At 41.8% G+C, this 60,948-nt stretch overlaps 1 protein-coding gene across 3 annotated transcripts; it reads right to left on the bottom strand.

Moving 5' to 3' along the window:
* Window positions 1-237: 237 nt before the first annotated feature.
* Window positions 238-33,943, bottom strand: TARS1 (threonyl-tRNA synthetase 1). 3 transcript variants are annotated; one of them, XM_054398068.1, is made up of 20 exons: window positions 26,579-26,618; window positions 25,867-25,893; window positions 19,149-19,213; window positions 18,141-18,331; window positions 17,343-17,466; window positions 16,135-16,256; window positions 15,810-15,927; window positions 14,917-14,981; window positions 14,755-14,833; window positions 14,058-14,204; window positions 13,075-13,173; window positions 12,206-12,372; window positions 7,932-8,094; window positions 7,705-7,842; window positions 6,632-6,709; window positions 3,377-3,477; window positions 3,169-3,273; window positions 2,503-2,575; window positions 1,666-1,780; window positions 238-386 (listed from the first exon to the last, which is right to left on the bottom strand). In XM_054398068.1, exons 1-20 carry the CDS (start codon window positions 26,616-26,618, stop codon window positions 238-240), a joined length of 2,166 nt encoding a protein of 721 aa, XP_054254043.1. The 3 variants fall into 3 exon arrangements, with proteins under 3 accessions (XP_054254043.1, XP_054254041.1, XP_054254042.1); XM_054398066.1 differs by lacking the exons at window positions 25,867-25,893; window positions 26,579-26,618 and adding an exon at window positions 33,488-33,943 and having other exon boundaries at window positions 19,149-19,229; XM_054398067.1 differs by lacking the exons at window positions 25,867-25,893; window positions 26,579-26,618 and adding an exon at window positions 19,647-19,677 and having other exon boundaries at window positions 19,149-19,229.
* Window positions 33,944-60,948: the final 27,005 nt, after the last annotated feature.

Below are 60,948 nucleotides of genomic sequence, written 5' to 3'. Positions count from 1 at the left end.
AGAAAGTCACTTCTTGCTTCATCTGTCAATGGTCAGAGGCCAGGGAATTTAAAGTTTGGGAAAAACTGATTTAAAAAAAAAAAATTGTTTTGACTAAACAAAAATTTCTGCTAAAATGAGTATGAGGACCAACATATTTCAAATCTGGGTCAGCACAAAAACCTCTGTGGTTAATTGAATTAGAAAAAAATACAATTAAATTTTTTTTTTTTTTGATGCCAAGTAGAGCAGATGGTGTTAAAATTCCTCTTCAGCTTGTCTGGAGCGAGAGTGCTTCAGTTCCAGCAGTCTCTCCACAGTGTCTGCAATTGTACGCTCACCATGCACCTTGTTGTCTCTGGTGCGGATGTTAACCGTTCCACTTGCCTTCTCCTTTTCACCAACAACTAGAAACAACCAAGATGCAAAGGAATGAACTGAACATTCAGCAAGATCTTTTTCTCCCTTCAAAACTAAACAAAAAATTCTAAAGTTTACCAACCAACGCATCTAATCTTTCTTTGCCCTTCTCCTAGCTCTCCCCACTTAAATTTGTAATAGCCGATAGCCTTATATAATCTCCTCTAAAACCATTTAATAGGTTTTAGTATGTTATGAACAGCAACTCACCAAAATATGAATAAGGAGAAAAATAAATATATTAAGCCCAGCTAGTCTTACTTCTCTTTAGAGAGAACCACAAAGTCAAAAGGAGAAACAAACATGGAGTACGACACAGGCAAATATGAGAAAGACAACTTGCTTATAAATAACAACTATTTGTTTTCTTTATAGAAGCAGCAAGACAGTTTAAGCAAAATAACTTTGGAATTTTCGAATAAACATTAAGATACAGATATCAAGATAGCGTATGTATGTCTCATGACTAATATAAATTTATATCTACATGGCAATTGCTACAAGAGATTGCATTTCTCTGGTTCCCAATCTACATTAAGTGGGACAACTCTCTATAAAACCTCTGAGCATGAATAAGGTAAGGCTTTTTTTTTCCCTGCTAGGCTGCTCATTTGTTTGGTCTTAAAGGCAAACTGCAGTTGTGTCTTACCTCTATCATACGTTTTAAGTTTTTAATGATTCTACCAATTGCTCTGAGGGTAAGAGTTTCTAAGCCAAAGGCTCCTTCTACTCTAATGGATGCCAGATAGTTTTAATGTCAATGCTAGAGCCTCAGTTTACGTGACATATCCAACATGGTCCCTCTAAGTAACAAACTTAAGGATCTGTTTGTAATTGTCCCTGCACCACCTTCTATGGGAAGGGTCTCCTATGCATGCATGTATTGCTCAGAAATGCACCACAAGTGAAATTCAGTACTACTTTTGCTACATGTGAAACAAGTGCACAAATTATTGGAGGAAGGCAGAAAAAATTAATTAAGAATAACTGACAACAGGCAAGAGATTTTATGTATGTCTCCATACTGCTCATCAGAAGACAGAAAAGACCTTTTTCTAAAGCAAAAGTAATGCCTTGGGCCACAGTGAAGCTGTACCAGCCAGGAACGTCTATCAGGTAGGTAGAAGAGATTCTCTGGGAAACTCTTAGGAAGAAGGTGACCTAAACCACTGAGTACTACTCTCTGCCTTGTTCACATAAGAGAGATTAAATCCTACAGCCTATGCAAGAAAGTCAAGATAATGTAACCAATGCACTACACATTACCTAGAATAAAGTTATACTGTGCAAGCTGAGCATTTCTGATCTTCTTGTTCAGTGTGCACCCTGGATCTACATCAACATCTGCCATTAATCCAGCGTTGTGGAAGTGCTGCCTGACCTAGGAGAAAAAGTATTTGCAAGGTCACTATAGGATATTCACGACAATGACTTGTAGGCTTAAGTCAGTCTAGCTTATTTGACCTGTAAAAGGAAAGCCCTGTCATAGGCTCAGACACAGGAATTGAGCCTCGTTCAAGAAAGCAGGCCAGCTATCATGCAAGTACATACACAATAAGTAACTAAGCACTGATGTGAGTATCTAACGTTTTGGGCTGGACAGTGATTTGAGATTAGTCTTGAGGAAGGCAGCAAGATGGTGGAAATTTCTGATTAGAAGAATCTTTATTTTATTTTGTAGACTATCTCATTTATAAGGTGCTTGAAAGAAATACAAGAGGTAGTCTGCTGGTTGTTAAATATGCAAAGACCCATCTTGTTCTTTTTTATTGCTTTTGTGAGATGGGTGTGGCCATGGGAGACCACAACCAGAAGGGTAAAGAGTTTTTGAGCTAGAAAGAAGAAATAAACTTTCCAAACAGAAAAACCTCACAACCTTGCATTTGTTATTTAAATACTCCAAATCTATTTCAGATTTTAAGATACTTCTACAACTTCAGCAGCTAATTGTCATGCCAGTATATAAATCATGCAATGTAACATGCAAAGACAGTAACATTTATTTGGGATAAATACTATTAATCATTAATAAACAATTACCTCAAGTAAATACAATACACTGAGGGGGGAAAAAAAAAAAGCACCCAAACCCATATACATCACCTTTTGAGCATAATCATCACATGTTGGTCCCACTGGTACCACCATTACCTGCTGTGGGGACAGCCAGAGCGGCCTTCAATAAACAAACACAAGTTTACATTTAGTATTTCTTTAGTATAAAAAAATACTCTTTTAACAGATGGGACTAATATAGACACAAAAGAATGACACAGCCAGCTGCTTAGATTGGGTTCAGAGGTGAGAACAGTCCTATACTCATTACATCTCCCAGAAAGAGCTGTCTAAAAGAACTGTGGTGTGGACAGAAGTAATTTTTAACCTGAAGATTCAAGTTCTCTTACAATAGGTAAGTGATAATTGAATTGTTGAGCTTATTACCAACTAGTTATGGGAAAACACTTACTTTTGAGTCTTGTTATCATCAGAGGGTATTATACCTCCCCAGGTATTATACTTGAGGAGGTAAAGGAGATGACATACATAACTTGTTGCATGACAGCCCAGCTGCAAACACAAAGTTGAGATACACACCTTTGGCAGAAAAGCTGTATGCTGCACCTGCATGAGTGGTGTCAGGTAGAGGCTACCATATCTAGAATTATCTAAGGAAGATTATCCAAGATTCTTGCATGCTTGGGGCTAGTTTGTCTTCTACACAAAGCGTTTGTTCAAACTGGAATAACAGATAGTTTTTTTCAGTGTTACCATTTGCCTCCATAGTTTTCAGTTAGAATGGCGATCATTCTCTCCACAGATCCCAGGATAGCCCGGTGAATGATAACTGGTCTCGTCTTGTCATTACCATCATGGCTGTGAAGAAAGGTGTGGGTTTTTTAAATGTAAAGTTTTTTTTTCCTTACGTGACAGGAAAGTTAGATTACATAGCAATTAAAACACCAGCCTCTGTGCTTACCTAACAAAAGTGAGGTTAAATCTGACTGGCAGCTGGAAGTCAAGCTGGATTGTAGCACACTGGTGATAGCGTCCAATGGCATCTTTAATTTGAATGTCAATCTTAGAAAACAAAAAGAGGCATATTTTACTACAGTTAAGGATACAAGCATGCCCCTCTGAAAGTAAACTGTTTTAAATGGAAGGCTTCAATCAGTACAGAGGAACTGTATGTGGTTCTAGACAAAACACTTTTTCTTTAATCTACATTAGGACTTAAATGATTTTCAGGTTCTAATGAAAAGACGTTAGAGCTAAAAACAGTGAGCAAGTAAACAGACATTACTTCATAGTGGAACTACATGTAACTCCTCAGACTATTTTTGTGAGTTTCAATCTGGAACTTCCACAGGCCTTTTTACTGAGAGAATTTGGCAGTGTAAGTGCAAGTGCAACATCAGAAGTGAACATGGGTCACCAAAGATGAGAGTTCTCCAACCTGAAACTGGCAAACTTACACTCCTTCATTATGCAGGACTTGAATCCTTTGTAGTGTTACAAATTTAGGACATGAACCTGGGATGATAATCCTACTATTAAATAGTCCTCTAACCAGTAGGGATAGTGTTAATCAATGACACTTGTTCCAATTACCACTCTCTACAGTCAAGCCTATTCTTTCTGTTGCAACTTACACTTTAATCCAGAGTACACTTATGATAAAATTTGGACAGCAAGATGGATATAAACCAGTAGATTTATAGTGGCATGACCTTATTGATTTACCATATTGCTCTCAAATTTATTCATTATTTTACCAGTATGGATGTATGTTGGGGCTGTGTGCCATAATTTAATTTAGGTATCAAACAAACAGATCAGTGTTTTAGTAACTGAACTTCTAAATGTCTTTCGGTTTTGCATTTAGAAGCCAGTTCAGCTACTCCCCAAAGAGCTTCTGACAAAACTTGTTTATGACCTTATTTCATTTCAAATAACCGTAGAAAAAAAGAAAAAGACCAAGTAGTTTAAAAGTACCTTAAATATAGAACTTAACTTAAAAATGTAATTTCAACTAGTTTCCATTAAACCAAATATCCTGCAGGACATTTGTCTTCCTTCATATCAACTGAGGAAATTCATAATGCGGAATGCAAACAAGATTTAGTAAAGATTAGCTATTCTAACACATTTCACCTACAACTCATAAAATTAAATTGATTCACTTAGCATACAAAGAGAAATCAGAACCAGTTTACTAGATGACTAAATATAAGCATAAATGTAATGTAACTTTATTACAGAAAGATTTACAAGTAATTTTGTAAACCTTTCTGTCCTTATGCTCAAAGATAACACAAAATTTCCAGAAAGCCCTACTTAGTCTGTGCAAACTAAAGAGCTTAAAAAAAAAAAAAACCACCAACCAAAACCACACCACAAAAATAAAAAAACGACACAAGTCTGCTTTTGTTTTTCTTGTGACAGGATTCACTTATCCCTAAAAGGATGATTTCTATTGCAGCAATTGCTGTGCTAGCACAGATCTTACAGCGCCACCTTTTGTTCATGTCTCCTACTACACCAAACAGCTTTATTTAAGCAGTAGACAAATAGTTCATGCATGTAAACTGGGTTTAACTAACGTAATGAGTATTAAAGCTATATAAAACCCAGGACTGCAGAGAGTGCTATTTCTTGCTCAGGTATTTCAGGGATTTTTTATCTGGGAAACCACAAAATTTCATCTGCATGGCATCTTAAAATGCTATCAGATAACCAATAAAAAGAAAGTAAACTATGTCCTCTTCCAAGCTTCTCTTCCTAATCCAAATTGCATTTCATAACAAGTTGTCCGTTTAAGAATCAGTTCTGTTCTGTATACTCCAGGCAAACTTAAACAGCACCAATGCTTCAGAAAACACATAGTGACATTGAAAAATTTAGTTGTGACATTACACTGTAAGGGAATGTGCATGAAAATAATTGGGAAAAAATAAATTGTTTTTACCAAGATCATAAACAAAACCCAAGAGCATCGCCATAAAATTTTCTCCCCCTTATTCATAACATGGTGTGAAAAACATTCTTTATGAATTAGCAACATTTACTGCCCATCTGTATTTGCTTAATTAAATTACAATACAATGTTAACTAGGATACTTTGTCTTGGTCAGGTATCTATTTGAAGGCTTTTAGCAAACATTCTGCATAAACCAATGCCCAATGTTTATGTGGAAGGTGACATCATAAATTTTCCACAGAATCACAGAAACATTCAGGTTGGAAAAGACCCTCTGGATACCAAGTCCAACCAATAACCCTGCTCTACAAAGTTCATCCCTAAACCATATCCCCAAGCACCACATCCAAACAACCTTTAAACATATCCAGGGTTGGTCCTTCAAACATATCCAGGTCTACTTCCCTGGGCAGCCCATTCTGATGCCTGACCATTCTTTCTGTGAAAAAAATTTTTCCTAATGTCCAGTCTAAACCTACCCAGTTGTAGCTTGAGGCCATTCCCTCTTGTTCTATTGCTAATTACCAACCAGCACCAACCTCTCTACAACATCCTTTCAGGTAGTTGTAGACAGCCTCCTCTTCAAATTGAACAGCCCCAGCTCCTTCGGTCACTCTTCATAGGATTTATTCTCCAGGCGCTTCACCAGCTTTGCTGCCCTCCTCTGCACTCACTCCAGTACCTCAACATCTCTCTTGTATTGAGGTGCCCAACACTGGACACAATACACAAGGTGTGGCCTCACCAGTGCTGAGTACAAGGGGACAATCACCTCCCTGCACCTGCTGGACACAGCATTCCTAATACAGGTCAGGATGCCATTGGCTTTCTTGGCCACCTGGGCACACTACTTGCTCATATTCAGTTGCTTGTCAATTAGAACCCCTAGGTCCCTTTCTGCCAGACAGCTTTCCAGCCACACTTCCCCAAGCCTGTAGTGTTGCCTGGGCTAGTTGGGACCCAAGTGCAGGAGCTGGCATTTAGCCTTGTTGAAGCTCATCCCATTAACATTGGCCCATTGAGCCAGTCTATCCAAGTCCCTCTGTAGAGCCTCCCTACCCTCTTTTGTAAACACATGAAGAGTTTGGGGCTTTTCTGCTCATCTATTATATAATGAAGAACAGTATTTGCACACTATTGCACATTGCTGCCTAGATTATGGTAGCATCAACAGAAGCAAGGAATTGTATTTTGCCTGACTCATCCAAACAGAATTAAAAGCCTAACCCAGAGAGGGATTAACAACATACTAACCTTAGGGCCATAGAAAGCTCCATCACCAGGGTTTAACTCCCACTTCTCTCCAAAATCATTGAGGCTGTTTTCGAGTTGCTAAAGATAAAGGAAACATACACTCAGTGTTTCTCAATCGTTGCTGTATTTCCACATTACAGCATCAGGTCAGTCTGCTGCTACATGTAAGACACTGTCAATTCTCACTACTTCTCAGTTACTGCTGAAAGTAACTTATTTTCCAAAAAAGGAAAAACAGTCCAGATTTAAACAAAGTTAATATACTGATTTTGGAAGAGGCCAAACAAGCATTAGCTAAGATACAAGAAATTTTTATCACCGAACGCACTGGGTTGGAGTTGACCTTTAAAGGTCATCTGGCCCAGCTTCCCTGCAGTAAGCAGGGGCATCCCCAACTAGACCAGGTTGCTCAGAGCTCCATCAAACCTGACATCGAATGTCTCCAGAGGTGAGGCCTCCACCACTCCTGCAGGCAACCTGTTCCAGTGTTCCAACCACCCTCACAGTAAAGAGCTTCCTCCTAATGTTCAATCTAAATCTGCCCTGATCTAAATTTAAAACCACTGACCCATGTCCTGGTGCTACATGCATTTGTAAATAGTCCTTCCCCAGCTTTCTTGTAGGCCCCCTTCAGATATCGATTTCTAGACTCAAAGTTTGTAGACAATCTTGAAGCGATTCACCTTGATACACCTAAGGTCTATTCCTGCCCTGTCTTCTCCCCAGCCCTGCACTGGCAGGGGCTAACTTCATCCCTTTAATAACAAAAGCAACTTGAGTTTTGGAAGCTGGCTCTGAAGTCTTACTTAAAGGGCTACCAAAATTGGTTCTCTTCCTCTCTTTTTTCCTAATTACCAAATACAAAAAGTAAGGTAATTTGATTCTGACATGCAGATTACTTCTGTATGGAAAGTAAGCTATTTACAGCAGCCAGACTGAAATGAAGACAGTTAACTGAAGTTATATTGCTCATGGCCAGCTGTCACTGTACTTCACAGAAGGCAAAATGTTCTTACAGAACCTCCACCTGCTGCCTTGCTTTCATCTAAAAGGTTATTAAAACTACTGTTTACCTTCTCAGCTTGATTCCACACTTCAACATCTCCCAGGAACTTTTCAGGACGAGTGGACAGATTGAGTTTAAAGGAAAATCCAAAGACATCATACACAGTACGCAAGAACTGCAGACAACTCTTTATCTCCTCTTCAATCTTTATAAGATTAGAAATAAAGCATCAAATATGGGAAAATGAATTTAATCCGATTTGAATACCTGACTCCATTAAAGAGTGGTCCATACCTGCTCCATGGCACAGAATATATGAGCATCATCCTGCTGGAACCGACGTACTCGAGTGAGTCCTGTAAGAGCTCCTGACAGTTCATTTCGATGCAGAACACCAAAATCAGCCAGTCGTAATGGCAGCTCACGCCATGATCTTGGACGATGATCAAACATAAGGCTAAAGGAAACATTTATTACTTGAAGCTCATTCAGAATCAAAATTCTGCAAAGAACAGACAGTGAGAAGCAGGCAGCAGCTAAGTAGTGACTTGGAACTTTCTCCTGTACTCAGCACTGGTGAGGCCACAGCTTGAGTACTGTGTTCAGTTTTGGGACTCTCATTAGAGAAAAGAGATTGACTTGTGTTCTCCTCCATCCCTCTGACATCAGCAATGGATGAGGGAACATTTAGGAAGAGCCAACAGGTCAATTCATGGCTCCAGGACTGGTGTCACCGACAGGGGTTTGGATTTTATGATCACAGCACAGTTTACAGGGCACCAGACTGCAAGCAACCAATGGGATGAACCTGTCCCAGAGGGGGACAAGGATTCTAGGCCAGAAGTTAGCAGGGCTCATTGATAGGGCTTTAAACCAAATTTGAAGGGGGAAGGGGCTGTTAATCTCATGCTTGCCTGTGACAAACTTTGGGGCAGCTCACCAGAGGCAGAGGGATGGAGTGCTAGCAAGGGCTCTCAACCTGTTGCCCTGAGGCAAGCCAAGGATGAAGCACTGGGACACCCCAAGGGAATCAAGGGGGATTTGTCTAAGAGGGTGCCACGGCCAGCCCAGCTGAAGTGCCTCTAGGCAAATGCACACAGCTTGGGCAAGAAACAGGACGAGGTAAGGGCCACTGTGCTGCTAGGATGCCATGACATAGTGGCTGTTACTGAAACTTGGTGGGATGATTCCCATGACTGGAATGCAGGGATAGATGGGTACAAGCTCTTTAGGAAGGACAGGCAGGGGAGGAGGGGAGGAGGTGTTGCTCTTTATATCAGTGAGCAGCTGGAACCAGTGGAACTCCACCTGGGGAAGGATGATGAGCTGGTTGAGAGCATATGGGTGAAGATTAAAGGGAAGACAGGGGAAGGGGATGCTACTGTAGGGGTCTGCTACAGGCCACCTGGCCAGCAGAACCAAGCAGATAAAGCCCTCCACAGACAACTAGAAGTGGCTTCACAGGCACAAGCCCTTGTGGGGGATTTCAACCACCCTGACATCTGCAGGAGGGACAACACAGCTAGGTACCAGCATTCCAGGATGTTCTGGGAATGCATAGATGACAACTTCCTCCTCCAAATGGTAGAGGAACCAACGGGAAAATGTGTTATGCTGGACCTTGTTCTCACCAACAGAGGAGGGCTGGTGACCAATGTGAGGCTCAGGGATAACCTTGGCTACTGTGACCATGATGCAATAGAATTTAAGACCCTCAGGGCAACTAGGAAGGCACATCCCAGGATTACAAGCCTGGACTTCAGGCATGCATAATTTGATCACTTCAGGGATCTGCTGGCCAAAGTACCATGGGACAAAGCCCTAGAGTGAAGAAGGGCCCAGGACAGCTGCTCAGTATTCAAGGATCACCTTATCTGTGCCCAGGAGTAAAGTATCCCCACAAAGAGGAAAGCAGGAAAGAATGCTAGAAGACCTGCCTGGCTGAGCAAGGAGCTCCTGGACACACTGTCACACAAAAAGAAACTCTACAGGGAGTGGAAGAAAGGACAGCTAGAATGGGAGGCATATAAGGAAGCTGCCCAGTCAGCAAGAAACCTGGTTAGGAAAGATAAAGCTCAGTTAGAATTAATCTAGCCAGGGAAATCCAGGGGAACAGTACAAATTTCTACGGGTATATTAATGGCAAAAAGAAGACTAGGGAAGGTGTGGGCCCCCTCAGAAAGTGACATGGAGAAGGCTGAGGTTCTCAATGACTTCTTTACCTCAGCCTTCACTGGCAAGGGCTCCAACCACACTCCTGGGATCACGGAAAGGGCAGGGGCTGGAAGAAAGAACTGCCCATGGTGAGTGAAGATCAGGTTGGTGACCATCTGAAGAACCTGAAAGTGTTCAAGTCCATGGGACCCGATGAGATACACCCACAGGTGCTGAGGGAACTGGCAGATGAGGTTGCTAAACCACTCTCTATTATATTCCAAAAGTCATGGCAGTCTGGGGAGGTCCCCACTGACTGGAAAAGGGGAAACATAACTCCCATTTTCAAAAAGGGAAAGAAGGATAACCCAGGGAACTATAGAACAGTCAGTCTCACCTCTGTGCCTGGCAAGATCATGGAGCACTGCTGAGACAGAAGAATAGTGAAGAGGTGATTGGGTACAACCAGCATGGCTTCACCAAGGGCAAATCCTGCCTGACAAACCTGGTGGCCTTCTATGACAAGGTCACAACATTCATAGATGAGGGGCGAGCAACTGATGTCATTTACCTGGACCTGAGCAAAGCCTTCGACACTGTCCCGTACCACATCCTGGTCTCCAAGTTGGTGCAGTCTGGGTTTGATGGGTGGACCATTCAGTGGATAAAGAACTGGCTGGATGGCTTCACCCAAAGAGTGGCTGTCAATGGGTCCATGTCCCAGTGGAGGCCAGTGACAAGTGGAGTCCCTCAGGGATCAGTCCTGGGACCAGTCTTGTTCAACATCTTTTTTGGTGCCATGGACAGTGGCATTGAGTGCACCCTCAGCAAGTTTGCTGATGACACCAAGCTGTGTGATGCAGCAGACACGCTGGAGGGAAGGGATGGCATCCAGAGGGACCTTGACAGGCTGGAGAGGTGGGCCCATGACAACCTCATGAGGTTCAACAAGACCAAACCCAAGGTCCTACATCTGGGTCAGGGCAATCCCAGGCACTGATAGAAGGCTGGGCAGTGACTGGCTTGAGAGCAGCCCTGAGGAAAGGGACTTGGGGGATGCTGGTGGATGAGAAGCTCAACATGAGCTGTCAATGTGCACTTGCAGCCCAGAAAGCCAATCACATCCTGGGCTGCATCAAGAGAAGTGTGGCCAGCAGGTCAAGGGAGGTGATTCTCCCCCTCTACTCTGCTCTGGTGAGACCCCACCTGGAGTACTGCATCCAGTTCTGGAGCCCCTATTACAAGAAGGATCTGGAGGTGCTGGAACATGTCCAGAAAAGGTCCATGAGCATGATCAGAGGGCGGGAGCACCTCTCCTATGAGGACAGACTGAAAGAGTTGGGGGCTATACAGTCTGGAGAAGAGAAGGCTCCAAGGAGACCTTATTGCAGCCTTGCAGTATCTCAAGGGGTTCTACAAGAAAGCTGGGGAGGGACTTTTTAGGATGTCAGGTAGTGATAGGACTAGGGGTAATGGAACAAAGCTGGAAGTGGGTAGATTGAGATTGGATGTTAGGAAGAAGTTTTACACCCTGAGGTTGGTGAGACACTGGAACAGGTTGTCCCCAGAGATGGTAAAAGCCCCATCCCTGGAGGTTTTTAAGGCCAGGCTGGATGTCACTCTGAGCAACCTGATCTAGTGTGAGGTGTCCCTGCCCATGGCAGGGGGGTTGGAACTAGATGATCCTTGAGGTCCCTTCCAACCCTAACAATTCTATTATTCTATGACTTGCTGGAGCAGCTCCGGAGAAGGGCAATGAAACTGGTCAAGAGTCTGTAGAACAGGTCTTCTCAGGAGCAGCTGAGGGAATTGGGGTTATTTAGTCTAGAGAAGAGAAGGCTGAGGGGAGACCCTATCACTCTACAACTACCTGAAAAGGTAGTTGGAGCAAGCCAAGTGCCAATCCCTTCTCCCTAGTAACAAGAGAAAATGGCCTCAAGTTGCACCAGGGGAGATTTAGGTTGGATATTAGAAGGAACTTCTTCACTGAAATGGTTATAAAACACTGGAACTGGCTCCCCAGGGAGGTGGTTGAAAGGCAGGCAGATGTGGTGCTAAGGGACATGGTTTAGCACCAGATTTGGTAGTTAGGTAATGGAAATGACCTATAAGGTCAGTGAATCCAGCCAAGACCTTTGGTATCCTTTCTATTATAGATGCAAATCACAATCTGAATACAACCTTCATTCAGATCTAGCTTTGTCAAGAAAAGAAACAAACAAATACCCTTTTATAGCTGGTAGGCTTCCCTCATCTCACAGAGAAAAGATAACAGTTCATAAAACCTGAATGCCTAAATAGTCTTAAAATGTCAATGACAATGACCCAACAAGCAGGCAAAAGAAACAGCATTTTTTAAAACATTTTTTTGAACCAGCAGCATCTTCGGTAAATGGGATTTACTATGTATTTACCAGTGTCCTGGACAGTTCATAGGCTTGAGAGCAAAGATTTCTTTCTCTACTTCAAAGGAGAACATGTTGTCACTGTAATGCTGCCAGTGTCCTGAAGTCATCCACAGTTTGCTATTGAAAACATTTGGAGTCACCACCTCCTGGAATCCGCGTTTCCGATACTCGCTCTGAAACAACAGACCCAGTACAAAAACATAACTGAGAAAACAAAAGTAATGGTTCTCAGCCTTCCATCTGTAAATGCTGCCCTACAAAAGTCTGTGACTCAAGAATAGGAGAGAAAAATTCAAGTCAGACATGCCAAGATACATCCCATCCACCAGTGCCACCCTTTGCCCAAAGAATTTCTCTAGTAAGCAAGAACAAGCTTCCCCTCTTCAAGCAAAGCAGCAGTCTCTAATTACTCCATGACACTTGGCAGTACGTTGCAGCCCAAATAAGCAGTAATAAGATAGACTTTAAATATTACAACAGGAAAATCAGGGTGTTTTTTTCTACATATAATTTTGTAACAAATAGTTCTACAAGGCCAAATCTAGTAAGTTTATTAAGACGAATGAATATGCACCAGGGGAACAGCTGTAGTGCGAGTTTAGCTATGCTGTTAGATGTCAAAGAACTCATACTAAAACACATCAGCATTGTCTTGGCTGCAAGTATTAAGTATTGGCAAAAACATGTCTTATCAGTGGTTGTGACAAGACTAAGTCAAAGAAATCAGGTTTCTTCCATTCTGTGGTTTACAGAACTAAGTCATTACCTTAACTTGAAAAGAAGGGTTGTTAATACTGTTATAGGTAGCATGCTGTTAAGTGTTTTTCTAAAATTAAACAATTTCTTTTATAAGATTTCCAAAAGACGTTTCTTACCCGGATGAATTCAATTAATGTGTTATAGATGTAAGCTCCTTTTGGCAAGAAAAAACAGCTACCAGGGCTGAGCTCATGAAAGAAAAACAGTTCTTGGTCCTGCAGAAAAATATTTGAAAACCTTAGCATTGGTACACCATTTTTTTCAATTCACAATCACAAATTAATTACTACTGACTGGGCATAACTAATCTATGTTGGGTTTTTTGAGTTTGTTTTTTTTGGGTTTTTTTTTTAAACAGAATTTAAAAAAATACCAATAGGCCAGATGCATTTACACTACTACTTACGCCTCCATCAGTACTTACAAGAGAGTGAAATTTTTAAATTTCTTGTTTCGTAACTGATTCTTCTAAACTTCACAATTATGTGTAACTTGTGTGCTCTAACAGGTCTGCCTCTGCAGCTCTCCAGATAATTTACATGTGAACTGGATGTATGGACTGCAATTGGCTAATGTTGTGACAAACCATGCATATGCTTGAGGACCGCGTATAGTGAATTCTTCTGTATATTATCCTGATGTCCTAGTAGCAGACCATTAACAGTGTTCATGATTATCAATATTAGGACAAGGGTTTAAATCTATAAAACCAACCCAAAAAACAACCAACTGAAAAAACATAGAAATGTATTATGGATTACAAAATCACATGCAAGAAAAGAACTGAAGAGTGAACACGTTACAACAAACTGCATAGGAAGGAGCATTGTTTGCAGAGTGAAGTGTTCATGTCCTTAATATGCAGAGTAAGAATGTAATCTTGTTTAAAATGGCAAAAGGTTTACATAGCAGTCATTTTCTTTAGGACTTCAGACACTCTTCAAGAGCAAAGTACCTGACTTTGCAACTTGGCTGAAAGTACAGTTGTGTTGCATCGTGGTTGTGACAGCAAGTATATTCTGTCTTCAAGATGTTCTTAGTTAAGGGGTTAGAGTCACACAGTGTTTGTGAAATACGTTACCAAAAAAAACTGTCTCACCCGCCCAATTTTTCTATGATCTCTGTTTTTAGCCTCCTCCTGGAATTTCTCCCATTCCTTCAGCATTTTTGCATCTGGGAATGAAATTCCATAGATCCGCTGGAGGGATTCCATATCAGCCTTGCCTTCCCAATAGGTAGAAGAATTCTGCATGCAAAATATAAAAGAAACAATGAAAAAAAAAAAAGAAGAGAAGCCTCCATGTTTTACTACTACTGCCTGCTATGGGAAGGCATGCAATTACTAGTAAATCACTATATTTAACACAGAATAAATAAGGCATAAAGGAAGTTTTATCTTACATTCAGAGCGCTGATTATAAATATCCAGAAAGGTGAACAGAATATGTAAACATGGTTTTAAGCTCTTTCCTATTTTTTTAAGTCTATTTGTTTATTTGTAGCCATGCAATTGCAACTGTTTATGCACACTCTGATACAATCATCAGCTGAGCAAATATTTATAAGCTCTCAACCAAGCTCTGGTTCAACCAAGACTTAAGCTGCACTCATGCTCTTCTCTGTGCTGGAAGTGCAGGTCCTGGCCACCTATTTGAGTTTCACATTGATGATCGTGCCAGCACACACAACTTTGCCAACTTCTCACAGCACATTTTTGGCAATACATTCTTGGATAAGCCATGACCATGTTGACCAAAAACTGTCCTACATTTGTGTAGGGCAATTTCAGCACTCACCTTATGAATTTTTATGGCTTTTATCTTGCCAGTATGTCTAACATGAGGTCCTCTGCACAGATCTATCAAGGGACCACACCTAAAAAAGAGGGAAACGTTGCTCTGATGCATTTCATCTTAAAAGGTTATTATCCAGCAATATTATGATGCATGCATAATTACCTGTATACTGTTGTAGTTGGAGTATTGACCTTCTCATTCAGGATACGACACTTGAATTTATTATACTGAGAAGAAAAGCAGCACACCTATTTGTTAACTCTTTGTTAAGCAAGAGAACTGACAACCTGATGTTACACTGTATCAAAAGAGAATTATAAAAGACAGATAGAAAGACACAAACATAGTCCAGCAGTGGGGTGAGCTGCCCAAGGAGCACCTTGTGCAGTTGCCATCTGTAGAGGTTTTGAAGGCCTAAATGGATGAGCTCTGAGACATGTGGTCTCATTTCAGCATTGACCCCATGCCCTGTGCAGGAGATTGGTCTGGGGACCCACAGAGGTACCTTCCAACCTGCATGACACTATGATACTCCTGATGTTCTAACAGTGAAACTGAGTAAAAGTTCTATCTCAAGAATGCAAGAAAATTGTTTGCAGGCAAGTACTAACGAGAAAGGATCAGCTTTTGATGTTGCTTGGACTTTCTCAGAAGTACTCATTCTAAAAAATGTTTTATGAAGGTTTCTGAATTCATCAGCACAAGCAGGTATAGTATCACCACAGCATTTTACAAATGGCAAATATAATACAGGTACATCACATAATGGCACATGAAATACTGCACATTTCCATCTGTGAGAAATAAATGAAGAACGTGGCTGCCAAGATTTCCCCACTGGCATAAATTCTTATAGTGGCAGAAAATCTAATGCATATTCCTGAGAACCTAAGAATGTTTCTGTTAAACATCACAAAAGAAGTTATAAAAACTTATCACTGTAAAACGTTAATTTTATAGACCTTACCCTACCATTTACACAATACGTAGCTAAAGTTACAGATACTTAAAGAATAACATCACAGTGCTACAAATGAACTTCTAAACCAGCGTACCTTAAACATTTCAAGTAGTGTTTCCTTTTTAACTTCCAGTCTTTCAAAGGCTTGTTTTTCCTTCATTATCTTTTTGCATAATGTTTCCAAAGCAGAGAAGTCATTACTTGATACACCTCTAAAATAAACACACAAAAAAAGTAAACCATTCTTGCTTTCACTTCCAATTTCTGATCCAGCTGCCACGCAGCAGCTTGTTGATAAAACAGGCTGCTAAGAACAAAGCAGTCCGCACTAGTCTTTGGTTAGGGCACAAGCAGGTAACAATAATTTTGCTGACTGCCATCCCCTCATTCTCTGAAAAAGAGAAATAAAAAAAACCTACCCTTCCTCAAGGAACATGTCGTAATAAAATCCATTTTCTATTGGTGGGCCATAGCACAAACAGCCACCATAGATACGTTCCATTGCTTCACCCATTATGTGAGCACTTGAGTGCCAGTACACCTAATGGAAGCAACGAGAGAGGATCACTCTGAATGTGCACAACACTTCTGAGTGTTTTAATAAAACATTTCCTGAAACGCTTGCTTTTAAGGATACTTAATGTAGATCCTATATTAGAGTAGTCTGCAGAACAAACATGACCTGCCCAGCAATGCTCTCACCCTAAGCACCAGTATTTCCAAAATTGTTTGGGAAATTGCTTACAGCCTGGTGCAAAATAAGTCTTTTCAGCTGTTGTTGAAATAATTCAATCAATGTCAAGAAGTCAAGAAACTAATTCAAAACTTTTTTTTCCTATGAACTTCTATCAATAAGCTCTGCATAAAGAACAAAAGGTGCACTTTCAACATAATCCTATAGTCCTAATCTCAAGATTTTATGCCTGGGAAATGCTGCACTGAAGTAGAACAGTTCCTAAAGTTCCATCTTGTAGTTAACCTGAAGTATTGACAAATTAAAAGCAATCTATAGTTCAGCCTGCTTTTATTTGCACAGAATAGAAAACAAAAATGTCACAGAAGCCATTATTTACCCAATATAAAAATCCCAAATTTGAATGCAAGACCCCTGTGATAAGTTTGACAGCTTCTTGTGCCAAATTATTTTTAATGAAGACAGTATTTACAAATTTACTGGATATCCACATTTCTCCGAATGAACAGCCAAAATGAAGTATGCCCTTTTGCATGTACCAAGTAAAAGAGCAGTCTATTCAGTACTTTAATGATTGTACACAGACAGTACTTTTGTATTCAGTCTTATTTTCAAAGTCAGTGCTGAAGGTGTCAGTTCAAAAGACCTACTGTACATTAACATGAACGCTGCATATACAACATTTAACAAGAACAGACTTGACATCAACTGCAGCAACTGCTAGCAGACTTTGCTGTCAATACACAGCAGAATGCACATTACTTGCAGCACCCAATCTCCTTTTTATGGAGCTAATAGAAAATGCAAATGTACATACACAGCTAACCTGTTCCCTTCCCTGGTCTTCTGAACACAGTAAAGATGCAAATAATTACTCACAGCTGAGCTTAATGCAAATCTACAGGTAAACAAATTTTGGTAGAAGATACTCACTGCTTGAGCCTCTTCATCTTCAAACTTAAGGAGCTCCAGGGTACAATCCTCCTCCAAAGGACGGTCTAGATCCCAAACCACCTTGTTCACTTTAGCAACAACAGTGTTGTCAGCTAAGCCCTGACTACAGAATAAATACATGGTGTTTAATTTTTTGAAATCAGCAAGTTTAAGTTCCCTGAATTTGGCCTCTATGTTGAGTAAGATTTTTAGAAGTGCTCACAGTTGGTACAATGTAAAAAAATTAAAAAAAAACCCAAACATAAACCAGTTTAGCCAGTCTTGAACGTTCATGAAAATCCTACTTGCACCTCAGAGATGAGGGAAGAAAACTGTGCTGTACACTTGACATTAATACTCATTAGCATATTTCACTTGAGAGGCAGCAACCTTGAAGTACTAACTGGTTTTCAAATCCTATTGCAATGAAACACAGAGCTTCTCTTTCTGAAGTTATCAAATACCATTTCTGATGGAGTAACTTTACAGTTCTGCTTCCACTAGGCTAAAAATCCTTTCCTTGACCTCAGATCACAAATGTGATAAAGGTTCCAAGGACATGGCACCTAAGCCAGAAAAAACAAAAATTATATTTCACCAGTAAGAATCACCCAGTTTTTCTAATTTTAACTGTCATGGTGTCCAGTGGCACTGTTCAAATCTACTCCATAGAAAGTCTGAATAACCTTCAGATGTACCATTGCTCTTCTTGATGGCTATCTCCTATGTAAGACAAAATGCAACAACAACCTGCAGACCTATAGCTGGCTGTGATTGTATCACAGAATAGAATCATACCTAATTCCACAAGCTATCTGGTAAGGAGTAGTCTTCCAAGATTCAGCATCAACCTGCTTGCCGTCAGGTAATGTAACTTTAATGGGTTTGCTGTCATGTGCAGCTCTTTCTGCAAGGAGGCCATCATGTTCAGCTTTAAGTTTATTGTACATTTCTAAACGTTCATTGATAAATGCAGGCCAGGGATTCAGCTATATATAATGAATAAAGACAAAGGGGAAAAAAAAGCAATAGATTATTAGTTTAATACCACATTATGATGAGAACACAAATAAATGGATATACTTTTCACAAGCAGCTATGTCACCTTATCTATATATGTACTATATCTAACAAATAAGTGTTCTTACTATGTATTAATGATGTATTAATTTTACAATAAAAAGATTTCAGTTTAATGAAAATTACTGCACACCAGTTTATAAATGTGCACGTGTTAATAAGCTATGCAATGACAAAAAGAAATTTGAAAACATTGTATAAGCACAAATTAAAAATAATTGTTCTTGTCAGGTCAAAAAACTTAAGGGAACTCCTCTCTTCTGAGCCACCTGGACAGGAACTGAATTCAGCCTACATATACATACAATGACGTCCACACTACCACGTTACAAAGCTATGCAGTTGGCTCAGGGTAAATGCTGGCTAACCGCTGGCAGCCCTGTGAAGTCAGAGGGATTTACCCACCACGAACACGGAAGACAGGGCACCTAATGCAGGTTTTCCTCACCCCAGACACCTGCTGCCTATCTCCTAGTGCAAACACAAGACAGCGTTTTCCATCACCCAGCTGCAACTATAGAAATGTTCCCCCATTACACCAATACAACATGCTGTGGAAGCAACAATGTTACTTTATGACAAACTTTGGGAAATAAAAGAGCGGGGAAAGGAGTTACTGTAACGCCAAACACTTCAGAGGGATGAACAGCAGCACAGCTAGCAGTATGCAATACAGCAACCAGGAGATCACATCGCTCAAGAGCCTGTGGCATAAAGGCAGATTACCTCCGTCCGCCCTCCATCGCCGGACCCTTCTTTCATTTTCTTCTTTCCGCAGTCTGCCTTTTTTTCTTCCCCAGCATCTACCTGAAGGCGAGAACCATTTCCTCATTCTCCAGCAGTCGCTTTAACTCCCCTCAGACCCGCACACCAGGTAAGGGACCCTGTCTCTTCACCCCAGCCCAGTGACTCGCTCAGGAAAATCTCACTCCCTTTCGACCCTCCTCTCCCGGATCTGAGGAACCCCAGACGACCTGCTAGAAGGATGAGAAGGAAAAGGCCTACCCCGGCGACCCGCTGGAAAGGTGAGGAGAAAGAGGCCTTGCACCCTCCTGCCGCCAGCACCCGTCCTCCCGACAGGGCCAGCACCCCCCTCCTCCCCCGGCCCAGGCCTGACGGTGGAACCAGGGGACGCCCCGCTTCAGGACACCAGTGTAAGGGAGAGCCGAGCTGAGGCGAGAGCCGGTGCTCCAGCGCGACCCGCCGCGACAGTGCCGGGCCCACCTGGCTGTCAGCGCCCGCCATTACCACACGCACAGCCGCTCGGCGCAGCGGAGAAGGGGCGGGAGGGGCCACGCGCAGGCGCTTCTCAGCGGCCGGAGCTGATGCAACTTGGTGCGGCCGCAACGATTCCAGCGGAGCCTCGGTGACTGGGCCAATACGGCAGGAGGGCAGCAAGCGGCCGGGCGGCTGTTGAGTGTGTGGCTGCGCCCAGGGTTTGTGCGGCCAGAGCGACGGTGTGTTGGACGCCCCAGCAGATCAAGGTGGTGGAGGCTGTTCCAGTACCCGTGAGGGCTGAAAGCAGAGCCGCGGGGCTCGTGTCTTCACAGCCCTGCTCCCCTCGCTCCTGCGGGGAGAAACATAACCTGCCTTCCATAGTCATCAGGGCCACAAGGCTCCAGGAGGGTAAAAGAGGCACAGGGATGGGGTCGCGCTCGGACAGACTGAGCTATCATTCCCCTGAGGCAGCAATTCAGTCAAGGATGAATCTAATGGGAGTACTTTTTGCAGTGGGGACAAAATCGGATTGACGGATGTTTGACTTCTCAAGGGAAAAAAAGAGATTCTGATGAGATTCTGACAGACTGGAATGTGGTAGTGTGGCTGCTTTGCTTAGGCCTGTCCTGACGGGAGGCTTAGTGTTGCGTAGGAGGCTGCCAACATCTTTAAGAAGGAAGTGATAATTCAGGCACGATTTTTTGCTTTGTAATGTTCTTCCTCTTCTCTCCCTCCTGTTGTTTTTTATATAATAATAGTAGCTTAATTTGGGAAGGTTACATTCTGTCCTCACACTCTCATGATGGCTGTGGACTCCAGGTGTTTGTTACAAATTTAATATTTTCAGTAAATCCTGGCATAGTGTCTTAACTTTGAAGGATAGCTATCAGGGTTGTGGCTTGGCTTGGACCTCTGCTGCTGCTTTTGCCTCCCACAATAGGTCTTTCCTCATCATCTGCAGTAATGATCTGGGATAATAGTGTTTCAGATAACTAAAATACGCTGTAGTGGGCATCAGAGTACCTCAGATTACATAGACTTGAAGTGCTGTAAGAAAAAAGTTCAGGAAAAATAGGCAGTTTTGTACAGTGTTCAAATACTGCTTAGGTAGGAGTCAAGGATGGTTGAGAGAAAAATCACATTATTTGACTGCAAATGCTGGAACTTAAAAAGTGCTGCAATTTTTTTTTTTAAATACTGAAATGAGGTGTACTAAAAATGGACTTACAAATGGGATCAGGCCTAGACCTAATTTATTTGCTGTCTAAAAGTAAATATGAGAAGCATAAAGTGGCTAAGAGACAGCACAATTGAAAACCTAAGTTATAAATAATCTAATGCCAGAATGATAAAAATCCTGTACTGGTAACGTGAAAGAGAAAAGATGAAAGATTTCAGGAGCAATTGGGAGACGTGCTGCCCCTTTTTGTCAGAAGATGGCAGCAGCTAAACACGCTGTGCTAATGAGAAACTCCTACGGGCTACCCTGCTTACAACTCACGGCTTCAGATGACAAGATTTACGGCATAAACCACAAAACTGAGTGACTGCTTTGCTGGCTTCACTCTTAAGCAGCATAATTAGAGATGTGTGACTGAACTCATCTGGACACTAAGCCAGTTTAAATTGATTTTAGTGTTCTTTAGTGATTATCATAAGTGGGTGTTTTGTAACAGTGGGTGTATCACAATTTTTGTTTCTGCTTCATTTGGATGAATTTGAAATGTGATCAGAAAGTTCAGTTGAAATTGCAATATCATTTGGCTTACGTTTCGTTTACAAAAACTAAACATCAAACTAAAATCAGAAATCAAAACCTGAAATCAAACTAACTAGAATTTTAGAAAGGAGTAAAAAAAGAGTAAGAAATAAAAAATAACTGAACGTATAAGAAATGGAGGAAGGAGAAAGACTTGATATTTTAAGAAAAATATTTCACAAACAGTAACACCTCTGGACATTTATTTGCACCAGCTGCTCTAGGGAAACCCATCTATCTTGTGATGGATCACTGGCCTTTCTGTAAAGTGGGTTTGTTTAAAGTTTATGTCCATTCTATTCTTTAGAGTATTTACTAACTTTACATACACCCAACTAATTGGAAAATCAAACTGTATAAAGCCACCCATTTACATCTAGAGTTCATAAATCTGTCATTTCATTTCAAGGCCTAAAGGATTTCCATAAACCGACCCCAAATTAAGAGCTTTCAGCTCCCATTACAAAATCATGCAAATATGATAATCTCAGTTTTGAGAACTGAAATCTTGTGTAGCTTTCTGCTGTATTTATTTCATCTTTGCTGATACAACAAAAGAGCAGGCTTTTTAGAAGTCCAGTATAGCATGTTACACTCAGAAATTTAACAACACACAAAGTGAAGTAAAAAAAGTTGGCATTAAAGCAAAATAACAATAACTGAAGTCTTGTTTCAAACTGGAGCATTCTAAGCCTTGGATTTGGATTATTTTTTTCAACTTAAAAAAATTATTATTTTTATTGGAAGGAGATATATTTTTATAAGGATAAGGAAAATAACTGGTATTTCATGCAAAGAAGGAGACCAGTTTTATTTTGTTTCTATATCCAAAATGGTTTTGTGCACAGCCACTACAGTATTTATTCCAGTAGTCTTCATGGTATCAAGAGGTTTGCTACATGTAGCAGGCTTTTTTCTGCTTCTTACAGAAGAGATGTATGCTTGTGCTTGCTAGAGAGAAAATCCTTAGTAACAGCAGGAATCCCACTGACCTTTTGTAGACTGGAAGCACAGTGACAGGCTTGCCCTATCTCTGTCTCAGGGTGCAGGTCCTCTTCAACTGCTGCTCTTGCCACCATTTCTTCCTACCTGAAACTGGAGATAATGCATTCAAATTGCTCAAGCTCAATTTGTTCTCTGCTCTGAGGCAGTGTTTTTAAAATAAAACACAGTAAAGTTGAATTTGATCAAATGTAGGAGACATCCAGTTTCAGTGTTCATCATTAGGGATGCTGGAATCACAGGTAAAAAATTCTAGCTGAAACTTCAAAACAAGCTTCACTACTTAACATCAGGTGAGCATCAGACTCCTACTAGGAGTCCTTGGGCCTTTTAAAGAAATGAGATGCTGAGTGATTTTTTTGCCTCCCCTTCTTTCTTTTCTCAAACTATATTGGCTTTTTGCTTTATCATAACAAACATGCCAAAAATAATTCATGTCTCATTCACACATCTCAAATTTATCCCTATTCCACTAGCTAAGAGGTTTTGGAATACTTGTAATTGACTCAACAATGTTTTGTCATCTCATATCATGAAAAGTACTAGGTATGGCATCATTCAATTAAACTCAGGTATTTCCTCTTTTCTTTTGATAGAGCTCATACCAGTAATTTTGAGGTCCACATTATTAACCCAAGCAATGTATCTAGGATTAAGATACTTTTCAAAACCTTAGCCTTGAGGGTGAACTTTTCCCACCCTACATCCATCCCCTAGTATTACAGCACATTACTCCAATTTTCCAGATTTGGAATCTGGATTTGCACTTAAAGACACAGAATCATTGCTTACTTTAATTGAAAAAAAACTTCTTTTTTTATACTGGTCTCAAAAAAGATGTGCTGTCTACAGTTGTGTGAATCTGTGACTCCCACTCTGGTCTCTGCTCTCAGTCTTGTGATTGGGCTCTGAGATGGGGATTCAGAAATTCTGCCTTCCATTTCATATTCCTTGTTTAAGGTACAATGGTGATGCAACAGTCAGTTAAAAAGGGAAATAAAGTATTTGCAATTTCATATACTGAGGAGGAAAAGCGCTAACTTGAAAAAATTTAAATCATGTATTAAGTGAACTACTGTCAAAAATCCAATTGATACAACTTCTTTTGCCAAAATTTTGGCTCTTGGACACACCCTTGCTTTTTGTAGCTAAATTTAAACTGGCTTTATTATAACTGAGCATCATCAAGCTATTCTACTACCTAGAATTTTTTGGCTCATATATGGAATTTTCCAGAATCCAAAGTACTTTTTGGTAACTTTCCCCCCTCCCGACTTCCCTTTCCCCCTCCAGACCTCCCTTTCCCCCTCCCCATCTCCCTTTCCCCTCCTCCCCTCCCCCCCCCCAAAAAAAAAAAAAGGAAAAAGAAAACAAATTATGGTTCATTTTAGTGTGCATTTCAGAATGTAAAGTCTGAGAATCTGGTTTACTTCAGATATTTTTGTAATAATGGAATTCCAGTTTCTGAAGAGCTTTTTTTCCCCTATAGGCATCACTGGTATTTTTACCTTGAGAATAATCGTTTCTGTACTTACAACAGCAATACATATTCACTTAACACCTATACAACAATACATATTTACATAACACCAATACATAATAATGTATTTACATAATACCTAAACAATGAAAAGTTATTTTTTTTTCTATTTTTAAAAAATAATTAGCCTGATCAGACTTACTTCCTGATACCCTTACAAAAAAAAAAATGATTTGCATCTTACAGAGATCTGTATCATCTCTCTGAGCTGAGTCCTCTATGCCATGGCAACAGGAGGAATTTCCTACATAATGAGATTACAAGGAAGAAATGCATTTTCAAGTCATTCCTTTGATACAGTCCATAAGCATTGATTTTACAAATTCAATTTCTTACTCCATCATACTCTATACTGGAAATTAGCTCAAAATACAAAAGGATCAAAAAAAAAATATTGCTTCGCCTTCTCCTGCAAGTGCTTAATCAACAATTTTGGGGGGAAATGGCAGACAATATGAGGAAAGCAGGTGCTGTGTTCTAAGATTTTGTTGCCTTTGACCATATTTTTCATTGCAGTTATGACTTTATTTCACATACTTCCAGTGAAATTTATTTTATCTGAAAAGTATGTTCTTGATTTCTCTTCCTAGCCATGACTCAAATGTTCTGCTGATCTTCTTACTAACATCCCTTTTCAATGATGTTTCATGGATACAATCCAATAACAATGCTTCAAATAAAGCAACACATTAAAGCAGCTGAAAACATGGACATCTTAACTGTGAATTTTGTCAAACTGCTTGTGACAAGTTATATAAAGGCTTTATTTTTTGTGTTCTTTTTCCTTGGAAGTACTTGGAATCTTACTAAAAATACTACTAAACTGGTAATCATTTCAAGGTTTTATCACTACAGAGAGAGAGGACAGAATCTTAGCGGTAGCTGCCAGAAGATGGATTCTTGAGGGACTGTACTGTTGGATACTGATCAGAGGAAGAAGAAATTCTGAAGGGGGATAAAAAGTTTTATTTATTCAGTTTACGTGAAAGAATAGGTAATTGCATGACAATTGCACAGAGTGAAGTGTTCCTGGGTTCGGCTAGGAAAAGGTTAATTTCCTTCACTAGAAGCTAGGTGGTGCCACACCTGTAGCCCCTGAACCAGCCAGTGGGATATTCTGTGCCATGAATGTCATGGTCTCCTATCTCTCTGACATCTCCCTATTAATTTCCCAGGATTCTAGCTCTGTCTTCACATGATTCTTAATACCTGGAAAGCACTGCATTGTTCACAGTATGTAGCACATACTTACACAGCCTGTAGCATTTACTTACGCAGCCTGTGCTGGTAGGCTCTGTACATAAGCTTTCCTTTCACGAACATGAAATCAGTCACCCCTTTAAACAAGGGTACTGTTTAATGTTGGCACCATGGGTAAACCACAAGAGAAAAAGGAGTGATGGTAAAAAAATATATTATCTACATATGTGTTTATTTTATCTCCTAGATCGCCCATGCCCAAAATGCCATCTTGGGTGCAGCAGCACTGGGATAAAACATCTGTTACTGCAGCTCACCTGGAGCTGTTTTCTCCATAACACCAGCAGTTATCACACCCTCCAGTCTCTTGGCATTTCTTCAAGTGGAGCTGTTCCCTAGCCTGGTTCTGTCAAATGACATAGTTCAGCAGAAACACCTTTTCCACTCAAATGATACTGACAGAATGAGGGTAAGTAGCAATTACACATGCAACTGGTCTGGCATACCTGGAAGTGCCACAAACTCTGGCAGCATTACTCAGCCAACCAGATAGCTAGGGACTGGAGGCCCATCCCCAAAACTCCTTCTTTCAGATCAGCTACTGCCAGAATAGGTGTGACCTCAAGGCATTTTTTGGTCTTTTTTTTTTTTTTTTAATTCAGGGCAATCCAATTGATTTTGGCCAGAATAATTGTACACAAAAGCCAGAACAATCACACTTCAGCTACCATTTACATTGGGGTCTTGCTGTACTCTGTCCTGCATTGGATAAACTCCTGACTGCCTTTCAGAGAACAAAGCTGGCCAAACTCATCTTCCTGAAAAGTTCTGTCTGGTATTAAAAAAGAATGATGTAGAAATTAAGCTGAAGAAAACAAAATCATTAAAACTTATTTTCTGTTCTTATTTTCTTATGTGAAAATTTCCAGGAAAATTTAAGAGGAGAAAAGAAATATAAATCCACTTATTTCTTCAGAAAGAAGTCTGATTACTGCTAAAATTTCTACAGTTATGTATGTTTGCTCTTTCTGTATGCTTTGGAAGCAAAAGACATGGAAGAGGTAAATTTGGTTTACAAATATACGGAATATTTTTGTCCTTTAGACATTAGCTTATAAGTGCTCATACAAGAGAATGAGTTAAACATTTTCAAGCAGGTTTTATGTGTGTGTGTGTGTGTATGTCACAAAAGCATTTACCTATGCAAAAGCAAAATACGTAAGAACCAATAGGCTCTTAAAAAGTATGTGGCAAACTACACAGAAAGAAGACATCACTTCCTCGAGGTCTCTTCACTGTGTGCAAGTAGAAGCCACACTTCCAAAAGCCTCAATCTTTGCAGAGAGGATAAGGACACCTCCATTTCCTAAACCTCTGCTTCTGGCTGCTTGAAGAAGTGATCTGTTCACTGCCAAGTTCCTTCCTCCTAGCAGGAACTTGAACCTCTGTCCATTTTGTTTGTTGAGCTCTTACACATCTTGGTCAAATTAAATGGCATTAACAGAGATATGAAATGGCTAGTTCCTCATTATGTGTAAAATCTCCTCTTTTGATATATAACACTTTATTGACTACTTCTAGCCCACTCTTAGCTCTGTGCTGTTTCCATTACTTTGCTGTGTCTTCCTCCATCCACCCATCTGGAGCATCTGTCCTTCTCTCTCAATAATCTCATTTGTTCCCACTCCAGTGATATAATGAAAAATGACAAATGTGTATTCCAGCAAGTCAATACAGGCGTTTTTTACTAAAGGATATTAGTGCTCTAATAAACTGGAAATGACAGGCCTCCTGAAGCATATTTTTATTTAAGTAATTATTTTAAATGTTTTTAAAATCAGCTCACTGAAACAAGATCTATCAATTGTATTGAAAAGGGTTTTTTCCCCCATACTTTCCCCATAAATTAATCAGTAAATAACATGCAACAGAAAAGACATACAGATATTTCAGTGCTAATGGCAGCTCTAATAGAGCTCCTGACTCCAGTCTCTGGCAAATTGCTGCTGTCCTTTCAGATCTCTTGCTCTACCATGCCAACACAACTGCAAACCATGCCAATGAACTGATCTGACTTAAAAAAAAAAAATCCACAGTTTCCCTCAGAATAATCTTAGCAATAATAAATTTCTAGGCTCATACTTCTATGTAAACTGATACTGACCGTAGTGCTGAATATCCAGCCAAAGCTTCGATGTCTAGTTTCATTATGGTGTGAAATTTCTGTTCCATTAATATGGGAATACATGTGAAAGTAGCACATCACAACAGTTTTTTGTCTTTACATAAAAGCAATCCAACTCTTTGGCTGACAGTGGATCTAGGATGTCTGATCCCAACTCTTTTTTTTTGAGGGACACCATTACAAGATTTCTAACATTTCTTTTACAAGCAGTATGGGTACCTGTTGTAGAGTTACTGAATCTCGAGCAGAAATGATCTTCCATCTCCAAAGCCTTTAAGTCTCCTAGACAGAATTGCTGTCATGTTGCTAAGGCACAGCAGATGTTTGTATTTCAGCACTTTCTACTTATCTCAAACTATAATATGGGTTTTTTGTTTGAGACATATGCATATGAGAAACAAGGTGGCCATTGTCCTGTGCATTTCAGAGGTGACCATCCAAGGCTGAAGTGAGCCTGGGAAAGAAACTAAGGTATTTTCACTAGTAAATCCAAGGAGCAGTTTTTGTAGCTCTTTTTCTAAGACATGGAAATGAAAATGAAAGTGAAAATGTCCACAAGGTTAAGTCATTATTATAGCAACACTCTGATGCAAGCCAAGATGATTTAGGCTTCTAATTAGGTTCATTTAGCATAAAGGGTCTGTTCTATACCCAGATATTATCTACAAATACAGAAACCTGTTACCTGTAGAAAGTGAACCATTTCCAGTGTAGTCTAGGCAAAAGAGGATGGTGTTTTCCGGGTCAAGTGTACTTATCACAGAACCATAAAATGGTTTGGGCTGGAAGGGACTGTTAAGCGTCATCTAGTCCAACCTCCCTGCACTGAGCAAGGACATCTTCAAGGCTGGTCAGCGCCACGCTGTACTTTTTCAGAGCCATGGGCATTTTCACCAGTAGGAACTAGGTAAGATTCTACCCAAAGTACAATGTGATAATTCCTCTAATTTCATCACTACTCTCAAAGTTTAAGGCATAGAGGTTGGCTTGTGCCCACCTCTCCAGCCTGTCAAGGTCCCTCTGAATGGCATCCCTTCCCTCCAGCGTATTTGTTGAAAACTGTAGTTCTGTAATTTTTAGCTTTCTTTCATTTTGGAAATAATAAATTTACTGTTGCAGCTGCAGACATGCCTTGACTGCAGAAATGCAGGTCAATAATACTACTCAAAGGGAGGGAAAGAAAGATATGCTTTTTAAGAATCCATAAAGAAACTGCTTTGATTTGGAAGTCATAAGACTACTGAAGATAAATTAACTTCCAATAGAAATATAAACTTACACACACGGTTATTACTTCAAAACACTTCAAATGGTGATTTTGTATGCCCCTTGTAGAACTTGCAGTGTAGAACCTGCAGTTACCAGAGGGCAGTCTTCCTGATATGGGTGATGTTAGAAACTGATAAATGCTACATACAATTTGTGACAATTTTAGTGGCATCATACAAATGAAAAACTATTTTTCTGTATTTTAAAATTAACATTAATCAAATGAGGCCTATATTTCCTTGGCAATATTTTGTGTGTTCAGACACATTCATTACTAAGTGAACAGTTTATTATTCATAAAGACTAGAGCATTAATTGGAAAGGACACAAATTTAGACATGCTGTCTTGATGGGCTGCTACTGTAATACAGGGTTACTCTCACAATTTCACAAGCAAATCTATTTTTCTTACATAAAATATATCAGAGCTGATTTATCCCTACTATAATGCCAGATGAACTGAAAAGGACATGGAGAAGAAATAAGGTGACTTAAAATGTATCATGGGACAGCTAAAGGGACATCTCTAGTTGAAGGCTGTTAATGATGATCCTGCATGCAGTGAGGGACAGTGCTTCATGGAGTCTCCAAAGTATTCTGATGGAAATGAAGGTATGGATCCAGTTATTTTGCTCTAACTATATGGGATGCAGAAAATAAGACTTTTACTGTTACAAGGCACACTTGCTGACTGTGATTTATACTGTATAGTTCCAAAGTATTACTTTGGGCCCTACTGAAATTTCTGTAGCTCACACTAGATGTTGAAAATCTAATTTTGATAAACTGACTTATGTCCTTAACACACGAATCTGTCCCAATTCTTCTACACCAGACTGGGACCTTTTAAGATAATTCTGAGAGTAGGATTTTTCTGTGAGGCATGTCAGTTCTTCTGTAATTGCCTCAAATGATGCAAAGATTTGTCATCTTTCATCCTGTTACCTCCCATTCAGTATTACCTTGTAGATGTAAGCAAACAGAGCTGATTGGATTACTCTGGGTTTGCATTTAGCCCTCCATTTTGTATGCTTTAGAGGAGTACATGATTTTGAAATGCTCTCTGACAACATGAGCAAAAGCTGCTACTGAGTGGAGGTCAGGTTTTTTTCATCCTAGCATGTGCTTTTCTATAATTAAAGAATGGATCTCTTGTAGGGCTGCTCACCTTTCACTGTTGGTGGGAATGGATGGGCAGATGCAGAACGTTGTGATTCTTAGGACCATGAGGCCATGATTTTAGCAGTGTTAGTGAAGCTAAGCAGTGTAGTGGAGGGATGATCTTTAGATTACCTAGGTCTATTCTAGGTCATCACAGCTTGCCTTCCCAAGTTCCGTTCTCATTTGTGAATCAAAAATTACATCCACCTGCCTGTGTTTACCTTACTTTGTGCTTTCAAGTGGAAGTTGTTAAGACAACAAGAGTAGGAGGTTCTGCAAAGTGTATATAGTAGGAGGTTCTGCATTGTCTATATAGTAGGAGGTTCTGCAAAGTATTGCCATTGTCTGTATTGTGTGTATGCTCACATTTTGTGTGTGTAGATTCATCTGGTATATATATCTGCAAAGAAGTTGGTGACTGTTAAAAAAACAAGTGCATTTGTCCCTTTTTTTTTAGCATCAGATCAGGCCATCTTGAGTTTTCATGCTGCAATATTTTCACCTAAAACTCTGTTGCATGTCCACGTAACATAAGAATACAAAGGTGAGGCCACAAATGCAAAAAGAGACATCCAGATGCTTCATGTTGCAGGTGACATGGAGTGACATGGGTCACGTGTTGTCACATCTCTTAGGTGTGTTCCTGAAGAGTATAGATTCACTCAAATAAAAAGAGAACAGATTTTTTTGAGAAACAAAGAATTTGGAAATCTGACTGGGTCAGATATATTTGCAGTAGAGATGGCGGAAAAATATTTCATCCTTTCAGCCTCTAGGGGGGACTGTGTTTTCAGCGAACCTGTCTGGGAAGAATTTCCTTAATCTGGGACAGGCTGTTCAGACTGTTGCTAATGCTAGCTGGAAGTTAAGTGATTCTTGATTTGTGTATGAGTTACTTTGGGGGAAAGATAGCCAGTGTCTCAAATGACTTCAGTCCTAAAGGGCCTGAAACCTCTGCAGTCCACAGGCATCCTGCCTGCTACTGATTCACAACTGCAGGATTTCTTCCTATTCAAAAGCATTTATATAGCTAAAAAAAAAGGTATGGAAAATACTGCAAGTGAACTAATAATGATGTGACATTTTGAATTGGGATTAACAAGTAAATTATTTTGCATTTCTGGCTCAGAAAAATAAATCCATGACAGGCTTTAATTGTTCTTTATAAACCCACTTACAGTGAAAAGGAACACCTGAAATGTGCGTGACACTTTGGGCCCACAAAGACACTATGGCTCCCATAAGGCTGAATGTGATTGGTCAGGTGAGTAAGGAACATATACTGTGGGCTAAACATTTTTCTGAAAGCATCAAAATTGGTGTTTGATGCTGCTACAGTTGCATAGTACTGGTTAGATGCCTTTTGTTTCTTTTTTCCCTCATGTTGGCTCTGCTTCTCCCAGCAGTGCTTTACCTCACAAGGGGCAGGCAGTGTGGAGGGATGGAAGCACTGAGATTTATGGGCTTTCTATCTCTTCTGTTGTGTTTACACAGCTTACGCTCAAATAAGACAGGAGAGTATGGAACTCACACGTAAAATGAAAAAGATATGCTAGTAGGGGAAGGAGGGAATCAAGCAATCTTTCCAGATTTCAATGTTGTAAACACATCTGTAGGGTCACCATAAAGCAGGGACTACAAAGGTCAGCATTTCAAAATGTGTCTTAAGAAAATGTTTTTGCAAGCTTTGTGTATATTGTAACATTCTGCTTAATCTCCACTATGTTACATAGTCATTTACAACAAAAAATGCCTGACATAACTTACAGTACAGGAACATACAAGACCAGCTTCACCAGGGTGGATGTTTATGTAATCTGCAAAAACCCTCTGAAGTTCATTTCAGTAATAAAATAAAACTACATGAGAGGCACATTTCTCAGGGATGCTACCCATCTTTGAATTTCTGAGCTTGTTTTACTGAGCCCCATTAGATAAATGTTCCTGGAAAAAAAAAATTTGATGATTACTTCTGTACACTGTGCTATCTGCTGTTTTCCTTCCACTTCTTGGTTGTAATTGCATAAGCTTTCCGAGCTTTCTCTTCTTTGTAGTAGAGGCATCTTAAAAGTGAGCAGATGGTCACCCCAGGTGAGCAGGTTTCCCATTCATAAACTGTACAAAACTAAGTGTACACATGCTGCCCTGAGAACGACCTCTGTGCTTAACTAAACAAAATAATTCTGTAAAGCCAGAAGCAGTTCACTCACCTTTTGAATGCAAACCTGGCACTCTTGAGTAACCGTAAAACATCAAACTGCACACAGCCCTGCTCAGTGTTTGAGGATGTGTGGTGTTACGAGGCACAGAAAACTCCATAGAGAGCCATCCTTCATGATTTTGCTGTGAAAAAGCATCACATATTCCAAAGTCTCTTTCACAAAGCATTTTTCACATTTTGCATTGACGTTATTCCAGAACAAGATGGTCCATTTTACATGGACACTAACAAAATTTTGAGCACAGCAGCTTTGTGGACAGTAAAGAGAGGTGAACAGGTATGCATTTAACATGCCCTGAGCAAGCAGTGTTGTCAAGATAATTTAAAAAGTTTTCTGCTGAGGAAAAGGACTTGTCTCCTTCACTAGGAAAACCTCTGCTGCTTGAGTTATTAAATTGTCTCTGAGACACAGTAGGTGGAAAGCAACAGAAAACTGTCTGGGACTTCTTGGCATGGGTTATCAGAAAGACTCCAGAGACTCTCAGGCAGGGGTCAGGAATCCAGTGCTGGCTTCCCCATAGAGTTATGTCGTCCCTAAGTATGGGCACCTTTGCAAGGTGAGGAGATGGGAGCCGGGCAACTCTGCTTCACCTTGCTCCAATGCCTTTCAGGACGCCCTGAGCACTCCCCAGTGCTGATGCTGCAAAATCCCCTTCACTGAATTCTCTAGCCACGCCGAGCACTACCCCAAATTCCTTGGCGGGGGGGGTGGAAGCTGAAAAGCTTTCCTTATGAAGCAAAGCACACCTTAACCGCCCACCCCGCCCTAAAAAAAAAGAAAAAAAGGCAATTGGACCCTGTACTGCCCACTCCCTCTTGCAGGGACTCACTGGGCAGGGAGGGCAGCAGCCAAGCAGAAAGGTACATAAACGTACACAAAACGTACACATATAAATGTCACATATGTGATGAGTGCACCCCGTCCGGCGATTTCCACTGCCTACGCGCTCGCAGCCCCGGCCAGCAGGAGAGGTGTGCGGGCGCGGGTGGGGGGGGGGGGGTGGTGCTGTCAGAGGGGGCGGGCGGGAGCGGCCGGGACGGCTCCTCCCTGCGCACAAACCCGGCCGCGCCGGGCGTGCCAAGAGCCGCCGCTCCCGCGCTATTTAAGCGGGGAGGGCGCAGGCTTGCAGCCCTGCAGGGGGATCCAGCTGGCGGGGCTAATAATAACCATAATAATCGTAATTATCTATCTATAAGAAAACAAGAAATCAGAGCCGAGATGCTCCGTCCGTAACCCGCAGACGGGAGCAGGTTGTTAGCCAAACACCTACGAAATAAAGCACGACCGAACAATTTCTAGGAGGGCGGGGAAGGGGGGTGAAAAGTTTGCCGAAGCTCGGGCGTCTCGCGGGGGGCGGGAGCGATGCCGCCCTGGCTGCTCGGCAGCCTCTGCTGCGTGCTGGCGGCGCGGGCGGCGCTGGGCGGCAGCCCCGCGGGCGCGGAGGCAGCGGCGGAGGAGGAGGAGAAGCTGATCCGGGTGCTGGTGCTGCTGCCGCAGGACGACGCCTACCTCTTCTCGCTGGGGCGGGTGCGGCCGGCGATCGAGTACGCGGTGCGGAGCCTGAGGGAGAGCAACGCCGGTTTGCCGCCCGGCTACACCTTCCAGCTCACCTACGAGGACTCGGCGTGCGGCAACCGCGCCCTCTTCAGCCTGGTGGACATGGTGGCCTTGCAGCGCCGCCGCCCCGACCTGCTGCTGGGGCCTGTCTGCGAGTACGCCGCAGCACCGGTGGCGCGGCTGGCGGCCCACTGGGACGTCCCCATGCTGTCGGCGGGGGCGCTGGCCGCCGGCTTCGGCGCCAAGGGTGGCGAGTACTCGCACCTCACCCGCGTGGCCCCTGCCTACGCTAAGATGGGCGAGATGCTGCTGGCCCTGTTCCGCCACCATCAGTGGAGCCGGGCCACGCTGCTTTACAGCGACAGCAACCCCGAGCGCAGCTGCTACTTCGCCATGGAAGGCGTCCATGTGGTCTTCCAGGAGGAGGCCTTCCACATGGCTGTGCACAGCTTCGACGAGAGCAGCCGACACCTCGACTTGGACGACGTCGTTCGCTCCCTCCAGAGCGGTGAGAGGGGTGAGTTGGCGGTAGGGCGCCCAATTTGGCTCCTCGACGGCATTCGGTAGTGGCTGGGGCAAGAAGGTGGGCGCTGGGAGCACCGGGAAGGGAAGATTCTGAGGGAGAGGGGCGTCACCTCCTGTCCTCACCCGTGGGGAGACTCACTGCGGTGCTGTGCCGGCATCCCCTGTCTAGGCAGCCCCAGACGGAGGGGGACCATCTGTCTGGAGCAAAAGGTGTGTCCGCAGAAGTTCATTACAGCTTTGCCTCCCGCGGCAGGGAGGGAGGCTTACCCTAGGGGACCACCCTGGGAGGATTTTGTGGTGTATTGAGAAATCGGCTTTCTGCTGGCGGTCTGAGGTACCCTAAATCACTCACATGTGCATGGCAGCAAATCTATTGCTTTTTCTCCGAGATCTTTGCAGTGACTCTCTGCAAGTTCAAAGACTAAGCAAAGATGTTTTCTTCTGTCCCCTGCTGTGTCCTGTTCTCCGACTCCTGCCTTGGGAAGCCCCATCGAATTACTTCATAAATAACAAATGCATTTAAGGGAAATGGTCGTTTTGGGGATGTGTGGCTGCAGAACCCTTGCGACTGTGCAGTAAATGTTGCCACAAACCGTTAGCAAAACACCGTGGAGGTAAATGGCTTGTAAAACATTGGAAACATTGGGCTGAATGAACTGACTTTGCATCATGAAGTAGTAAAACAGTCAGAGTACTTTGGGATGTGCAATTTTATAGTTAGATGTGATTTAAAATGAGATCTCACTGAGCAATGTGTGGATACATGGGCCAGTCAAAACGACATTTTCTGTTCGAGGGTTTTATCAGCCATAGGCTTCTCCAGTAAGTTATTGCAGAAAAAGAAATGATGTATTCCAGAAGTAGGATCAAGTTGAAGAAGGACCTTAGCTGTTTGTAAAAGATGTGTAGAAGTACAAAATACTTTGTGCGGCTTTTACATCCCTGTTTATAGATGTAATTGGCCTGAAAAAGATCACACTGTGCATCAGTGGCATAGCTGATGTTACAGTGCCATACTCTGCTAACAGAGCAGCCTTGCCTTGCACTGCTGATGTCATGCTACTGTGAAATCCTTATCCTCAGGAACTTGTGTGAGATAACTGGTACCTGATAGTGTACGACTCTGTTCTCCAAAAAAAGGATGCTTTTCTTTAGTGTGTGTGGGTTTGCCCTTAACCATACTGTAGGAACATGACTGATGGCTAAGGATAGCCCAGCTCTTCAGATGATGCTGACAGAGAAGAGAGGGTTCATTTTGGACCAGGCTTAAATGCTATGCTGACCTGAGACCTTTAGTTTTGCATCATTCTTTAACTTGCAAATGACTGAACAAAAGCAGCCCTCTGTCTTCCATCTTTCCCTGACTTGTGTCCTGCAGGGACCCTCCTTTTGTCTTGCCTCTTCATTTGTCCTGTGGTTCATGCTACTACTGTGAAATACAGCAAGCAGGGACCTTTCTGATGTTAAAGACTGACCACAGGACTCACCTGACACATTCCTTTAAGCCTGAGGAGTGATCCTGCTGCTCAGGGCATCTTTTGGATTATTACAGTATTTTAAAAGTCGTAGGTCATACAAAAGATGCACCATGTGCCTTGGCTAATAAGATGAGGCCTTTGTTTCTTCTGGGTCTTCCTTGGAGATCCCCCCATTGGGGCAGCAGGGTTTGTGTGTGACAGGGCTCTGTCCAAAGCACTTTCTAGAAACATTTTTTGTTAGTTGGTTTTGTTACCACTTACTAAAGGCTTCTGTGTCACATTACTGTGATACTGTCCTGGGCTCTGACCCTGTATCTTATCTGTTTCCAGAGATCACTGCTGGTAGTGATTCTGCCTGAGTAGTCAGGCTTCCCTGAGCTGTTCAGTTGGGAGCGGACTTCAGAGCAGATACAGGATACCTGCTTGAAACTGTCCCGGGGCTGAGAAAGCAGCTGCCCCATCAGTTGGCCTGTGGGGAGCCTGGGCAGAGGCTCATCCATGGATTAATTTGCCACTGGCCAGGGGTTTGCACTGAGCATTCAGAGATCTAACAGACAGAGACACGCTAGCCATGCACCTGTTTTTGCTGGTGCCTGCTAGCCCAACCTCCTGGAACCATTTCCTGCTAGCCCACCTCCTGGAGCCACAGCAAAATCGTGAAAAAATACCATGATAAAAATAAACCACCTGTCTTTAATGAATTTCCTTAGTTCAGGCTCTCTTGTCAGCTTGGTTAGCCACTCTGTGGACTTGATGCTGTAGGCTCAGGTTTCCCATAATGGTCACGAACCCAGGACTGTGCTTAAATGCATTTTGCATAAGCACGTAGTCCAAGGAATGCAGGCAGCAAAGGGAATGCTTACCCCTTTAACTGGAATTAAACTCTTAAGTATTTACAGAATGAGTCAATAATCAGAGTCAATAAATTCAGAGTGCTAGTGTTAGAATTACTGTGTCTGTGTATATGATGCTGTCAGGAGAACATTTTGTGTGTGTTTGCACGTACAGATTTGTATGTATACAATAGTAAGGTATGGATGCTCATTAAAACCACATAATTTACGTTTTTGGAAGATTGCAAGAGATATGCTCATAGCTTACTTCCTTCAAAATTTTAAGTATGTAACCTTTACTCTCCTGCTGGGTTAAAAACCACATCCAAATAGTTAATATTGCTTCCCTTACATTCCTTTAGAGGCTTATGAAATATGATTTAATGTATTTTAAAGTAGAAGTTTTTTTCCCCCTTTTTTTTTTTTTAAGTCCTTTTGCTCAAGCTCTTTGATTCCATCTACAGATTATGATTTTATGAGTTATAAAGGTGAAGTCAAGGGAGAATGAGGAGGGTAGCTAGGAAACATTTCAAAAGGAAATCTCGCACCTATGCTGAAATTAGGAACAGTGAGACAAATTTGTTCCTGATGTGCATCTGGAAAAGATTTGATCCAAATTTTATTGTAATAAATTTTTTTTCTTTTTTTCCTTCATGCTAATACACTTCACAATGGTAATGAAATATGTCTTGCTCTGTTGCTCTGGAAATTATTATATTACTCTGCTGTAGTCAGTAGGACAGAGCTATGCATGGTATAACTCTACTGAAGCATGGGGATGTACTGAACGTGACTCACCCCAGCAGCACATCTGGAGCTTTATGCCTGTGATGGCATTCAACCAGAAAAGCGATGGGAGAAGATTCATAGTGTGCAAAGGATTTGGCCTGGTTGGCCTTTTTATTTCCTACAATAGCAAGCACTTCTACCCAGAAAAGCTGAATGTGGTTTCAATTCTGCTTTATTGTTGGGTGAAAATACTTCTATACATTACTGTAGCTTTTGAGCCCTCCCTGGCATTTGTGATGATGATCCTGGAAACTTGAATGCAGTTGGTTTTGAGTCATCATCCCAAGAAGATCTCTTACAACTTTGCTGGAGGATATAGCTCCAAAGTCTGCATTGGTACAATACTTTGCTGCTCCCTCTGGTGTCAGTAGCTTCACACCAATAGTTTTGTGGGCCTATATAAAAGTTCATAGTAAAACATGGACAGTGTGCTGAGGACACTGCCTGAGACTTACCTTTCCCTTTGCAGAGGGAAGGGGTAGCAAGGGCAGTAGACCCCCTGCCCAGTAGGTTGGGAGACCTCATCCACAGCTGACTCAATGTGGATCAAGGTGCCCACATGGAACACACATGTGGGCTTGTGGATCCCATTGTAGCAACAGAGCACCTGCAGAGCTCTTGGTCCATAATACATGAGGCTCTGTGGCATTTAATCTTGCAATCACCTTAGAAAGCGGCACTTGATTTTCCTCTTTCTGAGTATTAGGTGTCACATTGAAGGTTGTTCTCTAGGCTTATTGTATATTCTCTGGAGAAAGATACCAGATACCTAAGTCTTAAATAGCTGAGGTGTAGGCAAGATGAATCTGCACCAAACTGTTCAACCCTATGGAAATTGAAATTGTATAGTCATTCTATCCCTGTAATTCCTCATCTTCACATTCTGTTGTGTTCTCTTAGAAGTAACAGCAGAAATTTATTCTTGCAATCAACTCTACTAATATATGCAGTTGAAGAAACTTGAAGCTAGAACTTATCCATGTTGCAAGGGTAAAGAAACTTAGCTCACACAGACGTTAAGGAGGAAGCCCCTCTGTGTTTGGTACCTGTCTTCTGCCAGCTGTTTGTGAAATCAGCTTTGTTTGGCATCTGTGGTGTTGTGTTTGTTGCAACACTGGGAGGACAGCTGGGGTCACTTGTCTCTGGCAGCATTCTTACTTAACAAGCTGTTCCCTGAAGTTCTTGAGTTGCTTCTTATCTGTGTTTTTAATTTCTTTCACCAGTTGTAATCATGTGTGCCAGCGGTGACACAATCAGGAACATCATGTTGGCTGCTCATCGGCAAGGAATGACCAACGGGGACTATGCTTTCTTCAATATTGAACTCTTCAACAGCTCGTCATATGGTAATGTTTTTACTGCCCAAGAATGTTGCAAAGTCTTCTGTAATATTTTTAGATTTGTAACTCTCAAAATAAGCAGTCCCAGAGTACACCACTGTCTCTCCCTGTTGTTGCAGTTCTCTTTAACTTGGGCTATGCTGTTTCAGGAAATAAAACAGAGTCTGTGGCAATAGTTGCCACTGAGTGGATGGTAAGATGCCAAAATGACACTATTTTACTCTAAAATACACTAACTTAACTTAGTTACCTATAGGACCACACAGAGACATTGGTTATAATAGCCAGATGCAGGTGCTCCATGCTGCAATGTGTTTGCTCAGCTCTAGGTACATTGCACCATCTCTGACCGTGAGACTACCAGGTCTCAGGACAGGGGTATTTTTGCCTGTCCACTGACCTACAGTGTGGAAGGAATCACCAGCAACAGCCAGGGCCATGGGTGGCTGCAGGGCTTGGATCTCTAGAAGTCATCTCTGTGCTGGAGGGCCCATGTGTCTAACTTGTTTCAGCTTTTGATCAGAAACTGCGTCTGCAAAAATACTCAGCATGGTGGTGTTGAAGGGAAAGGATGGGTCTAAGACAGTCCAAATTTACTATAATGAGATGGATAAAAGTGGCTGATTGTACTCCTGTGTAAAAGGGATGAGATTTGTCAAAAGAAAACATGGTCTTAAAATGTAAATAAAATACATTTGCTTTTTGAAACATTCAGTTACGTTTGACAATATGGCAGTCCATGGCAGGGACTGAAGTTGTGTTGAATTCGGAGTAATTCTGGAGTAATGTCTTCCCTGAGTTTTGAACAGTATCAGATCACTGAAGCTGAGGCTGGGATTCATGCCTGAGAGTTAGGTTTTACTGATGTGCCAGTGTGACTTCTGAAAGAAGCAACCTCTTTTGCAGGTGCAGAGAAAATACTTTCCCCCTTGCAAGCTGCCGTAACTAATCCGCTGCAATAATAAATTCATTTCAAATGCAAAACCAAGTGGGAATTGAGGAAGAAGGAAAACTTGTTGGTTTCTTTTCCTTTCTTTCAAGCATCAAAAAAATGACCAACAGGAACAACTGAATTCAGATTTAAAAAAAAAAAGTCAGTTAATTGTAAGTTAAATTTTCTTTCATAAACTTTTGTTACTCATCTGCCACCTCTGATATTATTTCACAGTGAACAGTGCTGTTTGTTGAAAAGCTCTATAATGAGTATATGTGGCTGTTTAAATTCAGAGATACAGATACGTAGAGAAGTACAGACAGATACTGCTATATGTATTGTCTAGATAAATGAAGAAGTGACTGAAATAACTAAAAGATAAAGTAACAGAACAACTTCGAAGCCAAGTTCAAATCAAGGTTTTCTCTTTGGTGAGTTTAATTTGAAGTGACTTTATCCCTTGTGGCATAAGCAAAACCATTTGGCATTGCAGCTTTAGTTGCGACCAGGGCAAAAATCTGCAGTTTTCAGCTGTGTACATGGTAGTGCTGTGCCATCCTGGCATGGGACCTCCACATGACATGGTAATGGGGGTGCTACCCATTTGCCATGCAGTCATATAGTGGATTCTGCATCATCTTGGTTTGCATCACAGGTAGTCCAGTCTTCTAGCTTTTCCAAGGGATTAATGAAAACTGTCTGTCTTCTGATATATTGTAGTTAGAATGTGTCATTCTGTGACATGAAGCTAATTTTTCAGTTTTCTTTGTGGATGTGTTTCCCATGAAGAGTGAAATAACTGTGGATAGAAGTTGACTTTTGTGCAGATGGTCATCACATGTAGAAAGCAAACATGAAAGAGAAATTTAGAGAAATTCTCCCAGAATTCCTTCTTCCCAGTGCCTGAAGATAGTGTGTTTTGTAACTTTTATGAGGTATAAAATGTAAGAGTGGGTGTGATTGCCAAATGGATGCTTTGCCTGTAAGTTCAGATGACCATATTGCAGTTTATGGTTGCCCTTGTTCTGAATATTTTTAATTTTTTTTTTCAGAAGAGCAGGCTTATTAAATGCCAAGGCTGCAATAATTGCACATAGTACTGTGGCAAGACAACCTCCCACAACACAATCCATGAAGGAATTGAAATATGTAAATTGTTCTAGGAGCACTGTTAGACAAGTGTACCTTCTTTGCTCCTAGCATCAGGGTATTTAAAACCAAGTACCTACAGTGTCCAGGACAAAAACTTACTCACGTTCTGTCAGCTGTACCATTTTTGGGGGTCTATAATCTCACTCATTTTAGGTGTCTCCATTTGTAAATGCAAAGCTATAGCACAGCCTTCTGTGCTGTAGTCTTTGCCATACTTAATACATCTTTGAAATACAGGACACAGCTGGGGCATAGGCTTTTAAGCTTCAAGGCTCCAGCAAAGCTTGTACCCTCCTATAGCAAGATGTGCTAGCTTACAACTGCCAGATGTGCATCTCTTTTTGAAAGCAGCAAGGACAAGGTGCAGACACTGAAGGGAAGAGTGCTACCTCTGAAGGCAGAACCAGATGGTGAGATGTTAGTTGCTCTTTAGTGTTTCCATCAGACCTCATGAACAGAGTCCTAGCATAAGTAGTTTTGACTAGTTAAACTTTGTATTGGAAAAAGAATTCCCTAAACTAAGGTAGATGTGTGTAGAGCATCTTTCTAGGAGAGTAAAGTGACTTAAAGTAAGGTTCGTGATATTTATAAAGATCACAGTCCCAGCTGGTGATGAGATGTGGTAAATAAAGCTTTCCTGGGGTGGTAAAGAGAGGCAAAAGGGCTCAGGTGGTCCTGTGCTTCCCACACAGTGCTGAGAGTGACAAGAGATGCCCTTGAGCCAGAATCAGCAGGAGGAAAGACTTGTCATCTGGAGAAGTGCAAGTCCTTTGTTCCTTCCCCTGTGCTCTCTGAGGAGGCAGAGCAATTCTTGAATTACATGTATTGTGAAGAAAAAGGACAGAAAAAATGGTCCCAGCAGCAGTACTGAGGTACTGGGAGGATAAAATGCAGGCTCTGTATTCACCTGCTTTGGGGCCATCAAGCTGGTCTGTCCATCAATTTGCTTTTGTAGGCATCTGATGTAGTGCTGTGCAAGGAGCAGCATGGGTTTGGTGACTGAGGTCCATCTCCATTAGCTTCTGAATATTCAAACTGCTTGCTTCTCTAAGTGACAACCACGATCTTCAAACCAACCAAACCAGCCACATCCTGTGTCCTATCAGGATTTTGTGTGCCTCCAGATAGTCTAGGAGCTTACCATTAGTTTTCATCTTGACTCATTTAGCCACGATGGGATTTGTTGCTGTTGATCAAAGAAGAACTGTCTAGCTTTTATTTATAAGCCTTTAAAGGCACACTTAGGGCTACCACTGTTCCCTTCAGGCCTCCTCTATTTATCGTTTATGTAGAATAGCACAAAACTTAGTCCAGGGCAATACAAACCTTTCCATTGATCTTGTGAAGCTGTGAATTGGGGTCTCAGGACCTGCTAAGGCCTGGTCTTGTTAGGCATAAGGGATCTTCTGCTAATTAACAACCAGTCAGCTCTCCTGGCTTTTAAAAATGTGATTACTTTAATGGTGGTATGAGCTAAATTGTTCCCTTGCTGTGACACAAAACATAAGTAAATACAGCATAGGCACAGGATTCCCTTTTATTTCTAAATGTTTCTTTACAATGAGCAGGACTGATCTGGCAGCCACTGCACACATGTTTTTCTCCTTCACCTCAGTGGGAGAGCTGTGGGAGAAGTAGCTGCACCATCTGCCTCTCATTCAGGGTGATAATCATACTATTGACTTTACTGGTGCCTTTCTGACTGTCCAAGAGTGTCACTGGTGGAATAATGTATAACAAAATTCTCCCTTGCTTCTTTTAACTTGGGTTTCTCTGTTTGATGTCTTTTTTTCTCTAAGATGTCTTCTCATGCTTAGGCTTCATCCCACCCTTTAAAAATAAGCAATTGCAGCATGGCAGTAAGGTTGTTCTTCTGTTTGCACGTTTACTTCCCACTAGCCCTTTCTCCTTGCTCTGTTTCCTGCATGTCTTGGAGCAGGTTCAGTGCTCCCTTGTAGTCTGCCATCTCCCCAGGGAGCAGGAGAGGGGGCTTCTTGGAGGAAGAAAGAAAGCAATCTTGTAATGGTACCTAATGTGGAGATGGAAAATTGCATGTTTTTCCCTTAGGAAATGGCTCTTGGAGAAGAGGAGACAAACATGACCTTGAAGCCAAGAAGGCATACTCATATCTTCAAACTGTCACTCTGCTGAGGACCGTGAAGCCTGAGTTTGAGAAGTTTTCCCTGGAGGTTAAAAGTTCTATTCAGAAGCAAGGTCTGCATGAGGATGACTATGTAAGTACTTGATGACAAGCTTCAGATCTTAGCATCTTCAAAAACATGCTCCTCATTAAAGCAGAAGTGGCAGTGAGACCTTATCAGGACACAGTCACCTGGATTCAGTTATAAACTCCCACTGCTGCCTATATAATCTCCTTATTTATATTTTTGTGGATAATATGAATAGCAAGAGTAGACTCTGCATATGTGCACTAGGTCTGTGCACCACCAGTTGGCTTGTGCTTATCAACAGGAAGGTTGAGGAAAGGCAGATTGCCATGTCTCTCTCGCTCACCAATCACTTTTCTTTTTTAACAGGCAAAGAGCTATATTGTTTTTTGTTTCCTCCCAGTACTTTTTGTTGTTGTTGTCGTAAAACCAGATCACAGAAAGCTACACCCTTTGTATTGCATCAAGTTAAGGTTTTCTTGATGGGAATGAGAAAAGCAGTCTTATTCCCAAGTAAGCCTATTTCAGTTGTTGCTGTTGACTGTCTAAAGTATCAGTATAGGCCTTGCAAGTTGTTTTAGGCATAGGGGAGTGCGACTGTCCTCCAGAGATGGATGTGGGAAAGTGCATGTCTTTTAAATCTCTCCAAATGTAGGAGGAAGATGCCTCTGAAAATTGCTTTTGAGCTGTTGCTAAGCTAATTTGTTAGGTGTTTTTACAAAAAAGTCTTCTGTGAAAACAAGGATGTGTAGTGTATACCTATACAGATTTCTCCATGCTGGTCCAAGTACTTTTCAGACAGCCTTTCCCATGATGGAGAATAAACTTTACAAATATGCTTATAAAGAAAAGAAACTGAAAGAGAACTTGGTCTGTCCTCAGAAATCTTGTGCTTTTTAGAACTTGAATCTATTTTATTTAAATATTTAACTTACAATGTTAAGTTTGAATTACATCAGAGGCTTATATATTTTCTGTGGGACTTTCAAAGTTTAGGCAGGCAGAAATAGTCTTTTGTTGGTATTCTTCATCTTTGGTTACTGGAGAAATCCCAACTGCCAAATTCAAGGTGCTGCCCTCTGCAGAAACTGCTAAATGAGTTTTGAAGAAGGTGTGGGACTGAAATTTGCTGTTGTGTGCCTCTATGTGCCCTTTTGCAGGTGTGACTTAGCAAGCCATGTACCTTGAAAATCTACCATGGTTGTGGTTGGTGAGAAATGTGATTTTTTTTGAATAGTAAAGATCCAGTCATCCACAATTTGGTGGCTTTTCTAGTTTAGGCAGTGTGATGTTTCCCCAGATGAGAAAAATGTTAGTGACAAGAGCTCAAAATGCTTTCTGCAGGTGGTTTGGAGATACACTAGGAGATACTTTGCTGTTCTTTAGGACGGGAACCCACTGGAAATGCTTTGTGTGTTCCGTGTTGATAGGTCCTGGGTAAATGCAAGCTGTGTTACGGTCAAGCAGAAGTGGATCCATGAGGGAGCAAATGTGCCCCCCCATGCCAGCACGCTAATGTGTTTGTTGGGGAGACTCCTTGCACAGCTGCCTACTGACTGCTAGAAGTTCATGTTTCTTTCTTTCCTCACTCCCTGGTTGCTTGTGCAATCAGCCATCTGTGCTGGCAGTGCTCCTGGCCATCCTGGAGCAGCTGCTCAGGTGCCTAGCTCCCTGCTGCCTCATCCTTGATCTTATTCTGCCTGGCTTGGAGATCTGCCTCTCCCTATATCCCATTCCAGCCTGTGATCCAGAGCTTTTCATCTTGCTCCAAGCACTCCCTCACGTAAAACGGTCAGCTGTTATTAGAGCCAGGCAGTGGCATGGGGCCTGCTGTTGCCTCTCCCACTCCTCTTGCTGCTTTTCTTTTCCAACCTGGCTTTCTACACCCTTCCCAATCTCCTCCTGTCAGTGCAGAAGAAGGACTTGTGATCTCTATACACCTACCACAGCTTCCTGCCAACTGAAACATTAGTCCTTGACTTGATGGAAAGCTTGTGGTGGAGGCTGTGAGAATGTGGGACACCCTGTGAAGGAGCTGCAGATCAGGAGGAGGTTTGGTTTCAAATGCACAATGTCCTGGTATTACAGAGGTCTTCAACTTGCATAGATCTCAGCAGAGCCTCCCCTACCTCTTAACCCAATGGGAAAATAAAACTTTTTAAAGAGGGGCAGCCTCGACTTGAACATAGCAAAAACTATTAAATGTGTTACTTCATTAACAGTGTGACTTTTAAGTATCTGGTTTACTTTTCGTAATTTATAATGAAGTTTACATTCCCTGCTTTAGATGGTGGGAAGGAGATGCTTTGTATTCCCTTAGATGATTGTCCTGTTGTTGTGTTCAGAGAAGTATTTCAGGACAGCCTTCAGCCTTGAGGGGAAAAAAGGCATTTTAAAAACTAAGAGGAAAAAATAAAAAGCTGAACTGAGTGTCAGTTCCTTTCTGAAAAATATTTGGGTATTGGGCATCTCATTAATGGTGCTTCTTTTGGCAGTGTGGAAAGAAAGTGGCAGTTTTGACCTGGCTTTGTGCTAAGCAAGGATGTATCTTCCAAGGGAAGTCTAGGAGAGAGAGGTCCTACAGCTGAGTGGGTGGGAATTGACAGAGATGGATTTGTATCTGCTGCATTCTGGTCTTGAAAAGAACTCTGGGGAAAGAGAGTTGGTGGTACGATCCATCTCATGGGTGTTGAAATACAATCCTCATCCTTTCCTGCAAGCTCTGTCCCAAGAGGATGAACTTGGGGAGGTTTGGGTTTGAAACATACAGTTTCTGCTTCTCTGTGGATTTTTCTAGTATCATGGGAAAATGCGGCCCTGGGTCCATGGTCTGAATTATCTTGCAGTGACCCCTAACTTAAACAAAAGTCATTAGTGCTGCCATTTTGTCCTGGCTTCTTGCCATGACTAATCCTAAAGGCATTATTATCTACCAAAAAGACTATCATAAAAATGGAAAATAAGCAGATGACAGAAGGAAGGATATAGGAGACAGAAAGGGCAAAGTACTAAAGCAGCAGCTGTCTAGTTGCCAGATGAAGAACACATACACCCCTTGGAGGAGTGACAGGTCAAATAGTGTTGGCGATCTTCATTTCCAGCTGTGAAATCACACAGAAAAGAGATAAACATGTTCCGAGAATGCCTTTCCTAGGTCTGAAATTACTGTTGTTTCTGCATGGGTATTATGCTACAGAAATGAGAAAGGTGCAAGAACCTGTGCCTTTTGAGTGAGGAGGAAGCTGTGAAAAAGGCAGTTTCTCTAACTCCTTCAGGAACAGCTTTTGTGAAGTAAAACGCTTCAAGTGCCTTTTAACTAGATAGTATTAAAAATAAAAATGGCAGAAAGGTTCTGGGAAAGTGTCTTAGAAGTGTTTAGGTAGATAGTAGTTGCACAGGATGGGGCAACTACAAGATGTTCAGGGTACTCCCTGTGTGCAATGTCCTGTTTCAACATCCCATTGCAACAGCTGCCTGAGTTTGTTAGCAAATATTGCTAGTTTGCTTGGTCACTACTTTCAGAGTCTGAAAGCAGTTAATGTCATGTTAATATAACCCGAAGAACTGTGGGCTGAAGCATCAGATCTGCTCTGCCCTTCTTTTCAGGATTCGATACTGTCATCAATTTTTTTTCCAAGAAACACCCTGTATTTCTGTAGAAAGCCTGTCTATTCTATTTTGTGCTTAGAGAATCACTTCTTTGATAAAAGAGCTGAAAAAAGAGACACTTTTTCAAAAATCCATCCCATCCAAATGATTGGTTCAGGCATAAGGGCATAGAATCACTTTAGTGCTGTTACACAAATTGTAGCAGTTTTCTCACTTCTCTGAGACCTCAACAACAACCTGTCCTAGTCTCTGAACCAATGAATCAGTGGTTTAATTGGAAAATATGGGGCAGACTCTGCTTGCAGACCTATAGCCTGGATGAGGCTGACAGCCACGGGAATTGCATACATTTCAAGTCAGAGGAGGAGTTTGTCTCTGAATTGCTGTGTGAGTAACTTCCAGAAAATACTCTAGTTAAAAATGTTTATGAATAAATGGCATTTCAGTTAAAGTACATGCATAAGCCATTTTTATTAAATAATGAGCAACAGTTAATGAATTAGTGGTAGGCCAAAGTTTGGAAGCTCTTAGTACACCTTCTGTTCTGACTCAGACCTAGGATTCAATAAATGCTTTTATTTATTTATTTTTTTTAAATGTCCAACTCAGTATTCTGAGCTAGGGTGATTTTACAGCCTGGAATATTTGCTCTTCTGAGGTTACAGACCACCCATGGCTTGCTTTTTCATCTCATTTAAAAGCTGAAAATGTAACTAATTAAGCAAATATTTCTGCTGTGTTAACTACCTGACAGCATTGTTCATGAGATGGATACTTGAGTTTTATCCTATCCACAGCTCTTGTCACATTGAAAAAGAGCAGCAGGAGAAAGGAACTGAACCCCTTTTGCCTGTACAGTGATCTCAGTGAAAGAATGAGCTATGTAGATAAATTAGATCAGTGAGATTCTGCCACCCTTTAGAAAGGGCAAGTCTGCTTCACTTAATATTTTCAGCCCTCTGAAATGGGAAATAATCTGCATAAGAGCAACTGTTCAAGCTCCAGCAGTTAACTACAAAAGCTATGTGGGAGGTAGCTGTGTTCATATAGTTTGTCATCTCATCCATAACATCCATGCCAGAGTCTTCCCTGTGTGTATTCCTTACGTCAGCCTTTTAATTAGGATTGTGCAGCAGCTAAGATAAGGGTTGGGAGAAGTGAGTAATTCAGTCGTGTCACTGAGAGAGATGCTGAAAATGTAACATATTGAGCAATGCATGTCCCACTGGTCTTCAGGCACAGGCAGGCAGGGTTAATGACACCAGGCTTTTGTGTCTCCTCTGACTACACCAGGATGGGAGAGAGTTTTAGGGAGTTTTTTGTGTTTATTTGATTTTTTTAATTTTTTTAAAAAAAAAAAACACAACAACAAAAACCCAACCAAGAAAGCCCCCAAAACAAGCACCCAAACCAAACAACCCAAAACCCAAACCCTGCCAGGGAGTAATTTGTTCAAATGAATAGGTCTATTCATCTGCTAGAGTGCTTTGCTAATTGTGTTCAAAAGAATAAAAGCAAACCACAAGCTGCTTTCAGCAGCTGGGAAAAACAGCTATTAACAAGATGAATTCTATTAGTAGAACATATTTAGGATTTTTGCAATCAGCCCTTCACCCCTTGGAGTTAATGAGAGTTTCTTCCATTTCTCTAAGAGCAGTGTTGAGTTCTGGACTGCTACATTTGGTGAACACAGCAGATGCTTTTTTTCTTGAAGTCAAGTGTTTTCTCAGTGATTTGAAAGACTAGTGTCTTCCACATTGGTGTCTTGGGGAAATTGCAGTGTGATAGTGTGCTATTTGCTCTTAACAGATGTTGTAAAAGACAGTAAAAGAAAGAAATTATTATTCTCTCTTCCAGTGGATTTCTGTTTAGTTTTTCTAGCTTGTCTAAGCATATTTTTTTAAGAGAAGATGGTATAAAACTGTAGGTATATCTGAAAATAGTAACATCTGAACTCTTTGGGAATGTAGAAGTTTAGAGTTCATCTTCATATATACATTGTATGTTTTCCATAGTCCCATATTTTTACTTGGGTTTCACAGATATGCACATTCCACCTTATTAAACAGACACTCAGACATTTATGGGCAAGACACTCTCCCTTTGAAGTACTTGCTAGAACTACACCTTATTTTCCACTAATGAAGTGTGAAGAATATATATTCCAGCAAAGTTCATAACCTGTTTTTATTTTTAATGCCTCTCCATGCCATTTGAATGTCTAATGATCCTAAAGCTGCTCTACCCTATTGAGGTCTTGATTTTATGAAAATTTTTAGGATTTTTTTATACTTGTTTGGCTCTGAGCTGTCTGAATGGAGGCAAGGAGGACTGCGATCCCGTTTTGCACAAAATTACACTTAAAAAAAGAAGGCTCTTTGTAACTGAACTTTTAGCAGCTAACACTTTTTTGTAAAAGCCTTGTTCTCTGAGTAGCTAACGAAAATAACACTCAATTGAAAGTTTCCTTTTTAACTGAAAGAAACCCCTCAGGTCAACAAGGCATGAAGTGAGGTTGGAGTGAGCCTGTCCGAGGTCAGGCTGCCATTGCAGCCAGCAGTCAGGTCCTAGATGGGCAGGTGGAAGCCGTTTCCTTGCAGTGCAGGTGTTCTTGTTGGATGGCTGGTGGGATGGTCCAGGCTCAGCACTGTACGTGCTGTGGAGGGTTTGCTTGTGCTGATAGCCTCACACTGCGGTGACAGAGACTGGGTTAAGAGTTTAGTGTTTGTGTGAGCTAGAACAGTTCAATCAGTTTGATTAGGAGTGTCACAGGGGCTGCTAAGGAGACACATTTCGTCTTACTTGGTGTCATAAATGAGGCACAAATCTTCAAGGCCAGAAGTCGTGCTATCATAGAATGCTTTAGGTTGGAGAGGACCTTTATAGGTCATGTAGTCCAACCCCTGTGCAGTGAGCAAGGACATCTTTAACTTGATCAGGTTGCTCAGATCTCCATCCAGCCTGAGCTTGAATGTTTCCAGAGCTGGAGCATCTGCCAACTGTCTGGGCAACCTGCTGTGGTGTTTCACAACCCTCATTGTAAAAAATGTTTTTCTTATGTCCAATCTGGGTCTGCTCTCTTAGTTTAAAACCATTACCCCTTGTCCTATTGCTACAGACCCTATTGAAGAGTCTGTATTCCTTGTTTCAGAGCTTGAGAGTGGAAGTGATGTTGCCTCCACAGGGACAGATTGTGCACTGAGGTGGAGAGGGAAATGAAGCTTTCCCATACTCAGCTGAACTATTGATATGGTGAAATATCAATATGATTGACATCCAAATGACAGCAGAGCAAGGTCTAACTTTAGGACTTTTAGGTGACAAGCCTTCCTGAAAGAACAGTGTAAGCAGCAATCAGTAATGCCTCAAGTCTTTGATCTCTTGCTTCATTGGCACATTGATTTCATAGGACTGAGTGCTGAGAGATTGAATAACCTGAATGTTGCTCTGAGAAAGTTTCAGGAGGGCATGCTGGCCTCAGTGGGTGAGTTGTTACCAAGGTGTATGAGCATTGGCAGAGCAAAGGCAAGCAGCAGGGCTTGAGTATGCTCTGCCTGGGCTGTGAGAACAGATCAGTGTACTACACTACTACACTGCCAGCTCTGATTTGTTCTTTGTTGTTTTTGTTGTTCTTTTTTTTTTTTTTTTTTTTTACAGGAGATATTTAGCAATTCCTCTAATGCAGAGGGGTTAATGTAGTTGGCTTGTGAGGGTGGGCTGTCTGAATTAAGGCAGTAGTGGTCTTGTGCACTTAAGGAGCCATAGGAACCTACAGGAGGATACTCCCAACTTTCCCTCTTTTTTCGGTAGATTTTTTGTTTTTCATTAGGAAAAGAAGCTCGAGACAAAAATAAAAAAAGTTTAGTCCTCTCTAAAAAGAACTAATATATCAAGTCAGATTGAAAAGACAAGGACTGTGTCTGTCCCAGAGCAGATGAATAAGAGGGGCATGAGAAAGGGTCACGGGACAATAGAAGGAGGGTAGGTGAGGCGCTCTGGGCGTGCTTCACTTAGTGGAGGAGAACAAGGCAACATTCAGTAGACAGGAAGACATTTACATTTGATGGGACACACATTTGTACAATGCATCCAGTTAACCCACTAGACTGCAGACTACAAAATACCTTACAGAGCAAAATCAAGCAGGATCTCAGGCATTAGTCAGTCAACAGGGAAGCAGCAAGCTAAAATAGTGAGATTTTAGCCTTTTGGAGGGGCTATAAATCCTCAGATTTCAAGGTGTTGATTACCGTGCTGCTAGTGGAGGGTGGGAAGACACATTCTAGGTGTGTAGTGGGAACATCACTGCCTGCTAACAGGTACACATAACATATCTTCAAAAATAATTGCTGTGCCTCTCATTTCCTGTGCTTGTGGGATCCTGGCATGTATGACATCAAAGGGATGGTTAATCTGATGAACAACTTTCATCAGATATCCAGCATCTGAAAGAAAATAACAAAGCCAAGTCATTAATTTTTTAATTATTTGTAATGGAAGCATTAGTAGCAGCAGTAGGTTTGAATTAGTTCCATGCTGTTAAGGTTTACAAGTTCATATGCCCATTTACCCTGGTATTTAATAAAGGGATCATTTGTCATGGCAACTTCAACCTCAGGTGGACTTTCCCAGCACATGATTTACTCTCAGCCCAGAGGTACTCCAGGTGTTGGCAGGTCTCTCCTAGCACCTGGGTTTCAGCTCTGGGTTGTGTGCGCCCCAGGATGCCCCACAGACAGAGTAGGGGAAGGGTGGAGTTCAGATTCCCTGAAAGCAGGGACATGATCCTGAATTTCTCTTATGCTGGCCAGTAGTCATAGTGCTGGGCTTTGAGATGAAAGGGACAGGATTTGAAATGTCTGGCTCCCTGGTTTTGTGAAGACTTGACTGCAGCAGGGAGTTCATTACCTGCTTGTGTGAGAGTAAGAGGGTCACATCCATCCCTCACTCTCCGCCTCCTCTTCTGGCAAGGGAAGGCAGGGTGCTGGTTCTTATGAATCTTGGGTTTGTTTGCCTTATTTTTGCTTGGTGCTCAATAAGGATCTTAGATGACTAATCCCAGCCCTGAACATACTTTTGAGCTAAGCACCACTTTTGCCTATGCCTAAAGCATCCATGTTTATCCAGCCCTTAAGACTATATTTAAAGCAAACACTCAGCTGCAGCTACCCTGCTGCAAAGCAGAAATCAGATGGTCCTTTCATCAGATTGCTTTTTACCCCATTGGAAATACCTCCAGCCCATTTTCATTCTGTTTGTTGACCAACTAGTGTGGCACCAGTAAATTCAGTTTGAATATTTGAATTTTCTCCGTGGCAATACCGTGACTTTTCTGCAGGTTTTGCATGGGAACTGATGTGAGCTTGAGGGTTTTGGTATAGAAAATGAAATATTTTTGTGATTTTTGTGGTTTGGTGATAATATTAGAAACTCAGAACACAAAACAATTGCACATTGTACAAGGATAAACATTTGACAAAAAATGTCCTTCCTGTTTGTCCTAGGCCTGCATTTATTTAAACCAGTTATCTTATTTTAGCAAGTGGAACTGATTTTTTCAGATGAGTGACTCTGTCATCCTGAAAACTGAAATATGTTCCTCCTTGAAAAACTGAATTTGCTCCTTGACATTTAAAACTTAGTATCTAATGACATGACTTGGGTGGTTTTTTTGGTTGCTAGATATTTATCTGCAATTAAAACATCCCAATGGTTGCATAATGCTAATTTAAAATGTAAGCAATCATTACAACTATGGAACAGATTATCATGATACTACCTGTGGGGTCCTTAGAAAAATCTCTTTTTAACAAATGTGTTTTAATTTCTGTGTTCAGCTGAAAAGAATAACTTAATATCTCTTGTATTTCACCACAGTGACTAGTAGTATGATTTCTGAACATAGTTTTGTAACTTGGATGACCATGCATTGTGTTAGAAGGCAGAGGTGACTATACCTGTTACAGTTAAGATCCCTTTAGTGCTCAAGCAATGATAATATAGAACCATAGAATGCATTGGATGTCAGGGACCTTTAAAGGTCATCTGGTGCAATCCCCCTGCAGTAAGCAGGGACATCCTCAACTGGATCAGTTGCTCAGAGCCCCCTCAAGACTGACCTTGAATGTCTTCAGGGATGGAGCATTCAGCACCTCCCTGAACAACCTTGTTCCAGTGTTCCATCATCCTCATGGTAAAAATCTTCTTCCTAATGTCCAATCTAAATCTATCCTGCTTTAGTTTAAAACCATTGCCCCTTGTTCTATTGCTACAGGCCTTTGTAAATAGTCCCTCTGCAGCTTTCTTGTAGGCCTGTTTCAGGTACTGGAAGGCCACTTAGTGTTAGTTCTCCCCAGAGCTTTCTCTTCTCCAGGCTGAACAACCCCAGCTTTTTCAGTCTGTCTTCATAGGAGAGGTGCTCCAGCCCTCTGATCATTTTTGTGGCCCTTCTCTGGACCTGCTCCATCAGGTCCATGTCCTTCTTGTGTTGAAGGCTCCAGAGCTGGACACAATGCTCCAGGAGAGGTCTCACAAGAGCAGAATGACCGAATCATCTCTCTTGATCTGCTGGTCACACTTCTTATGATGAAGTCCAGGATGTGACTGGCTTTTTGGGCTGCAAGTGTGCATTGCTGCCTTATGTCAAGCTTTTTGTCCACCAGTACCATCAAGCTGTTTTCCTCAGAGCTGCTCTCTATCACATCCTCCTCCACCCCAACCCAGGTGCAGGACCTTGAACTTGGGCTTGTTGAACTTCAGTAGGTTCACCTGGTCCCAACTTCTCCAGCTTGTCCAGGTCCCTCTGGATGACATCTGCCCCTCTGGTGTATGACTGCACTGCTCAGTTTGGTGTCATTTGCAAACTTGCTGAGAGTGCATTCATTCTTGCTGTACATATTACTGATGAAGATACTGAACAACACTGGTTCCACTATGAAGCCCTGAGGGACACCACTTGACACCCATCTCCATCTGGGCATCCAGCCTTTGACTCCTACCCTCTGCATGCCATCATCCAGCCTATTCCTTATTCACCAAACAGTCCACGCATTGAATCTGTATCTTTCCAACTCAGAGGGAAGGATGTTGTAGGGAACTGGCCTTGCCGAAGTCCAGATAGATGACATCCCTTGTCTGCTGATGTAGTCACTCCACTGTAGAAAGCCACTAGGTTGGTCAGGAAGGACTTGGCCTTAGTAAAGCCATGCTGGCTGTCTTGAATTGCTTCCTTGTTCTCCATGTGCCTTATCAGAGTTTCTAGGAGGGTCTGTTCCATGATCGTCCCAGGCGCAGAAGTGAGGTTGAGAAGTTGGTAGCTCCTGGGGTCCTCTTTTCTACCCTCCTCAAAATAGGTGTGAGATTTCCCTTCTTCCAGTCACCAGGAACTGCATCTGCCTGGCAGGACCTTTCAAACGTTGTAAAGAGTGGCTTGGCCACTACGTCAGCGAGTTCCCTCAGGACTTTGGGATGCATCTCGTCAGTTCTCATAGACTTGTGTATGCTCAGGTTGCTCAGGTGGTCACAAGCCTTGTCTTCACTTATAGTAGGAGGGACTTTATCCTGATGATTGTTGTCATGTGGCCCTTCAACCTGGGAGGCATGAGGAGAGATCCTGCAGTGAAGACCAAGACAAAAAAGTTGTTGAGTACCTCAGCCTTCTCCTTGTCTGTTGTTACTAGCTTACCATTCTTGTTTAGTGTGGGAACACACTTTATTTAACTTACCTTTGCTGGTTGACATACCTGTAGAAGTCCTTGTTGTTCTTAACATTTCTTTGCCAAGTTCAGCTTCAGCCACGCTTTGGTCTTCCTCATGCCTACACATCTGGGCAGCATCCTTGTACTCTAACCCTGGTGTTAGAGTAGAATCATAGAATCAAGAAGGCTGGAAGAGACCTCAAAGATCGAGTCCAACCTGTCACCCTAAACCTGATGACTATCTAAACCATGGCACCAAGTGCCACGTCCAATCCCCTCTTGAACACCTCCAGGGATGGTGACTCCACCACCTCCCTGGGCAGCACATTCCAATGGCCAACCACCCTCTCTGTGCAGAACTTTCTCCTCACCTCCAGCCTAAACCTCCCCTGGCACAGCTTGAGACTGTGTCCTCTTGTTCTGGTGCTGGTTGCCTGGGAGAAGAGACCAACCCCCTCCTGCCTACAACCTCCCTTCAGGTAGTTGTAGACAGCAATGAGGTCACCCCTGAGCCTCCTCCAGGCTAAACAGTCCCAGCTCCCTCAGCCTCTCCTCATAGGGCTTGTGCTCAAGGCCTCTCACCAGCCTCGTCACCCTTCTCTGGACATGCTCCAGCAATTCAACATCTTTCCTAAACTCACAGCTTGTCACAGACAAGCCCAGTGTTATTATCCCCCTCTCCTTCCACATGTAGATTCAAGCCCTGTCAATCAGCCCCACAATCTCCTGAGCAAAGACCCTCTCCCTGCTCTGAGAAAAGGGGGAATACAGTGGTCTGTGCTAGAGAGTCTTTGCACTGTTTGCTTATCTGGAGTTAGAGCTGTATTATGAACATGAGAAGGGGAATTTCACTTTAACTGCAGAAGCACATTAATTTATTCCTCTTATTTCATCATTTTCCTTGGCAAGTGGCCTGGAGCCCATTACAGCTAAATTGCATAGATGAATAGTATGTGTGTAAAGCATATATAAAGGAAAACATCCCCTGAATATTTATTCTGTAGGTAGTTCATTTTGGGTACAAGACAGTGCCGCTCCTTAGCTACATTAGTTGCATCCCTTTGAGACTAATATTAAAAGGTAATAAGGATTCAAAACCACAGAGGTGTGAAATGGCAGGTACCAAGGTGCAGAAAGAATTGGAGAGCAGTTTGTGCAGAGCCAGGAATAAATCCCACACAGGTTTGCAGGGGGAAAATGTGCGCAGTTTTCAGCTCATCCTCCCTTCCTGTTCTGGTCATGTCATTGGATGTCTGTAGGGATCTGAGACCAGTGATATCAGGCCATGGGTCTGGTCCAAAGTTTGTAGATCAGCAACAATAAGACCCCCATGACAAGAGCTGACCATGGGTAAGGCTCTAAATTTGCTGAGGTGGCGATTCTGTGGTTAGTGAAAGGAGCAAGTTTTGGCTGTATGTTGAAAGTTTTCTGCCCAGTCTGTTTGCAGCAGGCACGAGGGGTTTAAAGCTATTTTCTATATAATCATAGCAGGCTTTTGTAAGCAATAAACAAAGAATGAGCAGTGCTCACAGGCAGGGGTGAAAGGGTTTCTCCATGCCCTTGCATCTCAGTTGTTGCTATGCCCTGTTGTGCTTTAGCTGGTGTTTCACAGCATAGCTCTCCTGCAGCTTGGGACTGAACAGATTTCTGCTCCGGTTCACCAGTGAGACAAAACTGTGACTTGTAGCTGCTCCAGCTGGGTGACAGTGAGTAAGTTTACAATTTTTTTCAGGAATTGGGATATTAAGTAAAAGCAGAGAGCATAAGGAATGACAACGAGATACAAGAGCATGGAGCATAGCTGCTCCATGATTTTCCCTAGCACTGAGGTCAGGCTGACAGGCCTGCAGTTCCCAGGTTCTTCTGTCTGTCCCTTCTTGTGGATGGGTGTCACATTGGCCAGTTTCCAGTCTTCTGGGCCCTCTCCAGTGAGCCAGGACTGGTGGAAAATGATGGAGAGAGGCTTGGCCAGCTCATCTGCCAGCTCTTTCAGCACCCTAGTCCCATGGACTTGTGAATATCCAAGTGACTCAACAAGTCTCGAACTAATTCCACATGGATTTCAGGAGTACAACACTGCTCCTTGACCCCATTGACCAGCTCAGGAGGCCAGTTATCCTGAAGTCCTCCTGCCTTACTGTTGAAAATGGAGGCAAAGAAGGTATTTAGAATCTCAGCCTTCTCCTCATCCTTAGTTACAATGTTACCCTCCACGTCCAGTAAAGAGTGGAGGCTCCTCTTGCCCCTCTTTTTAGCATTAATATATTTATAAAAATGCTTTTTGTTGTCCTTCACAGAAGCGGCCAGTTTAATTTCTAACTGTGCTTTTGCCTCTCTAATTTTTCTTCTACATGATCTAACAACATCATTAAACATATCACTAGTTGCCTCCCCCCCTTTCCAAAGGCGATAAACCCTCTTTTTTTCCCTTAAATCCTTCAGGAGCTCCTTGCTCATCCAGGCCGGTCGTCTTCCCCGCCGGCTCGTCTTACGGCATGTGGGAACTGCCAGTTCCTGTGCCTTTAGGAGCTCCTGTTTGAAGTAGGTCCAACCATCCTGGATCCCTTTCTTCTTAAGGGCTGTTACCCAGGGAACTTTCCGAATAAGTTGCCTGAACAACCTGAAGTTTGCCCTCCGAAAGTCCAAAGTGAGGGTTCTGTTACTGCTCCTCCCTATTTCCCTGCATATTGAAAACTCCACTATCTCATGGTCGCTGCACCCTAGACAGCCTCCAACCATCACATCTCCCACCAGCCCTTCTCTATTTGAGAACAGCAGATCAAGCAGAGCCTTACCCCTTGTATGTTCACCTAAGAGCTGCAGAAGAATGGCTTCTGGTCTACAGGTGGCTTTAAAGTGGATGTTTGTCAGTCCTGATATTTCAGTGGTACTTCATCTGGAGTAAACATTCTCTTGTCTGAAGTGGTGCAAGGGTAGCAGTGGTTTGGCATGCCTGGGCTGTACATCAGCTTGCATACTAGCTGGTCAGGTGCAAGGCTGAACTGTGCAGGCCTGCACAGGAATGGTCTTAGCCTGAAGGAAAGGGATTTAGCTGTGACAGAATGCCTTTGTATCCACATCAAACAGTAAAACATTTAAAAAGCAGTACAGTACAAACAGGAATCTTTCTATACATCTTGTCTTTCAAAGGCTGCTTGCCGGCTCCTCTTGATGGGGGTGAGCAGCTGGATGGGCTGTGACCGCTGCTTGATTCCCAGATGTAATCATCGCCCTGTTTTTTGTACCTACACTTTCTCAACTTGCACTTCAGTTGCAGAGTTCTCATACACTGGAGCCACACTGCCTGATGTGCAGAGTGCCTAGGTGGAGGCACATGTCTCCATCGCCTCTGCGCTTAACCTTACTGCTGTACCAACAAATACCAGTGAGGGAATTGACAAAAGCAAGCAGACTTGTTAGAAAAAGTCTCCTTAAAGGAAAGTGATGTCTTGTTTGACTGCAGTACTGATTTTTTTAAGCTATAATTTTAAGAGTATAAACCTGAGTTTGCAGAATTCACAGAATAAACTCATGCTCTGCTACAAGAAAAGTCTTGTGTGGGGTTGTTCCATGTACACACTATCTCCCTGTTAAATCGATGCAACAGTGTTTGAATAAATCTCTTTTAAATATGCTCAGTGTTTTGTCGTTACATGACATCTTCTTGCACTGGGTAATGCTCATCCTCTTTTTTTTTTTTATGGAGAGGTATGGGTCCCAGCCCCAGATGACAAATGAGAGTTGAGAGAGTTGTCTGTTGTTTAGAAAACCAGCTCCTAAGCTCTGGCCTTCCAGTTCTTGAGCAGGTGCCAGCTTACATATTTACATATTTATGGAGAGTTGGTATCAGTGAATCAAGCAAGAGACTGTCCTTGGCTACAGCTACCTTGCCCAGTGTTTGATGTAATGCTGTATGTTCTTTTTCAGTTGTGAATTAAATATTGAGGAAATGACCTTTTCTGAAGAATGCATGTGTTTCTATTATTTTACTCTTTACCTTCCTGCTTCTTTGAACCACTAAGTTCCATCTCCTTTAGGGAAGCAGCTAACAGGCTGTATTTTTAGTATTAGGCACCTAAGCATAGAGCTTTGATTAGCTGTTTTACAACTTTATCCTCCCAGTTTGTAACAATCATATTTTGCCTTCAAAAAATAATTGGCAACTGAACAAATAGTAACTGTTTATCACAGACTACATGGGGTTCATGAGCAGCGTGTTCTAGATTTGTGCAGCTCAGAGCAGTGGCATAGCAGCTCTTCAAGGTACTGCTGAGGGCTCCTGGGCTTTTCCAGAACACAAAGGAGTACTTGTAGCAACAGCATGAGCAGTGGCAATGTCCTGAATACGTCCGTGTTAACATCAGCAAACTGCTCCAAAATCAAGTGAAGAGTGCATTTCGACATGTTGAGTCAATCAGAAGATGACCAAAGACACGTGTCAAGAAATGCTTGTAAAAATGTTACCTACGTCAGAGTTTCTTTGAAAAGCTCATAAAGGAAAGATCATAATTATAATGGATTTGGTGAGGAAGGTTTAAAAGGGGAGAACTGCCTGTGAAATTACAGCTGCTTAGAAAAAGGCTATTGTATTGATGTAAATTAAAGCAGCATGAGATGCTGGGAAAACATCTACCTAAATTGTAGCATGTATTACTGAGTTGGAGAAGTCCATAGTTATAAGGTAAATTAACCAACTTGGCATGAGATTGCTTTGAAGTACATCATAGCAGGCATATATATATATATATATATATATATATGTATATATTTGAAATATAGTTGCTGTGTTTTAATGTCATTGCACGTGTCATGCTGTAGTTTTACAGCATAACAAAGTATTGATAGTTCTGAGGTTAGATGAGCTTCATGTGTTTATAGGATCAAACTTCCATACTTGATTGCTTGCAGTTTCATCCCTGTGGACTAATCTGAAAGAGTGTGAAGTATCGGTGGACTTAAAGTGGATGTTAGCTCACTTTAACGTCAAGTATGTAAACTGTTAAGATTTTCGAAAGGTCTGAGTAGACCCTGTGCGATCCCCCACGGTCCTCACTGATTTTGGCTGGAACTATAGTATGAATTGCTGTGGATACAGTGGGAAACAGATGAGAAGACCCACTTTGAGGAAATGTTAGTTGTTTGCTTTGCAGTAGAGAAAAAGTGATAATGATCTTCCCTACCAAGCCCTGAAGTGGTATGAATTGCTCTGATTGCTGTGATTCAGAGCTGGGCAGTTCCAGATGGAGGAGAATAAGCTTGCTTAAGAGTCAGTGGACAGGATATGGAAAATTATGGGTCCTGCATAGCTGTAACTTGGCTACTTTCCATGTCGGTAGTATTTTGCATTGCTGCATGTGCTGTTAACACCTGGGTGTATATGAATGGTGTGGTTACACTATAGCTGCTTGGGGAACTATAACTTTGAACTGTGTAAAATTTATTCATGTGATTTCCATGAAGTGGTTTGGTTTGGTTGCTTTCTGATGGAAGATGGTTTATTAGAGTGGAAAGGTAGGAAAACTGAAAGGTAAGCTTATGTCATCCAGCTATGCTTACCTGGGTTTTAGTTATAAGGTACCTTGAAAGGAATGCGAAATTTACAAGGAAGATGTCTCAGCAGGGGGGTTTGCACATATTCCTATTGCAGCCTCCAAAGATACTCAGCAAACCTGTCTGCTTCTCTGCTGCCACTTGCATTGTTGGTGACACGCACAGAGGAGCAGCTCTGCTGTGCAGTACAAGTCAGGGACAACAACATTTTAGTGGACCTTATGTACAGATTACAGTCACAGCATTTGGACCTCAACTTGTGGATGTCATTAAAAAAATCCAGCAAAAATAAAAATAGAAAATACTGTAGAATACTATAGAATTTTTCTGCTTTCTATTAGAGTTGAAATAAAAGAACTGTTAACTACCTAAAAGATTAGTGGATCTTAAGAGCTTCTATAATCTGTTCAGCAACACATTATTATTTCCATGGGAACCTTCAAGCAACCTTTGAGGGCGTCTTCATATTTAAAGTCATCCTTGATTGGAATATTAATGGAGCATAAACTTCTAACCCTTTTTAAGCATTTTCCTACAGCAAAGGAAGGATGGGTAGGTTTTGTGTTATTTTTTTCTTACTTTCAGGTATTCTAAAATGTAAATAAACACTGGACAAAAAGTGCAAAAATTTGTGGAGGAAAACTTGGTGCCAGTTTATTTCATCACTTCTGATAGGTGACTCTTTTGTCGTTACTGAAAGGGCTGAATGTAGAAGAGAAGCTATGTAAAACAAACAAAAAAAAAAAAACCAAAAAAAAAACAAACAAGAAAGAAAACCTTTCATATGCATAAGGTACTTGAAGTATCATCACTGAGTCAATGCTTTCCAGAAAGGATGTCCTAGGACTATGTGGCTTGGAATGCTGTTCTAATAATTGAGGATTGGTATCAGATAGAACAAATTTTGCACTACTTTTCCCCAGAGGATCTGTTGTACAGAGTCACAGGCAATGGCACTGCACAATGAATGTGGGTGAGCTCTGGACAGGTGGAAAATAGAACAAAGTAAAATAAATTCCTTCAAAATTATCTGCAGCTACTATTTTGCATTGTAATATTGTTCCCATCTTTGGTGTTTTCTCTAGTTCAAAGAAGTTCTACACATCATGCAACCTATTCTCTGTGTAAGGTCATGGCAACTTTTAAATGATCAAGTAAGATGATATGCAGGAAAACTTCATACTCTTCATGGCATTCTATGTGCCTTTTCAAGAACTGGTTCTTGAGTATGTTCCTAGAATAATGTGTAAAGTAGCCCGGATGCCCAACATACAGTTTGGCTTTGGGCTGTAGGTGAAGTCTCACCTGCACACAGTAAATGCTACTTTTTTTTATAAG

This window comes from Indicator indicator, chromosome Z (assembly GCF_027791375.1).
Source record: "Indicator indicator isolate 239-I01 chromosome Z, UM_Iind_1.1, whole genome shotgun sequence".
NCBI lineage: Eukaryota > Metazoa > Chordata > Aves > Piciformes > Indicatoridae > Indicator > Indicator indicator.
Note: the sequence above shows the minus strand (reverse complement) of the source record. Positions and strands in the feature narration are given on the sequence as shown.

Excerpts from the sequence above, each read along its gene's own strand:
- TARS1 (XM_054398066.1), bottom strand. The coding sequence starts at position 33,943 with ATGGACGCCTTCCATGGCGAAGTAGCAGCTGCGCTCGGGGTTGCTGTC. Across the intron at positions 14,834-14,916 it reads CCAACTACAACAGTATACAG|GTGTGGTCCCTTGATAGATC; the intron begins GTAATTATGCAT and ends CCTCTTTTTTAG. Across the intron at positions 3,274-3,376 it reads TTTAACCTCACTTTTGTTAG|CCATGATGGTAATGACAAGA; the intron begins GTAAGCACAGAG and ends CTTTCTTCACAG.